Below are 72089 nucleotides of genomic sequence, written 5' to 3'. Positions count from 1 at the left end.
TCACAGATGTTGTCAATAACAGCAGAATGAGTAGCCCTCTAGAGCCTCAGACCCTGTCTGGTATAAAGTTCCATACATGCCTGTGCCTCCATGACAGCCTGAAACATGCATCTGGTGACACCTGCTGTGGCACTTCTGCCAGAGTCAGGATGACCAGCAGCCCTCCTACGAGCACCCCTATACATCTGCCTGTGTGGTACCTCACCGGTCATCTGGTTATGGCTGCTGTACCCAGATACACTTGCCATAGTCACCACACTATCCTTTCCCATGCCACCACCCACCAACTGTCCCTCATCTATGGCCACTGGTGATGGGTTATGTATAGGTAATGTGACTATGTGCAGGGATGGTGTAGATAACAGTGGGATGTCAACCCATGACACAGCTTCAGCCCCTGACAACTCTGCCTGTGCATCACCATACCTATCATCATTGTCAGAGCCTGTATGGACACTAACATCAGTTTGCCTGCAGGAGGGACCCTGACCCACCTCGCCACCTGTGAGGAGAAAACAAGAAAGACACTTTAAGACCTGTACATCATTGCTTAACTGTACATACACTCACACACACACACACACACACACACACACACTTACAGGTGAGGTTGCACAAAGATATTACATACAGACCTCGCATTACCCAACTGTCAACATGCATGGCATATGGCACTCAACAGCATGCACTGCAGCTATAATCAATCCCTGTTACCAACATTATACATCTCTGTGATGCATGAGTTGTGTTAGTAGGTGATGCCCCTTCCCCTGGAACACACTGCACCCATTTACACATTATTGCTGTGCACCTGTTCAGCTCCCTGGCATGTACTGTGCATCATACCTCATGGGTGCACACTCCATTGCTAAATGTGTATATGTGTGTCAGTTATGTTTGGTCTGTTGCTCACAGCCCCTATGTGTTTGTCCAACACATACCTGGGATGATATGAGGACAGATATCAATAGTGAATGCCTGATGTTTGATTTGCAGACCTCATCATCAGCAGTGTGTGTATGAGCAATAAAATACAATTACTCTGACAACCTTTAAAGCTTACTATGGCTATGAGGAGTGTACATACCCTTATTGACATGGCACTCTCTTCTCTCATAAGTCATGGGGCTACAATACTGCATATGTTAACATTACACAAACCTGATATTTTACATATTACCTGTGCAATCAAATGCAGTATCAAACAAATGTGCTAGTTGTGCAGATGCTGAGTGAGATGCATACAAAATATGGCTGCATAAGTGTGCACACCCTTAACATGATGGTTTGTTGCATCAACTCTTAAGTGTACTACAGCAGTCACTATAACTGTAACGGGTATAATAGCATGGCCCATCTGCACTTACCAGTATTTGGTTACTCTGCCCTACAAATGTCCCCCAACTCTGCCAGATTGTAAGGTCAACTCATGTGCACAGCCCTTGGAGGTCACACAGTTCCTTCACTATTGCTGTAGAGTCAGGGTTATGTCTGACACAATTCATGACCTTGACTGTGTGCAGATACTGCTATTTTTAGCTAACTTTGGATGTCTGCTTCAGTTCACTATTGTGGTTCAGGATGACACCCCTCCCCATCCTCAGCCTTTTTGCAGATGCTTGACAACTATGGGCCACACATGAGTGTCATTTTGCAGTGTCCCAAATTCAGAGCACCATGTGTACTGGCCTAGTTCCTGCTAATGAATGGCAAACATACAGGTGTACACTGGCACCAGCAAGGTAGAGATGGGGATGGTGGGCCTGAGGTGAAGTGAGGTGTTGCTTGTGCAGCACATGTATCTTCATTAATACTGTCTGTAGGTTTTGAACATGGTCTTGGTACACCATTACACATTGCAGCTCATGCCTTTGGGGGACTTTTGATGTTATGCATATACTACCTGTAGAGAGGCCTGGATGATATTTCCTGTAAAACAACATTCTCATCTGATTACCCTAACCCATAGGCCACACTTATGCAGAGTCCAGGTGATTGTCGCCACAGTTACTGCACAGGCAGTACTTGTTAGACATTCATGAAACTCCCTCAGTGTTGCAGTATGTTTCAAGGCAGCCTCCTTGACCAGTTTGCAACATGTCTCATCATCTGTCTTGGATGGCCATCTGTTTATTTTCTACATTAATGTTGTCCCATACTTCCTAGTCACATACATGACTGTCTGCACTGTTTGCCATGGTATATGCAATGGTGAGGTAAGGCTACATCTCCTATTCCTGAGTGCTACCTGTTGGATATGGGATCCATTCCATGGTTTGTAAGATGTGTGCAAGCCATGGCTGCCTCTGTTAAAGGTGAGTGGGCAAATGTCATGGACATACGTCTTGGACAGCAGACCATTTCTTGGTGTGACACTGAGGACCTGTACTTGATGGAAGGTGCATACTCATGAAGAGTGAATGCTGTCAGTACCTCAAAAGCTGCTTCCACAATATGTTATTTAGAGTGTGTGCACACATATGCTTCCATTGTTTGTTAAGGTATGTATTCCCCATATTTGCTGTCCTAACATAGGATTCCATATTACACATTCATTGCTGATATTAGGATCACATTGCAGCTTGTAACGGTTGTGGAATGTGGTATTGTGATATGCTGTTCTGTAGATCTGTAACAGCTGCCATTGTAATAATGGTATATGTACTGTTGCAGCCACTGTATAAGGGTAATGTTTCAGACATGTTCCTACTGTAGGCCATTTGTCCCACCATTATGTTCATCTTTGTGCACACATCTTGCAATGACAGGTTGTTAGTTATATTGCAGGACTCTTACATACCCTTTAGATATGCCACCATGATGACCACTGTGATGCAGTGCAGTTAACAGCAGCAGTAAGTGAACATGTACAGCATGCATTATGGGTAGGTGCGTTACATGTGTGCATGGCAAATACCATGGCCATAACATGGCTGATGTATTGGAAAACCTGAACAAAAACAACATACTCACCAGCTACAGGCTGCTGCCCCAGTGATATATCAGAGGGACCTACATAGTTTTGTGAGAGATGTGATGTCAGTAGCCACACCTGTTTCACTGGTACAGGGTGGGAGCAGCATTTCAGTACATCAACAGTACAAACCCACAATACTACAGATTACACACATCTGTTCATTACTACACTGCAGCAGTAGACTATATATTTTATCTGACATATGCATGAAGAAACTTTACAGATGCAGATGGATAAGCAACAGTGGTCTACTGATCTGCCCTGTGGCCTTAGCTACATGGTCCTCATCCATTGTGTGGGTAGCACCCACCTCCACAATGCTCTCAGCTGATTCCTGGCTTTGCTGGCAGCAGGCACCCCAAAGCTGGCAAAGAGCTACTCAGCATGTTTCAGGGGGACAGAATGGCATGACACTCACCTATGGCTAGCTGGTCCCGCCTAACTGCAGCAGCACGCTGATGGGCATGGCAGGTAAGGTCAGTGCAGTGATGTCGGACCTGCTCATAACTGCGGTTATGCAGGGTGACATAGTTTACCCTGTGGATGAGCTCGTTCTACAGGGCAGTCCTCTCCTGCAGATCATGGGATGTATGGCCAAAGAGGGTTCAATGGTGCTGCACCAGGTAGTTAATGATAACATCATTTTCCTGAGGGAAATACACTGGAAGCCACTCTCTAGCCATGGTACCTCAAAGACATGAAGAGGAAAAAAGGTCTGATGACCTAATATTGCAAGGATATAATAGTTGATCTGAAGTAGGAAGTTCATTTGTCAGCAACCTGTGGGTCTTGGATCCAATATCGGATCCGAGCCGGCAACTTGTTTCAAGCTAATGGATCCGAGCTCCTAGCTCCTCCCTTCACCCATAATCCCCTGCTAACCCTCCATGACCTCAGATCTAGTTTGCCGCGCTTGTGGATATCTGGATCCTCTTGAGCTCGTCAGCTAAGTAGCAATTTACTGTATTTTTTCTGTCAAAAATGTTCTTTTTTATTTCAAATAAAAAGTGTGTAAGTGTTAGGTTCCCTTTAGTATATTTACTTTAATTAGATTCTCCTCCCTTCACTTGTCGTTAGTGTGTGCGTGTGTGTTGTGTTTTTTTTGGGGCCTGTGTGTGTGTGTAGTTATTTTTTCTTTTAAAAAAAAAATGGCTGAGGCCCCAAAAGCCATCTTTTCTAAATGTACCGAGTATGGCCATAAGCTCTCCCCGGCTGATGGCCACACTCGGTGCGTTCGGTGCCTTGGGGTTGAACACCTTACCTCAGGCTGTACCATCTGTGCAGCGTTCAACCCCAGGGCACTGAAAGAGCGGAGGTCGAAGCTGGTCCTAGCGGGACTTTTACCCCCGGACTCGGCTTCGGCCTCCGCTGCCTCTGCTGCTCCTGTGGCTCCACCACAGCCTGTGGTTGCTGCCACTCCTGCCCCCCTGCCTCCGTCCGGGACTCAAACTCCCGCTAAAGTGTCGGAGGACAGGGAGGCCAGGAGGGAGAAATGGAGGGAGAAGCACCACAAGTGGCGGGCCGAGACCTCCGTTTCGGCCCCGCCAGCTAAGCAGGCTTCTCCCTCCACTGCTTCTAGGTCTCCTCCTCCTCGGCTCCGATCCCCTTGCTTCTCCCTGGGGCCCGAGGAGGAGGAGACCCGATCTCCATCGAGGTCATCGAGGCGGCATTCCAGGCCTGCCTCGGTGACCTCTTCGAGATCTACTTTTAGTATGTCCGATGCAGACTTGGACCGGATGATGCGAAGGTTCATCCAGGCCCAGCTGCAGATGGGAGTGCTCCTGCCTCCCCCTCCTCCGGGGGGGAGCTCGACACCCTTTTTCCATCCTATTGCTCCTTCTCCGACCTGCTATCCGGGTTCAGAGCGTTCGGAGCCGAGCAGCATTGGAGCCGGGGGTGGGTCGGCGCCGAAAGTACTTGGTACTTCGGATCCGACCCTGCCCTCGAGCCTGTCGGATCCGACCTCTCGGAGCCATGGCCTGAGCTTCGGATCTGGGGGATTCAGTGTGCCTTCGGCTCCGTCCAGGTCGGAGCGCACTGGTCCTTCGGATCCGATGGTCTCGGTGCCGGCTCCGATCCCTTCATCGGACCCGAGTGGGAGCCGACTTTCGGATCCAATAGAGAGTGGCTCTCCCTCGGCCTTCGATGTTGTGGAGAGGGCTCTGTTGAGAGCATCCGGACCCCCGGTCTTTGTCTCGGCTCCTCCCTGCACTCCCTCTCTGCTGGGCCAGGCTTCCATCACCCAGCCAAAGGGACAGCCTGCTTCGATGTCACAGATGGTTCCATTGGAACAAGATGTTGCTGGCGAGGCCTCCTCGGACAGTCCCCCCAAGGAAGTGCCCCGTAAGCATAAGTGCAAAAGGAGGCACGTGGACTCCCCTGAGTCCTTAACCGAGGACACGGACGTGGAGGAAGGGGAAGGCTCCCCAAGATCTCCCCCTGCAGATGCTGAGGATCAGAGGCAGGTGGTCTGCCCCCAAGTCTTCCTCTGACGAGTCCGTGTTTCTGGAGGCATTTGAGGCAGGCCCGTCTACCTCTTGGGTGTCCCCTCCGGCCGACCCCCTGGTGGACCTCATTACCACCAGGGCGTGGAAGGATCCAGACACCGTGGAGCCAATACCAAAATGCCCGGATAAAATACTTAGCCCCCCCCTCAGACCAATCACACTGGAGTAATGGGCCCCCCATAGATGCCATGTTGACGGCGGCAGCCACAAAGAGGGAATTGGCTCAGGAGAGCCCCTCAGTCCATCCACCGAGCAAAGAGTCCCGCTTGATGGACCGCTTAGGGAAGCGAGTTTTTAGTTCAGCGACCTTCTCGGTAAGGTCTCTGAACTATATGGCACATGTCATCAGGATGCAGCGGGATCTTATCAAAGAATACGCTGCATCCCCCCCTGAGTCCATGTCGGAGGATGACAAGCAATTGTACTCCACCCGAATGGCCACTCTGAGATCAATTTCAAACACCTCTATGCAGCTATTGTCACATGCCACAGAGGGAGCCACTAGGGCTAGCGGAGCAGGCCTAGTCATGAGACGTCAGGCCTGGCTCCATCATTGTGACTTTGCGGAGCCCTTTAAAGCGTCCTTTGCGAATGCCCCTTTCGATGGTTCTGCCCTGTTTGGCAAAACAGTTCGCGAGACACTTGTCCAGAGCGAGAAGGATGGGAAGACGTCTGCCGTCGGAGTCCGCTTCTCTGCTCCCCATCAGTCCTTTTCGAGGAACGAAAAGGGTCAGAAGAAGATGTGGTTCCGAAAATCACAACATTCCCAACCCGCTCCGGACAACCAGTCCTACCGTGGCAGAGGAGGACAGGGAGGACGCCGCCCCAGGGGCAGAGGGGCTCCGAGAAACTTTGGGTCCAGAGAACCTTTCTCTGAGCGACCCGCACAGCAGACCTGAGGGGTTGCCCGGCTGCTCCACTCTGGAGGCAGTCAGGGGGCGCTTCTCGAAACACCAAGCGGCATGGGAGTCCATCACGACAGACAGCTGGGTGCTTCGCATTATATCCAGAGGGTACAAAATACCGTTACTCCATGTCCCCAAATCCAAGAACCTCCCCGATGTACCACCCGATCAGAGGGAGGCCGCAGCTGCAGAAATTCAGCAGCTGCTAAGAAAAAGAGCCATCCAGCCCATCCCCCAAGACCAGCTCGGATTAGGGTTCTACTCCAGGTTCTTTTTGGTGCCAAAAAAGACGGGGGACTTGAGACCGATCCTAGACCATTCCCGCTTTAACCTGTCAGTAACCAAGGAAAAATTCCGAATGGTCACTCTTCAATCTATCCTCCCCCTTTTAAGGGAGAACGATTGGATGTGCTCCATAGACCTCAAGGATGCATACTACCACATTTTAATGGACAGATGATCCAGGAGGTTCCTCCGCTTCTGGCTGGGGGCCAGTCACTACCAGTTCAGGGTCCTTCCCTTTGGCCTCACCACAGCCCCCAGGGTGTTCACCAAGGTATTAGCAGTGATTGCGGCCCACCTGAGACTACAGGGAATACAGGTCTTTCCGTACCTGGACGACTGGCTCCTGACCGCTCCAACAAGGCATCTACTTTGCTCAGCCAGAGACTTCTTTCTCCATCTAGCACCTCAGTTAGGCATTACTATCAACGTCGGCAAATCTCTTCTGGCTCCAACGCAGGTCATAGAATTCATAGGTGCCAGAATAAACACCAGAGAGTTGCGGGCCTTCCTAACTCCCGAGAGAATCTGGAACTTACAACTCCATGTGCGGGCTATCCTCCAATCAGAGACTTCACCAGCGGAATTGGTCCTGAGGGCACTAGGCTCCATGGCGGCAGCGATTACGCTCCTTCCATGCGCCCGTTTGAACATGCGGATACTGCAATGGACTCTTCTAGTGCAATGGTCTTTTCTATCCCTTCCTCTCCACCATCCCATTGCTATCAGCAAGGCTTGCAGGAGGGCACTTCTATGGTGGCTCCAAGCCTCGAACTTCCATACGGGCCGTCCCTTCTGCACCTCTCCCCCTCTCGCCACAGTGACCACGGACGCTTCCCGCCTTGGGTGGGGGTGGGGGCATTATTCAGACAGGACAGTCCAGGGCACGTGGAACGATACAGAGACCTCCCTGCATATCAACATTCTGGAGATGAGAGCGGTGCTGTTTGCGTTGCAAGCACTTCAGGACCTCCTTCCCATAGGAACGATTGCAATTCAGTCAGACAACATGTCAGTGGTCTGGTACATCAACAAACAGGGGGGAACCAGATCTTACCCTCTATGCCGCGAAGCCATGAGAGTGTGGGAATGGGCGATCTCCTCCAACCGCTTTCTGATTGCAATGCACATTCCAGGGAGGACCAACATCCTAGCGGACAAGCTCAGTCACACCCTTCTTACCCCGTATGAGTGGTCTCTCAATCTACTAGTAGCGAAGCAGATATTCACAACATGGGGGCAACCCTGCTGCGATCTTTTTGCGTCTCCATCAAACACCAAATGCGGCAATTTCTTCGCTCTAATCCCCCCTCCAGGGGAAACTCCAAGAGACGCTCTGGTGCATGCTTGGCCACCCGGTCTACTCTATGCCTATCCTCCTCTACCACTAATGCTACAACTCTTACAGAAAGCCTCATGGTTGGGGAGCAAGATTATCCTCATTGCCCCATTCTGGCCTCGGCAAATTTGGTTCCCTTACCTGTGGTCTCACCTTGTGAATCACCCTTGGATTCTAGATCCCTCTCCAGATCTCATCTCCCATCCGTCGAACTTACCGACCCCAAACCTGGACAATCTGAAACTGACGGCTTGGTTGCTCCAGTTCCACTCCTAATTAGGACTCCCGGTATCTCTTCTCCAGTCAAAGCCATCCTCGTGGCAGCGCATAAGCCCTTCACCAGGAAAGTGTATCACAGTAAATGGAAACGCTTTTCCATCTGGGCGGAGCATCGTGATCTAGATCCCTTTACGGCTCCTCTTCCATCCGTATTAGATTTCCTAACTGAACTCTTTCAGGAAGGCGCTAGTTGTTCAACTGTCAAAGTGCAATTGGCAGCTATATCACACTACCATGTGGGACATGATGCAGGGCCTTTGATGTCGGCCAAGTTGTGTAAAACCTTTCTCAAGGGCACCTTCTTACTTAGACCCCCTGTAAAGGAAGCCGTGCCACCCTGGGATCTTACACTAGTTCTTCAAGCCTTGACTGCTCCACCCTTTGAACCCGCTGCTTCAGTAGATCTCAAATTCTTGTCATGGAAAACAGCATTTCTTGTAGCCATCACTTCAGCAAAAAGAGTGTTGGAGCTTCAAGCTCTCTCTGTGAAGCCTCCTTACCTGATTTTTTACCCAGATAGAGTCTACCTCAGGATCAATCCCTCTTTTTTTCCCAAAGTAGCATCAGAAACCAACATAAATCAATCCATAAATTTACCGGTTTTCTTCCCTAAATATCAGAATAAGGGAGAGTACAAGCTGCACTCAGTAGATGTTCATAGGCAGCTTCGCTTTTATACTCATAGGACAGCTGGCCATAGACAATCCGACCAGCTGTTCGTTTCCTTTGCCAAATTTAACTTGGGGAAAGCTATCTCAAAAGTATCTTTATCACGCTGGATTTCTCAATGTATCCTATTGGCATATCAAGCCTCGGGTAGACCCGCACCCGAAGGAGTTTGCGCTCATTCCACCCGCTCCATTTCTACCTCTGCGGCCTTCAAGTCTAGAGTTCCACTGGATGATATTTGTTCCGCAGCCACTTGGGCTTCGTCTCATACCTTTATTAACCACTACAATCTAGATGTGCTTTCTAGAGGGAGAGCATCCTTTGGCTCTGCGGTGCTTCGTAATATCCTTCCATGATGGCCACCCAAGGTGCAGGTAGCTGGGGACTCTGTCCCACAGGTTGCTGACAAATGAACTTCCTACTTCAGATTAAGAAGTTATGTACTCACCATAACGTTCCATCTGAGTAGGTAGTTTCATTTGTCTGCAACCATCCCCCCTCCTTCCCCCTGGCCTTCTTCAGATCTACTGGTAGTTGGATACCATTTTGTTGGGTATATATTGAGGGGCAAACTCGATCTGAGGTCATGGAGGGTTAGCAGGGGATTATGGGTGAAGGGAGGAGCTAGGAGCTCGGATCCATTAGCTTGAAACAAGTTGCCGGCTCGGATCTGATATCGGATCCAAGACCCACAGGTTGCAGACAAATGAAACTACCTACTCAGATAGAACGTTATGGTGAGTACATAACTTCTTATTAATTGACATATTTCTCCCCCCCACCATATCTGCAACAATAATCTAAACACACAAATCATTGGGTATGTTTACACCAAACCTGCTGTTGGGACATATATCGTATTGTACGACAAATATTGAAATATGTTTCTATTCATGTTCCATGTTGAAACACTATCATTGGTGGCCTGTTGCTAACAATGTCACCTGCATGCCATTGTAAGGGCCACTATGGTTCCATATATGCATGTGTTCTTTTTGCTATGTGACTGCTCCATATCTGGTGTTTTGTGTTAATGGGGATATCTATGCATGCTATTATAACTAATCCTGGATTGTGTGGACTATTACTACCCGCATATGTTCTAAAACTGTGACATGATAGCATGCTTGGGAAGGCTGTTCCCAGCAGAACCACTTCTCCCACCTCATCCGCCATATTACCAAGCCACAGCACATGTGGGACCCACCCTGGGACCTCGTCATCTGCTGGTCCTGCACTACCTATATGTGGAACCACCTCAGCGGATGGTGCTCGTCCCCTGGGAGCACACACAGACAGGATCCTGTCACCTGAAGTCAGGTCCAGGGTCTGGTCCATAGGGAGCTCCAAAGAAAATTGGGGGATCTGTTACACCAGCTTGAGGCCCTCAATACACAATTTCAGGGTCTGCATGCTTATTCTGCTCAGCCCCCAGCTCAACCACCTTCAGGGACATGAAGGTGCAGTGCTGACTGTCCATGGGTGGGGACCTTGGTCCCACTATTTCCATTTGGGGGCTCATGGGCTTCCACTTTCCAAACACCCCTCTCCGTCCAAGGTGTTTACGCACCACATGTGTCATATACCGCTCCTGTATGTTGTCTTGTCTGTCTTCTAACCCGACCTACCTCCCCAAATATACCTACTATCCTTCCCCAACATCCCACTCTCACCTTCACAAACAAAGGGCATTGTGTTCCCAACATAAATTTCACACAAGACATAACTGTCCATTTCGCACCCGTTTACAACTGTATATATAGATATATATATATATATATATATATATATATATATATATATATATATATATATATATATATATATATATATATATATATATAAGTGTATAGATATGTGTGATGTTTTCTCAAACATATCGTGCAACACTGTCATTCAACAGTAGGGGAAAATGTATTTCTATATATATTTTTAATATATCTATATATATATATATATATATATATATATATATATATATATATATATACACACACACACACACACACACACACACACACACACACACACACACACACACACACACACACACACACACACACACACACACACACACACACACACACACACATATATCCATACAAACATACATCTACGTATAGAAATACATTTTCCCTACTGTTGAATGACTGTGCCTCATGATATGTTTGAGAAGACATCAGATTTGCTTACATCTCAAATTGCTTAGTGGTAAATCACTTTGGCTATAGTATGGAGGGTCCTAGTTTGAGACTTGCAACTTCTGATTATTTTGTTGCTGGGCAGAACAGGGGTTGTTGGAGACAGAGTGATTAAGGCACTTTAAAGCAGTTGTGTAAGTGGATTTGCGTGGGTTTGTGCAGAGCTAAGTGACACTTACGTGAGCTCAGCTTCACTTATGCCCACTTATGGCCACTTAAATCCACGCTAATTTCAAATAAAGAAAAAGAAAACAAGGGCGATAGGAAAGTGGTGAAATTGGGGCAAGCGGGGGAAAAACAAGAGGAGAAACTGGTAGGGATGTGCAGGACAAGTCTAGGAAAGGACTATAGCTCTGTATTAGTTTGGCAGCAATAGCTGCATTCAATGTGGGCAATTTATAATTTGGAGACTCACACCCTACAGGGAGGTGTGTGGGCATCATACAATATGGATGATTGGTAGGGTTAGATTGTGTGATGGGTACATGTCTCTGGGCGAAATGCAGAGCTATGTATGGGATGTGATTTTTTGGGGGGGACAGATGCCCTTTTTTTTTTTAAGGTGAGAGTGGGATGTTAAGGAAGGATTATAGGTAAGTGTGGTGAGGGAGGCTTGGTAGGAGAGGTTGCATTTTCAGACACACAAGACAGACAAGACAGCAGACAGGGGTGGTGTATAACACATGGGGGGGTAATTGGGAATTGGAGGCTCATGAGTCCCCCAGATGGTAGTAGTGGCACTGATGTCCCACCCAATGGGACACCGATGTCCCACCACTACTCCTTCATAGCCCCGAAGGTGGCTGTGCTGGGGGGATGGGCTTGAGGGGCCATCTGCTCCTCTAGCTGTGCCATCCTGCCCTCCACCTGGCACAAGCAGTCATCCAGCTGTCTGGAGGACACTGAGCACCAAGCCACAGACCTCGTCCCATGTGACAACATCCTCACTGTGCCCACCAGCATGAGGGGGTGAGCCCCATCCCCTGCAGCAGTTCCACCTGAGGGTGGTGCAGGACCAGCAGATGAGGGAGGTCTGGGTTGGGTCCCAGATGTGCTGGGGCCTGGTTCCACGGCCAGTTGGGGTGGGAGAGGCAGATCCACTGGGATCTGCCTTCCCATATGTGTTATGGTATGGAAAGTAACAATGAATATTGATTAGTCATGCACAACACATTACAACAGTAGTCAAATTAGCATGCATGGATATTCCCATTTACCCAAAACAGTGCAATTATAACAGTGCCATAGCAAATAGAACCCATGCATATATGGAATGGCATTCAGAGGTGCAACAGCATGCCAGTTAGTGGTATGTCAGGCAGGCAATAACAATGATTATTCAACAGGGAATATTAGTATGCACACAGTTTAAACAATGATAAACCAAATGGAACAATGGTCCCAGCAGTAGTCCTTATCAGACTGAGCTACTGGGGAGGTGCTGTGTGTTGCTTGTGACATTTCTATCTAGTACATATTTTTATGCACAGTATTTTTATTATCATATGTTGCAGTATTTGTTTCCCATTTTCAGCACAAATTATGCATACACAACAGACATTGGTGTCACTGTTTTAGGAACATGTGCACATTAGCTGGATTGCACATTTGACTGTTTTACAACTACAGACTGCAATTTAGATTCCTGAGTACACAATGTAGTTTTTAAGTCTGCACCTGTTAACCTAATACATTTTTCAGTACATTTACAGCTACATACAGCTGAAATTGAAAGGTTAACACAGGACAATGCTGGCAGACACACAAGTAAAACACATTCTGATGGGAATATGTACTGTTGCTTTTTTCAGTTATTTGACATGCCCATTCTAAAGTATGCAGACAAGCAGTGCTAAATCAGTTCACCTCAGTTAATGCATTCTGCAGGACATACACATTTCTATTTTTCAGGTACAAGTCAGATGACACACCAGTGTTTGGGATCACCTTTATTAGTTTTGACATACATATCTGTGTACAACTCAGAAATTCACCATTACTATTCTTGCATGATCTGCACAGGGGAATGTTTTACATTTCTAAGTATTACAGTAGCCCTGACATGGCACTTTCTTGGCAGGTTCACTCGGGCACACTCATACATATTGTAATATTCCTCTCCTGCATATTGTACCTTGTTTACTACTGACATCTATATTACACAGCAGCTGGATTTACTCCATTGTAATGCTGGCAGGCTGACACAGGCATTTATTCCTGACATTTACAGAACAATTATATATACAGGCAGTACTACCATTATTATACTTTTGATTTCTTACTGCTAATACTAGGAGGTATTCTGTACTCACCATAATGCTGATACAGCTGGGCCAATTGCTGGGCATGAGCCTCAACATCCTGGGACCTCTCTGCAGCAGCTGTATGGGGAGACATGACACATTAATCACACCTGCACAGTCACAAGTTGAACTTTTTCCATACTTAGAGATACATAAGACTGAGTACTTACAGACATGTGGGACACCCTGCACTCGGGTTGCTTGGATCCATTGGTCCAAGAGTGCACCCCTCCTCCACTTCAAGTCATTATGGTGGTGATGTACCTGCTCACCAGTCCAGGGTATGCCACTGGCACTGGTGAGATTGCATGCAAGCTGGTCCCAGGCCTCCGCTTTGTACTGGGAGCCCTGGTACTGGCCTTGCAGCAGCCTGGCATCATGGTATTTTGCTAGGAGCCCAACCATGACCCTGGACTCCTGGATGCCCCAACATTGTGCTGGGAAATGAACACCTTCACCTACACCAGACATTTTGGTCCTGCTATGAGCAATCCGAAATGGTTATGGCTGCATTCCTGCCTGTGCAGTTTAAATATGGCAGTTTTCCTGCACTTTTTCTTGATTGGCCAGTTTTATAATCCTGAACTATGTTTAGCTCTGAGCAAACCTGCATAGCAATGCTTAAACCAGATTAGCACAGCTGAAAGCTGGTAAGCAATGCTTACACTAGCAAAGCATTGCTTAAATCTATTTTTTTCATTAAATTTATAATGTATTTGTTAAATTTATATTTTGCATATTCCCACTCCTACTGTGCTATACCTTAAAAGTTTAAATTCGAACCGCGCATGCTCTACATGCTAAACCATGGCAGTACCACTATGCTACTGCAGCTTAATGATGTTTCTATCACAGTAGCACTTTTCTATCATTTTCAAGATTTCAGCCAGACTAAGCATAGCAGAGCACCATGCAAACAAGCTGCACACCGCTTAAATTTCAGATTTATTTAATGAAAAAAATATTTTTTTTGTATTTTTATTGCTTTCCTCTTGCTGTACTGCTGCCATGCATGTAGAGCAAGAGTGCATACATTCTGGGGTGTACACTTGAAGGCTGCTGCCTTCTAGGTGTGTTTGTGTTTTCTTTTCTTTTTATTTCAGTGTCCGTGGACACTGAAATGTTAGCTACTTACATTTCAGTGTCTGCGAACACTGGTTTAGTACATAATATTAGAGCCAGGCTCTAATATTATGTACATTGATACTTGTCTGTGTCACAAAGTGCCATATGGCACTTTCTGAGTGTAGGGTGCATGTTACATGTGCAGCCAATGCTGACACACACCCCCTGCACTCGTTCATGGTTCATGTTCATTTAGATTAAACAGCAGCATGCCTTCATGCATATGCAAGGCATGCTGCTATTCTAGATGGACATGAGCCACTCCGTGCAAGAATAGTCTTATTCTTGCACTGAGTTTCGTGAATCCTGGGGTATATTTCTGCCTTATCATCAGGTCCTCAGCTATAGAGTTATAAAACAACCAATGTTTCTAGATGTTTCTATTCTAGCAATATCTTTTATGTTAATACATATATATATATATATATATATATATATATATATATATATATATATGTGTGTGTGTGTGTGTGTGTGTGTGTGTGTGTGTGTGTGTGTGTGTGTGTGTGTGTGTGTGTATGTATGTAATGATATTTTTAAAATCAGGAAGTCAAGATGTTAAATCATGATGTCATATTTAGGGGGCTCACGTCAAAGCCGCGGTGATACAGTGGTAACGTTGTTGCCGCACAGCAAGCGGTTCTCCTATTCGATTCTCGGCTGGAATGCCTTCTGTGTGGAGTCTGCATGTCCTCCCCGTGGTCGAGTGACCTCTGAAAGACATGCGTGAATGGGCGTGCCTTCGTTGAAGGTTGGGCGTCGGGCTGGCAACTCGGCATCATAAAAATCTACTGCCAATCATTAGCGGACTGGAGTTCCGTTGTGGCGACCCCTAACCAGGAAAAGCCGAAAAGACAAACAACAACTGACACTTCGTCAAAGAAATGCTTCCTCTACTTTTGATCAAAGTATGTGGGTCACCAATTTTGTCTTCCACATACTGCTTAGAGCAATCACATGTTCAGCCATTTTGCTTCTTTTATATTTTTCATAGGTTTATAGGTGTGTACTAGGCTAATGGCCCTGGAGCCTTTATAAGCCTAGCCCATAGAAGTGCTCTGGTATTGTACCACCCCACGTTAGTTCATTGTGAGCATATTTTATTATTTTATGTAAATTAGAAACATCTACATTTTTGAAATGTAGTTTTAATGTTTTAATAAAAAGTCTTTCAGCTTTTCCCGGTTAGGGGTCGCCACAGTGGAACTCCGGTCCACTCATGATTGGAAGTGGATTTTACGGTGCCGAGTTGCCAGCCCAAAGCCCAACCTTCAACGAAGGCATGCTCATTCACGCTGGTACCTACCTGCATGCCTTTAACATCACTCGACCACGGGGAGGGCATGCAAACTGCACACAGAAGGTGCTCCAGCCGGGAATCAAATGGGAGAACCTCTTGCTGTGAGGCGACAACGCTAACCACTGCACCACCGTGGCAGTTTTAATGTTTTAATGATTAATACAAAAAAATGTTCTGTGTAATTGACAATGTGCATGTATACTTCCCTAATGATTTTGTCTGTTGCAGCAGCCTAATTTACTGTGTTAATTTGAAATATCTCAAAGACAGAAAATCAGGATATAAAATGTTCTTGCGTTATACAGACATAACAAGAAAATACCTACAGTTAAGACCCTGTCAGAATCTTTATTCAGCAAAACTTTTATGGTTTCTATATACGTCAGTACACATTCAGTATAATTTATGGCACATTATGGAATTTAAATATGTGCATAAATATGGATTTCTGCAAAACCATGTTTGTTAGGTAAACTTAGTTATTAAATATATGCAGCATAAGCTTTGCATATTGAATAAGTCTGGAATTGTTAGCTTTTGTAAAAGGTGAAAGATATTAGATTTCTGTTATTTTTATTATTATTTTATTAACAGTTTATTATTGGTGTCATACTATAGCTTAAATCTACATAAGAATGTTAAGATTTCATTGGATACAATGTTATAAATACATGATTATACTTATTCTTCGACTTAATAATTGTGCTGCTCTCCACACTGTTGCATTTGCATGGTATTATCTAAGCTCTTGTTGATATGGGTACTTTACCTCTACCTATAGCTTATTTTAACTTTATCATTCATCAATGTTTTGGAGATATGCTGCAAAATTATTAGCTACATGTAAAATAATTATTACTTGGTATTTAGAAACAGCGTTTTTCAAATAAGTTCTGTCAAGCTAAATCTTGGAGTTAGTCATTTTATAATCAATTTCGCTAATCTGTAAAGTTAAAAGAGAGTATTTGTGTAGTATTATTTATTGCTTATTACCACTCAGTCATAAGTTAGTCTATCTGGGCATAGCCCCTTTAGAGCAGAAATCTGGGAAAGAAGCTCCATCAAAATGCATTATACAATAGCAATAATAAACAGGCAGTTAATAGACTGAATTATTTGATTTTAACCTGATTAAGTGGGAAAGTGTTTAAGCTTGTTTGAAATGTATTTTTAATTTATAATATAGAATATGGTGATACCCTTGCAGTCATTTTGAGGCATTTTTTTCTTGGATTTGTGTCAATTGTACAAGCTTGGACTTAAACCTGCTTTTAGCTACATTTTTGAAGCTGTTTTGCTATTATTAGAGGAGCTAGACTTGTAGGTACTGATAGCCCAGTTTAACGTTGCAGTGAAAATCAACTACTTCCCTGTGACAGTGATACAGAAATACAGTTGTTCATCTTGTGGTTTGTAGATAAGAAAACCACAGAAAAAAACAGAAAAAGTCAGGAAACGTGAAAACAAAATGTTTGTCCACTTGGACATTCTGCGCATTCAATTAGCTAGACAGTGCTTCTAGATTACTTCAAAAAAACTATTGTTCTTAGTGGATGTAACTAGCTTAAATATGAGTAGAATACATCAGAAAACAATAAAGATGAAACAGTGTAAGAAACCTCTCTGTGTGGAAGATTTTCAGTCCATATATTTCTAATTAATCACTGTATATTAATCAGATCAGACAATAGTAGTAGAAGTAACAAACGTAAACTTGTCTTAAGTCAAAACAAAAAAAAAAAAGTTATAATAGAAAATATATAATTGTACAGCATTACTAAGTATTCAAAAGTAATCCAAGCAAGGCAGGCAATCTGTTTACAGTCAAAAATCCTTTATTAAGTACACAGACAAGCGATCCAATTAAAACAAAACTAGAGTAATAATTTCCTCACAAGCTTTCTAAATATATGTATATATATAATTATACTTTATATACCTTTTTATCAGGCATGGGAGTGGTTTATTGTGCTGTAAAACAAAGTGTTATCGGTACACATGTTAAATTCACATCCCATTGTTGGTGATCTGCTGTTTACATAAATAGCTGTGCTCTCTATATATGTGAGTGTGGTTATACATAAATACACATTAGGACCAGGATTCACGAAGGCTTGCACGGAGTGTAAGAGACGTGCAACACTCCATGCAAGCCTCGCGATCCAGGAACAGCCCTAAACTCCGTGTAAGAGACCAGCTAAAACGTCTCTTACACGGACTGGGCGTGGACATGCTAAATACCTCACTTGCATCCGAAAGGTATGCAAATGAGGTATATTAGTGATCCACGAAGCAGAAACCAGTCCGTGTAGGAGACGTTTTAGCTGCAGAAATGTACTCAGTTGACAACTGAGTACATTACTGCAAAATCTACAACGGAGCGATGTCAGCTCCAAAAAAAGGTTGCATATGATACAGGCAGCATGCCAATGGCCAAATATGTGGCCATTGGCAAGATAACCTGATGCAAAAATATTAAAAATATGATTTTTTTTTTCGGCAATCACCGATGTTTAAACCCAGCGCAGCCCCGCGCAAACGGGCTGCGCTGTATAAAACATAAAAAAGAAGGTTATTAACCCACAAATGTGGGTTTCATGCAATACATGGAATTACAATGCAGGGACCAGCAGACCAAAACCAACATGGCCACCGTGTAGTGGTTGCTAAGGGGGGAAGCTGAGTCTAAGACATGTAACTAAGCATTAGTAAGCAAACTCATGTAAATGAGGGTTAGGATACTGAATCTCACAGTCACATAGCAAATGAGCACAGTCTGAGTAGTGTAAGAGATACAAAAGGGGGAGGAATAGAGTAGGAGATAGGTGACATCACAGGGGGGAATGGTAGAAAGAAATGCAGTTCATTGGAGGCCAGTGTAACATGACAGATGACAGGCACAGATCATGGAAAGAGGTGTGCCACTAGATAAGTCATGGAAAGTCAAGAAATGGAAGGTTTACACTGTTACCTACACCAAAGTTTCTTGCTGGCCGTGCATGCGCACGTGCGCGCGCAATGAAGCGCGAGTAAGGCAGTGTGTGCGTGTAAGGCAGTGTGAGCATGTGGGAGCGTGTTGGGAGATGTTTAACACTGTTTGCGTGGGTGTGCGTGCATGTAAGGCAGTCTGAGTATGTTGGAGGCTGTTGGCAGACGTGTAACAGTGTTTGCGTGGGTGTACGCGCGTTTAAACCCGAATAAGTAGATTCTTAACCGTGTAAGCACGTGTGCGCGCGTGTAAGCCACTGTGAGCGTGTTTCAGATAGTATGCAAGTTGCTCCCCCCTGAGGAAACAGAAAGGAAAAAGGAAGCAACAGAATTAATAGGAAGCTAGCAGGGATAACTGCTGAAGCTAGCAGGTGAAAATAATTAGAAGCAGGCAATTACACAGGCAGAATAGTAGCCCAGACCAGCACTTAAAACTCTGCAAACAGTAGTGCAGGTTGTTTCCATTAAGAGACACTGCAAGACAGGAGTAAGCTAATAGAAGTGAAAACTGAAAAAGCTGAACTCAGAGCAGAAATGTTAGGGGCTGCCATAGCTGTCATAATGAGACATAGGCGACTTGCTGAGGGTGGTGACAATGCAGATGGTTCCAGACAACCCACAGTGAGGAGACGGAGAAGAGTGTACAGGCCCAGGGTCACCTACCACGGGTTACATGAGCTGGAGATAGTAGAGCTATAGAGTGGACAGAGAGCTCCTGCAGCAGATTGTTGAGCTGTGCAGGCCACGCCTCACACACAGAACCAACAGAGGGGAACCCATCCCAGTGGAAACCAAGGTATGTGTTGGCCTAAGAATACTAGCAACAGGTACCTTCCAGAGACCAACTGGCAATATGATGGGGATATCACAGGCATCAGCCTCCAGGGTACTACACCAGTTCCTGGATGCCATGTCAGCACATGTCGGTGATCATGTATATTTCCCTAATACCCGTGAGGTATTGGCCAGCAATATGCGTCTCTTCCAGCAAATAGCGGAATACCCTGAGGTACTGGGCACTATAGACTGCACGCACATACGCATCAAAGCACCCTAGTATCCTGCCGGTGATCTGGTAAGCAGTGGTGAGTTTACTTTTATTGTGTGTCTGTATGTCTCACTGGTCTAGCTTGGGGAGGGTTGATGTTACGTGTTACATGTCTGTTGACTGGACCCCTCACCCTCATATGCACAGCCTGTGAACATATGAAAATCATAACTGCTGTATCATATCCTAGCTATATACGTGTATATTTACAGTTACATATATATATATATATATATATATATATATATATATATATATATATATATATATATATATAGATATATACATATACATTACTATATACAGATATATCTGTATATGTATGCATACATGTATATATTTATATATTGCTGTCTTTTTATATCTAACAACATATGGGTCTATGGGTGTCTGCATATGTATATATCAATATGTGGGTATACATATGTATTCTGTCGCTGTATGTATACGTTCGTACTACAAAGAGGGAGAGGTATATCATTGAGTCGCTATGGGTAAATATACACACACATACCTCTACATATATACAGCTACATATGGTTATTCCGTTCCTTGCCATGTAGATTACACTTTGCTGCAATGGGACTTGTAGTGGGTGTGGCTGCTCATTGGGCAATGCCTCTGCCCAATGAACACATTGGTTTACATCCCTGGGGATGTCCATGTAGGCCCACATCAGCCAACACCTACACACCTAGACCCACAAACAGCTACCCATAGTTTCCCCACCTGCACCTCCTCTACAGAAACCATCCTTTCTCTGGGTCCTGGTCGGGTTTGAACACACCACTACACACTGCCCACTCTCCACTTCACGGGATCCATGTCATACATTGTCTCGACCCATGGGTCATCAGGCTTTCTTACCCTTGTATTCCGTGTATCACCTTCTTTTGGTCTTATGTCAATTTTTGGGGTGTCCCGCAAGGGACGTTCCTGTTAGATTTCACAGGTGCACTGTGTACCCCCCTCAGCTGTATCCTGCCTGCAGTCTGGGGAGCAGTGGAATATTTACATTGCTTGCGAGTTTGTGTTTATGTTTCTCATGTCCGGCTGAGGAGGGGTGGAAGGTCATGCTACGTGTTTCATGTTTCTTGCTTGGGCCCCTCACTTCCTTTGGCATAGCCTGTGAACATATGTCATGTCATGTACTGTTTCCTATCATAGCTGTATATCTGTGTATATCTACGCACACACACACACACACACACACATATATATATATATATATATATATGTATCTATATATAGATATATATATATATATATATATATATATATATATATATATATATATATATATATATATATATATATATATATATATATATATATATGTGTGTGTGTGTGTATAGGTTCATAGGTTCATAGGCTGGTACTAGCCTATCGGCCCTAGAGCCTATGCAAGCCTAGCCATAACAATTCCCTGGATATTTCTTCCCACAATATTTACCTCTCTGGACTCCTGTCTAGCAGGGGACTGACATTATCCCCGGGGTGAATTTCCTATCTCCCATCCAATTATCAAGGTTCCTTTTGAAGAGGGCCAATGAGGCGCTCTGCTTGACATGTATGGGCGGTCTATTCCAGAGTATGGGGAGTCTCTGGGTCAGGAACCTATCCCTCCAGCATGTTTTGTTCATTGTGATGACAAGGTTTAGATCCCTGGAGCATGTGGCTCTGAGGGATTGGGATTTCTTTAAGTGGAGCATGTCCAACAGCTCAGGGTCTGACATGGCCTTGTATGTTAAGCAGAGATCACCTCTGAGTAGACAATATGCCACAGAGTATAGCTGGAGTTTTTTTAGATGGTCAGCATATGGCATCTGCTTTAGGCCTGTAATTCTTTTAGTGAGGTATTTCTGTGGCCTTTCCAGCTGTTGCAGATGTCTTGTAAGGTACATACCAAATGGGGCATTATACTCTATAATGGGTCTAATGAGGGATGAGTACAGTGGGACAATGACCTCCTTTTTTCTGGATGAAAAGCCCTTTGTGATGAGGTGTGCCACATAGAAGGATTTTCTGACTGTTGTGGCGATGTGGTTATCAAAAGTGAGACCACTGCCCACCTGTGTCCCTAAGTTTCTCATCACACTTTCGATGTTTAGTGTCCTGCCACCTATGTGGTAATTCATGGGTACATGTTTTTTTCCAAAGGGGATAACTATACATTTCTTTGCATTAAGCTTGAGACCATGGCTCTGACACCAGGCATCTGTTTCCTGTAAGGCCCTTTTGTAGAATACCCACATCATTTGGGGATTCAATAATGGCTCCCAGTTTGCAGTCATCTGCAAACTTTGTTAGCCAGAGTCCCTTAGTGTTGGCCTGTACTTCAGAGAAATAGATGCCAAATAAGAGTGGTCCCAGGAGTAAACCCTGAGGTACTCCACTTGTCACTTGTCTGGAGCTGGATTTGGAGTCGGCTACTTTTACAGTCTGGGTTCTGTCAGTAAGCCAGTTGGCAAGCCATCGAGTGACGTAGGGATTTATGCCCAGCTTAGTAAGTTTATCTATAATTCCAGAGTGGGGAATGGTGTTGAAGGCCTTGCCAAGGTCCAGATAGGCTATGTGGACCGCCTTACCCTCGTCCACAGCTCTGGAGACTAATTCGAAGAAGTCAGTAAGATTCAAGAGACAAGATCGGTCCTTTACAAACCCAAACTGGGTGGGGTCCAGTGTTTGAAGGTTGCCAATGTCTTTGTTTATAAGTTCCATGATAATGCGTTCCATGTCTTTGCAGATCAGGCTTGTCAGACTGATGGACCGGTAGTTCCCGGGATCCAAGGCAGATCCTCCCTTTTGGAGTGGGATAACTGTAGCTGTGCACCACTCAGTGGGCACGAAGCCTGTGGTGAGGCTATGATTGAACATGTCATAGGTTCATAGGTTCATAGGTTGATACTAGGCTATCTTCCCTAGGGCATTTACAAGCCTAGCCAGAGTGTGTTTGGCTTTCGCCACCCTTTTAGTAGTTGACTGTGCCTCTGTAGGTCACAGAAGATAGCCCATTTAAGGTTAGTTTGCCATGCCTCTGTCTAGCAGTGACACAGAAGATATCGCAGGGGTAAATTTACGATCTCCCATCCAAACGTCAAGATTCTTCTTGAAGAGGGTCATTGAGGGGCTCTGTCTAACATGAATTGGGATTTTGTTCCAGAGTGAGGGGAGCCTCTGGGATATAAATCCCTCACTCCAGCATGTTCTATTTATTTCTGTGCTGAGGTTTAAGTCACTGGAGCGTGTAGCTCTGAGGGATTTGGATTTCTTGAGGTGGAGCATGTCCATTAATTCTGGGTTGGACATGGCTTTAAACGTCAGGTACAGATCGCCTCTGAGTAGGCGGTAAGCAACTGAGTAGAGCTGGAGTTTCTTTAGCCTAACTGCGTAGGGCATCTGTTGGTGTCCCTTGATCCTCTTGGTGAGGTACTTCTGGGGTCTTTCTAGTTGTAGCAGGTGTCGGGTAAGGTACATCCCAAATGGGGCATTGTATTCAATTACGGGCCTGATGAGTGATGAGTAGAGGGGCACAATGACCTCTCTTGAGCTAGATGTGAACCCCTTTGTGATAAGGTGGGCTATATAGAATGTCTTTCTAACCACTTTGGCAATGTGATTGTCAAAGGAGAGATTGCAATCTACTTGGGTCCCCAAATCCCTAATTACTTCTTCCGTACTTAATGGATTACCACCTATGTGGTAATTTGTGGGCCACTTAGGTGAGGTGTCAGTTCATTTTGTAGTTCATGTAGTCCTGGTCCCATGAATGCTGTATTCTTAGCTTTGGAGAGAGCATTTCTACCTGTGTGGCCATGATTACCAGAATTTGGCAATCTTTTGGTATTGAGATGGGCCCTTTAGGGGGTGAGAGGGGGGTGAAGTTGGCACTAAATTGATCTGCCAGGATATTGGCAATATCCTTGGGATCAGTATATTTAATGCCATTCTGTTGTAGCTCAGAGCAGATCTGAGCATTGACATTTAGATTCTTGACATAACTATAGAATGCCTTATGGTTGTCTTTGGAATCTTTGGCAATTTTATTTTTGTAGCTAGCTTTTGAGGATTTTATGAGGGATCTCAGCTTCTAACTGAGGCTGGTGAGGGAGTTTTTTTCATCCTGGGATTTTCCACTTTTCTGCAACAGTTTTTTCCTTCTGTTGTATAGTTTGTTTATAGCGGGGGACCACCAGATTGGCTTCCTTTTTTTGGAGAAGAGCATCTTGGTTCTATTTGGGATGGCACGATTCATGCATGAGTGGATGTGCTCGTACAGTGCCTTAGTGTAGGATTCTGCAATCGAACTTCCAGATCCTGTCTGCGTGGGTGTCGTGAAGTTTGTCACTTCTGACTTCAGTAGCATGAAGTTGGCTTTGGAGAAGTTTTTTTAAGGAGGTTTCCTTACTGGGGGGTGGGATGTGGATGTCAAGGGTGATTTGCTTATGGTCAGACCTGACCAATGAGGGAGTGACCACTGGCGTGGAGCATCTATCTCCCATGTTGGTAATGACCAGGTCTAGGATATTGGAGCCCCTGGTGGGACAATGGATTAGTTGATCCAGGGCATTGGAATTTATGAATTCCAAGAACCGTTGGGAAAAGGAGTTGGTACCCGAGTAGTTTTCCCAGTTAATGGCAGGGTAGTTGAAATCACCCAGTATTAGGGTATTTGGTTGTATCTTAATATTTGCCAGTATGTTTAGAAAGGTGTAGTGAGAATCTTGGGGCATGGTGGGGGATCTGTAGCAAGCTATAATTTGGATTGCAGTCTTACCTAGTGTTAGTTGCACCTGGAGAATTTCAGATGCATTGTGTTGGGCAACTAGCCTGGAGGTGTGAATACCCTTGGTGAATATGGACACTCCTCCACCTTTAGTGTTTCGGTCTTGGTTTTGTGGCCGAAAAGTGTGGTAAGAATTGTAGCCTGGTATTGCAGGGGTGCTCTCTGGAGCCTTGAACCAGGTCTCAGTTACTGCACAGATATTGATGCTCTCCATTTTTAGGAGTGCCTCGAGAGAGTGCATTTTGAGGTTTAGATGTCTAACATTGAGTAGCATTACCTTCAGATTTTGCATGCATGTATCTGTTATGGTGGGGGTTTTATCCTTTGAACCTTGCCTAAAAAAAGCACTATAGGGGTAGCAAGAGTTTTAGCCAGTAACCTGAATCCCAGGGGTGACAGGTGCAGACCATCTCTGGCAAAGCATCGTGGTTTGTCGATCATGTCTTCCCAGGCAGACAAATACTGGATCCCCTTTGAATGACACCAGAAGCTTAACCAATTGTTGAAGTCAATTATTTTGTTCTTATACTTTGGTATCATTCTGGGCTAAGGCAGGATGCTACTCAGGGTTAGGGTCATACTTGCCTGGGTCACATGATCCAATAGCTCTTCCATGTCTCTTTTCATGTAGCCCAGAGAGGTACGTCTGAAGTCATTCACTCCAGCATGGACAATGACAGAGTCGTATTTGTACTTGTTGTGGAGTGACTTGAGTGCATGCGTTATGTGGCGGAGCCTGGCACCCGACAGGCAGCTGACTGTAATATTCTCCTTGTTCAGCCTGGTGAGTGGGACATCAGTGTGCCTGACTATAGAGTCACCTATGACTAAAGTGTTGGGTACATTGTCTTGCCTTAGGGGCTGTTGTTGGGTGGCACACTGGTGTTGTGAGCTATGTGTCACTTTGGTTGTGACTGGTGTTTGTTTGCGTTTCAGCTTCAGAGGTCCTTGTTGCTTGGGCAGGTTAATGTTAAGGGCCTCCGCATATGTGGGTTTAGTGTTGCTATGTGTGGGTGTTGATGGTGTGGGTTTTGAGGGGCTATGAGTTGCTTCAGGTGTAATGCAGGTGTTAACCTTCTCCTCTTGACTGTCTAGCACAATCTTGCCCGGAGAGAGCTTTGCTTCCAGTTTGGCTATGTAAGTGCATCTCTCGCAGGTTGTAGTGTTGGGTGGTAGGAGGAGCGGATTGTCTATGTACATGAGGCAGTTGCCGCATTGCCCCAGTATGCCCAGATTCACCAGGTGGACAGGAGAAATCACCGGAAGCTGACCCTTGGACATGCCTGTTTAGGTGCTTTTTTGTAAAGTTTAAAAGCTGTTTTCCCTTACCTTTGCAAGGTACTTTGCAATTATAGGCTGTTTAGTGCCTATGATTAATTTCTCCTTATTAACAAGGAGAGCTGAGTGCTTGTATCAGTTTCATGCTTCCTAGTGCTTTCCAGAAGGTTCTAGAGCAAGTGCTAGTCACAGGGTTTCAGATTTTAGTGCTACTACTGAGAAACCAGCTAGTTCTAAGGGAAAATTTGAAGAGCAGACTTTCTGGCACCTGGAATAGTTTAACTGTAGCCTTGCAGTGCTGCACGATGTGAAAAATGTGCAAACACATGCATTTTTAAGCCAGAAAGTTGAAAGGGATAGAAATCAGCCCAAAAAGGCTAATAAAATTACAATTTCAGAGCTGGAAACCACCCCTCTAGTGATAGATAGGTAGTACAATGCTCACCAGTCCCACTGGTGAGCAGTAGGACTTCCCTCCACCACAGCAAGGTCTGGATAGCTCTGAACACAGAAAACAAAGTCCTGAGACAAGCAAAGCCTGGGATATGGACTGGCTAGGAAAGGTGGGAAATGAGCATACAAGATAGTATTTTTTTTTTGATGAAACAAGCTAAACAATGCAATAATACAGTAAATAAACACAGAAAAGGCTAACACACTTGAGTGTGTAGCCCTAAACAGTAAATGCAATTAAAATGCTACAAAATTAGCAATTTAAAACTTTTTAAATGAAGCAAGGCAAGTGCACAACTGAAAAATGGTTTAAGAGGCAGTAATACAGCAGAATAAGTAGCTAGTCTACATATACAGAGAAGTCTATATATACAGAAAAGTAGCTAAAACACACAAACAATTCAGATGCAGTGCAACCTAGAGCACTTGAGTTGTAGCAATACTAAGGCAATTACAGTTATAATAAATGCTCTAAAATATACTCTATATTTCCAAAATGTTTGAGAAGCACAGTCAGAACACAAGGGGATTCAGGCAATTTTTTTTTTGAAAGGGAAAAAGGAGAAACAGAAGGCCTTATCAAATGTTCTTTCTGTATTAGGTTTAATGAGCTAATGACACTAGACTGGAGTGTCCCAGATCAGATTTACAGTAGGGGTGGGCAACTGCAAAGCCACCAAGCAAGACACCAACAGGGAGGGAGGGTGGGGATAATACTAAAGCTATTAGCCTACAGACAGTAAGCACTACAGAAAGCCAAAAACTGAGAGTTTTTAAACAGATAAAGACCAATGAGACTCTACAGAATGCTTTTAACTGCAAACAAATCAGTTACCTGTGCAGATTAGTTAATAACAATAAAATACAATAAAAAAACTATGCAGCAGGCAATAAAAAGTGCTATATATAAATTGCTAGAAACAATAATCAGTATAAATAATCCAAAAAAAAACAGGATACTTATATATCTTAGCTCAGAGTTGTAGTCAACACCTCTCCTCTACTCTGCTCAGTGTGTCAGGCAGAAATCCTCTCAAAGTTAGGGCTTATATATATATATATATATATATACATATATATATATATATATATATATATATATATATATATATATATATATATATATATATATATATATATGTATATATATATATATATATATATAGATAGATAGATAGATATATATATATATATATATATATATATAGATATATGTGTGTGTGTGTCTGTAAAGCAATACATACCCCACGCAAACGCACTTACACATGCTTACTGGTGTTTATATATGCTTAAACCTACTTACTAGTGCCTTATTCATTATGACACTGACACTTCACTCCAGTTCACTTTTAATTGTTATTTTGCAGGTTATACAGTGGACAGATGTTGAAATATGTTCATGTATAGATTACTGATGGAAAATGGTATGTGCTGCAGTGGGATTCGGAACGGGAATGTCAGTTCGTTAGGCAGATGCTCTAACCAATACACTATTGCTGTGCTGCGTCATTTGCATATATACCATATACCCATGGCTCCTGGTTCCCCAAACACCCACCCCAATGCCTCACTAACACTGCAGTCATCCATTCTCCAGTTGGATTTGTGGTGTATCCACACCACTACACATTGGCCACTCCCTACTCCTGTAGGCCCATCCCATCGTTTGACTCACTCCATGTATCCTCAGAACTCCCAAACTTTTAGTCCACAAACATTGGTGACATGAGTGACCAAAAGGACACTATTCACAATTTTTGGGTTGTCCCACATGGGACATGCATGTCTTTATTTCAAGATTAGACTCTATACTTCATTACATCCTTACTCCAGTTAACATGACACTACAATAAATTAATAAGTATGACTATGTGGTAACGCACACGTTACACATGAGCGCCTAATTATGTACGAGTTCAGCATATTTCTTTTGCAAATAGACCAGTTTAGTAATTGGCACTGCCATAGCAGGCAGATCACAGGAATGATTCCATGTGTGAGAAAGTCCTCACATTTGATTTTTTCAGCACAGCACTGACTTTGGACATTGTACACACTTCTGCATTTTAGCAGTTTTGTCCCTTCCCTCTGATGCACAACCTATTATTCTATCTATTGTCGAGGTTTGTAAGGGCACATTCATGTTATTTATGTCTGCAAATGGAATGAATGTGTTACAGAGAATGTACTTGTAATTATATATGTATGTATGTGTGTATGCATATATACTTATAACCGACTCGCTGACTTCCACGAGGTGGTCCATTTAGAACCAGCCCATCCAACTCTGGCACGGCTGGATCCATAATTTCATATCCATAATTTCATACCCATAGTTCCTCCATCCCACCCGAGTTCAACATACCTGCTTATTATCCATTGTCCTGTTGCTATCGCAGCCATGACACACCTTCACACATTGTCCTCTCCCGAGCGTTAGGCGCCCTACACGTATGTTGTCCCAACCCATGTATTCTCAGGCTCTCTCACTAATTAGTCCTTGAACATACCTGCCCTTGCTTGTGTAATGGTCGGATGGCCAAACATCCTATCAATTTTTGGGTAGTCCCACCAGGGACTACCCTCTGATTGTAAAGTAGATTTAGCAGATCAATAATGTTACTCCCACTGGTAATATCCTGCCTGTGGTGTGAGTAGCAGCGCTTTGCTCACTCCTCCCCAGCTTGATATGACATACGCTGACAGCGTTATATAATACTGGGGTTGCTGTTGATTACATTCTCATTTCTTTTGTACGCTTTATTGTTATGTCGTTCATTCTTCATATATATATATATATATATATATATATATATATATTTATATCTGTACATACTTATATACATTTCCTATGCTGGGCACTGCTTACACCCGCGCAAGTGCACTCAGACTTGCTTACTGGTACTTAATATATGTTTACTGCTGCTTATATGTGCTTACACCTGCTTACTAGTGCCTTATTCATTATGACAGTACCACTTTGATTGAATGACATTTAGTTAAACATCTCATGCGATACTCTTATGTCAGTTTTACAGCAAAACGACATTCATTCCACATGGAAAATGATATGTGCTATTGTTGGGCTCGAATCGTGAATGCCTGTCTGTTAGGCAGATGCTCTAAACACTACACTATTGATTTTTATGTTGATTCTGCATGTTTTTCTCTATTTGAATGATTTTGATGTGTAAGCTATGCTCAGCAGAGGGCAGCGATGTGCAAACACGCTGCACTTTCCTTACACTTTCGATATTGCAGCAATATAAATGTATAATAGGGACACAGGGAATCTAATTGTAAAAGATCTAGAGATGGAGCTCAACATTCCACTACGTGCTTGTGTGTTTACTACTTTGATTTTATTTCACTGTTCGCGGACTCTCTTGTATGCTTAGCATACATTTCGGTATCCGTGGACACTGAATTACTGACTTACTATTAGAGGCGGGCTCTAATAGTAAGCATAGTAGGTTGTGCAACTGTTGGGGCATGTTTATGCCTCCGTAGTGCACTTGTACACGCCCCCTGCACTCTCATACGTTTCCTGTGCATGTCGAGGGTGTGGTGGCGCACCCTCATACATATTCATATGGCGCTGCTGCACCATCTGTAATGAGGATGCTTGGCTCAAGGCTAAAACCGTCCATGCGCCGAGCGTCTTGAATCCCGGGGTTAGTCTTGATTGGATTATTTTTATTGTCCCTTGATGATAATGCACTTATCAACTTTTTCTCTCTATTAATATTAAACAAAGACAGCATTATAAGTATCTGGTCACTAGCTGAGCTGTAGTCAGTGGTACATTATACCGTTAGATTTTACTGCTACTAGAGTTGCAGAATAAATTAACTAGTACAGTTTTTTTGTAATACTGCTATAGCTCAATGATGGTATGTTTTATGTTTATCAGTATCGCAAAATAGCTATTTAACATTTTACTATAACATAGATACATAATGTTCTAGAGTTTTGTATTGAATTTTACTCTGAATACTTTTTACATACTATTTATGTATATATATATATATATATATATATATAGAGAGAGAGAGAGAGAGAGAGAGAGAGATCTATCGATATATATTTATGTATATATCGATAGATAGATATACCTGATGTCACAGATAAACATTTTGATGGCAGAGTATAATTGTGTGTAAACATTATCGTGACAAGTGTTTGGATCTCTTCTACCTGGGAGTAGACCAAAAATGTGTGATTGCCGGCAATAAGACATTTATGATAAACCAAAACACAAATACATTTCATTATAATAAGTATAATTTGAGGAAATGATGTAAGTATCTAAGCTAACATCCTAGTTGGATAAAAACATACCTTGACTATATGTATCATACTTCAGTGTCGGCTTTAATACCAAGTCCTGTCTTTAAGGTGAAAAACAGAGAAAGATTTACCTGCTGTGTAGGAAAACCTGTAAGAAATATTCTGTATCATTGTCATGATGCCCTGATTAAACTATATTTCTGCATTGTTAGAAATTATTTGAATGGAAATAAATTAATGTTGATGTGCACAGAATGAGAATTGCATATTCTCAGAAAAATATTATTGAAAAACATTTTCTAAAGATTATATGAAAGCTGTTAACATAACTCAACATGTATTTCATGCACACATTTACAAGGTCTTTGAATGTACCTGAATCTGAAGTCACTATTTTGATTGACAAAGAGCGTAATTACCACTTTGTCTGTATCACACCTTGTTCTTAGCTACTTATTCATATGTTGTTCTGATTTTCCTCTTCGGTTTTTTGCTGTGTTACATTTATAAATATTTTCTCACACCTTGTTCTTAGCTACTTATTCATATGTTGTTCTGATTTTCCTCTTCGTTTTTTTGCTGTGTTGCATTTATAAATATTTTCTCACACCTTGTTCTTAGCTACTTATTCATATGTTGTTCTGATTTTCCTCTTCGGTTTTTTGCTGTGTTACATTTATAAATATTTTCTCACACCTTGTTCTTAGCTACTTATTCATATGTTGTTCTGATTTTCCTCTTCGGATTTTTGCTGTGTTGCATTTATAAATATTTTCTCACACCTTGTTCTTAGCTACTTATTCATATGTTGTTCTGATTTTCCTCTTCGGTTTTTTGCTGTGTTACATTTATAAATATTTTCTCACACCTTGTTCTTAGCTACTTATTCATATGTTGTTCTGATTTTCCTCTTCGGTTTTTTGCTGTGTTACATTTATAAATATTTTCTCACACCTTGTTCTTAGCTACTTATTCATATGTTGTTCTGATTTTCCTCTTCGGTTTTTGCTGTGTTACATTTATAAATATTTTCTCACACCTTGTTCTTAGCTACTTATTCATATGTTGTTCTGATTTTCCTCTTCGGTTTTTGCTGTTACATTTATAAATATTTTCTTCATTATTACATGTCAAAACTAACAGGAATATTTATTTTCTTCAAATAGATGTCCTGTCCACAGTTGAAGATGGTGAGTATATAGCTGTCTATCAGAATGTTCTAGATTGTCAGATCAACATCTACTGCATACACTATTCCAAGTGTTCCCTTTCTCCATTTAATTTGTAGCACATTCAAGGATCTTGTTAAAGACACTCCAAACACGTAATTTACATAAGCACAAACTGAATGTATTGCTAGAGACCATATTTAGACTGAACACATGCTGATCTAAATGATACTCTACCAGAATTTCCACTGTACTGGTTCCTTTCTGTTTCATTTTCTTGGCTACTGTATGTTAGCCTGCACAATTTTCTGACATGGTTTCAAGGCCGCCAGTTTGGAAAATGTTCATAGGAAGAGGAAGGGGCACCAGCCTGGTGCTCTAGGACCTTCAAACTGTAGAAGAACATATCAGAAAAGGATTTTTTTTCTGTAAAAACTCTAATCACACTGCCTTCTTCTTATCTGCTAAGCATGCTGTAAAAGCACGGAATATATTTGTATAGTTTGTGTGCAGCCACAGATCTAGCCCATCTTTTATGTCATCTCAAAACAGTGTGTCCCCATTGTTACATCTTCTTTGCAACGTTCCATAGTCCATTTTTTTTACTCTCTGCCTAGGAATAATTGATTTTTACCTGATTAGTCTGTGTTACAGTCTATACTTTCAGAAGTCATACTTGTAATGGTGTTTAAGCTTTCATGACAAAGGAAGGTGCCTTACCCAAAATATGTTTTACAAAACTGATGCCAGTATGCAAACTCACATTCTTAATGGCACTGTTAGATATTTAGTTGCATATCACTAAGTAAGACACCAATCTTTAACAAAACGTTTTCCTGATGAAAAGAAATTCTGAGAGCTCAGGAGATATGTAAGATTTATATTAAAAGTAACATATATATGCTAAAATGGAACCTGAATTAATAAACATAACATAAGCCATTGTTACTTTTATGAATATCAGCACTACAGAATGAAGTATTGTAATTAGTAGGTTTAAAATGCAGAGAAACCTGACAAACATGCCTCAAATCTTATAGAACATTAAAAGTTAGTATAGTATATAATCATAAAAATATGTTTCAATGGAACCTCACATGTCTGTGGTTAATTAAAAATCAAAGTGTCTTCTATGTATATTTTGTTTATTGCAATACCCTCTGGAATATACAGGAATGCTGCTTACATATCTCTCAACTCATTTAGATTATTACACATGCTTTCCAGCATACATACATGTATAGTACAGGAGTAACTGTTTGCAATCATTTCATCATTTTATTGTATTGCAGAGCCTTGGCTGACTATCATGTGTAAAAGGCATACCATGAATCAGTGGAAATCAGTGATAGGCAGCATTCCTAATTATAAATAGGTAACAACTTCTGGTTCTAATCCAATGACCTGAGTCACTTGGATTACTTGCCATGTGTTACATTATTTTTTATACATACAGCTGTAATATGGCAACTGTTTTTGCAAACTCAGAATGGTCACAGAGGAAACGTGCTTTTGTAGCAAAAGTCTGTACTACTATAACTGTAGGATTCTAAACCATAATATGGAATTGTAATTAGAGGTACAGCTTATGGATCAGTAATGTATACCTTTTGGCACTTTACCTGTTGCACCAGAATGGACAAGTGTGCAAGAACAAAGGGGACATTTGCAACTGCAGGCAGTACAGAGGTATCAGACTCCTGTCACACTGCCTGACAACACCGCAAAGGGTTATTGATAAACAAATTAACAAAACAGTAGAAAGTCAAATTGGAGCTGAGCATTTTGAATTCAAATCAAGATGCACTACAAATGTCTTGATGTTCCACTGAGACAGACTGTGGGGAAAAGTTGGAGATGAGGAAAAAGCAGATGGCAGTGTCTTTAGAAAGCTGATATGGGCAGTCCTTTAATGGCTCAAAATCTTAGAAACATTTGTAGAACAGTGCTGAGATTCAAAGAGTGGGATGCCAGTGGGAGTGGGTGTGCATCGTGGCTTTGCTCTTAGCCAATAGCTGTATATACCAGTGATGAACTCAAAAGCAAATAAATCATAGTGGGCAGATCAGCAAAGATTCTGTATGCAGATGATTTAGCACTGTAAGCAGGCTCTAAATAGGAAGTTAATGAAATTATAAGGAAGTGGAATGAACAACTGAAGGCACATGAGCTAAATTTGAGTTCAGATAGTACTGTGGTAATGACAGTAAAGAGAACAATCAGAAGAAACTAAAACATCAGCAGTTAAGGGAGTTTTATTTTAACTAATCTAGAGAAATCTCTAAAAGACTTAAAGTCTTTTTAGTGAGAACATTGCCTGGGTCAGTATCTTAAGCCACTACACAACATAATAAACCTACATTTAGTGGCTAATAGAGATAGCACATAGAAAATATTACACTCATGTAATCCTTCTTCTTCTTCTTCTTTCGGCTACTCCCATTAGGGGTTGCCACAGTGGATCAACTGTTTCCATTTCTTCCTGTCCTCTGCATCTTGCTCTGTCACATCAACCACCTGCATGTCCTTTCTCACTACATGCATAAACCCTATCTTAGGCCTTCCTCTTTTCCTGTTACCTGGCAGCTTCATCCTTAGCAACCTTTTCCCAATATACTCTGCATCCCTCATCAGCACATGTCCAAACCAACGTAATCTTGCCTCTCTGGCTTTGTCTCCAAACCTTCCAACCTGGGCTGACCCTCTAATATACTTATTCCTAATCTTGTCCATCCTCTTCACACCCAGTGCAAATCTTAACATCTTCAACTCTGCCACGCCAAGCGCTGACTCCTGCCTTTTTGTCAATGTCACTGTCTCCAACCCATATAACATAGCTGGTCTCACTACCCTCTTGTAGACTTTCCCTTTCACTCTGACTGGTACTCGTCTGTCACAAATCCCTCCTGACACTCTTCTCCACGCACTCCATCCTGCCTGTACTCTCTTCTTCACCTCTCTTCCACACTCACCATTACTCTGAACTGTTGATCCCAAGTATTTAAACTCATCCACCTTCACCACCTCTACTCCCTGCATCCTCACCATTCCTCTATCCTCCTTCTCATTCACACAAATATAGTCTGTCTTAGTCCTGCTGACCTTTATTTCTCTTCTCTCGAGAGCATTTCTCCACCTCTCCAGGGTCTCCTTCACCTGTTCCCTACTCTTACTACAGATCACAATGTCATCTGCAAACATCATAGTCCACAGGGACTCCTGTCTGATCTCATCTGTCAACCTGTCCATCACCATTGCAAATAAGAAAGGGCTCAGAGCTGATCCTTGATGTAATCCCACCTCCACCTTAAGCACATCCATCACTCCCACCGCAGACCTCACCGCTGTCACACTTCCCTTGTACATATCCTGTACCACTCTTACATACTTCTCTGACACTCCCTACTTCCTCATACAATACAGCAACTCCTCTCTAGGCACCCTGTCATTTGCTTTCTCTAAGTCCACAAAGACACAATACAACTCCTTCTGACCTTCTCTGTACTTCTCCATCAACACTCTCAGACAAACATCACATCTGTAGTGGTCTTTCGTGGCATGAAACCATACTGCTGATCATTAATCATCACCTCCCTTCTTAACCTAGCTTCCACTACTCTTTCCCATAACTTCATGCTATGACTGATCAGATTAATCCCTCTGTAGTTACTACAGCTCTGCACATCACCCTTATTCTTAAAAATCGGTACCAAAACACTTTTTATCCATTCCTCAGGCATCCTCTCACTTTCCAAGATTTCATTAAACAGTCTAGTTAAAAATTCCACTGCCATTTCACCTAAACACCTCCATGCTTCCACAGGTATTTCATCTGGACCAACAGACTTTCGATTCTTCATCCTCTTCATAGCTATCCTTACTTCCTCCTTGGTAATCCACTGCACTTCATGATTCACTATCTGCACATCATCCAACCTTCTCTCCCTCTCATTCTCTTCATTAAATAGTGTGGGAAGAAATAGCCAGGGAATTGTTACGGCTAGGCTTGTATAGGCCCTAGGGCTGATAGCCTAGTACCAACCTATGAACCTATTCATCAGCCCCTCAAAGTACTCTTTCCATCTGCTCAACACACTCTCCTCACTTGTGAGTATGTTTCCCTCATTATCCTTTATCACCCTTACCAGCTACACATCTTTACTAGCTCGGTCCCTCTGTCTAGCCACTTGGTACAGGTCCTTTTCTCCCTCCTTAGTGTTCAACCATTCATACAGCTCTTCATACACCTTATCCTTAGCCTTCACCACCTCACTCTTTGCCATGCACCTCATCTCCTTATACTATTGTCTACTTTCTTCATCTCTCTGACAATCCCACTTCTTCTTCACCAACCTCTTTCTCTGTATACTCTCCTGTACTTCTTCATTCCACCACCAGGTCTCCTTGTCCTCCTTCCTCTTTCCAGGTGTCACACCAGGCACCTTTCTAGACATCTGTCTTACTAGCTCTGCTGTAGTTACCCAGCTATTCGGTAACTCTTCACTGCCGCCCTGTGCCTGTCTTAACTCTTCCCTGAACTCCAACTCACAATTACCCTTTTTCAATTTCCACCATTTGATCCTTGGTGCTACCCTCACACTCATCCTCCTCTTTTTGATCACCAATGTCATCCTACAAACCACCATCCTATGCTGCCTAACTACACTTTCCCCTGCCACCACTTTACAATATCCAATCTCCTTCAGACTGGCCCTTCTACATAAGATATAATCCACCTGTGTGCATCTTTCTCCACTCTTGTATGTTACCCTACGCTCCTCCCTCTTGTTAAAATACGTATTCATCACAGCCATGTCCATCCTTTTCGCAAAAATCCACTACCATCTGACCTTCTGCATTCCTTTGTTTAACACCATACCTACCCATCACTTCCTCATCCCTTCTGTTCCCTTCACCAACATGCCCATTGAAATCTGCTCCAATCACCAGTCTCTCACCCTTGGGTACAGTCATCACCACTTCATCCAACTCACTCCAAAATTTTTCTTTCTCATCCATTGCACAACCAACTTGTGGAGCATATGCACTAACAACATTCATCTTTACACCATCAATTTCCAGCTTCATAAACATCACTCTATCCAACAGTCTTTTCACCTCCAAAACACTCTTAGCATACTGTTCCTTCAGGATGACCCCTATGCCATTTCTCCTCCCATCCACACCATGATAAAACAATTTGAACCCGCCTCTGATACACCTAGCCTTGCTCCCCTTCCATCTGTTCTCTTGCACACACAATATACCAACCTTCCTTCAGTCCATCATATCAGCTAGCTCTCTCCCTATACCAGTCATACTGCCAACATTCAAAGTTCCGACCCTCACTATCACAGTCCTAGCCTTTTCCTGCCTTTGGGCATGCCTTCCCCCTCTTCTCCTCCTTCTGCCAACAGTAGCCCAATTTCCGTCAGCACCCTGTTGGCCAACAGTACTGGTGGCGGTCGTTGTTAACCCGGGCCTTGACTGATCTGGTATGTATATCTGTACTGTTGTCCGCATGTATGATTTGGCAAAATTTTACGCCAGATGCCCTTCCTGATGCAACCCTCCCCATTTATCCAGGCTTGGGACCGGCACAAAGAAATGCACTGGCTTGTGCATCCCCAGTGGCTGGGTTATCACACTCATGTAATCCAACTGCGGAAAAAGGGTATAGTAACTGAGTAAACTATAATAAACTCTGGCTAAGCAGTAATTACTCTGTAAACTTTGTTAATAAAAGCCTTTAATCACCAGTAGGTGAAATCATCCTTACTTATTAAATAAAGTGCTTCTGAACTGGAAAACAAGTTAACTGGGTTAAAACAAACCTGGATAGCTGATAATATTTCTTTTAGTGCATGCCACGGTTTGGGTCTACCCACTCCATTTGCCCACTCTGCACTTGGGGTCATTCCACTCCCTTCCCCTATCCCCATTTCCAACCCACCCTCATTATGTCTAAATTTATTTTAAACTAGCCACACCTGTAAGCCCTATTACCCAACCCAACTAACAAACTAAATTATATTACTTTTGCATAGTACTATTCTCCCTCCCTATAACAAGATAGCAATACTTAAAACTAATATAACTGTTCCAAGAATTAACATTCAGCAATAGATTTAATAAAAAAATCATTACTATCACAAACATTTAAGTAAATTAACATGATACCCATCCATGTTAGTGCAATAATAGTCATAACAATAGCAGCAAGCTTCACCTCATACTACATTATTCTCGATGGGCCAACAGCCCCCTATAATGTTCCATTTCCCTATCCACCACAAATAAAACCTTTAAATATTAAAATATCACCCTCAATATACAATATTACTTATATTGATCAGATTACCTATACTATAATACAACAACAAAACAATCTCAATGTCTGTATGAAATATAACACAATCATAGAAAACTCCTCAAGACCATAACACACATCGCAGTTAACCCTTAGCAGAGATATTCATCCAAAGCCTGGCCCAACACCAACCCATTCAAAAAAAAAATACCCCAATATGGCAGCCATAGTTTACTAAATCTCTCTCAGAAAGGGTTTGACATAATATTTTTAAATTTGAACATTAGAAGTATCATTAACAAAACCCGACAACTTCACACCACTCTCACCTACTACTCCCCTAACATTGCTCTGATTACCAAAACCTAGTTAAAATCAGAAATTAACAATAATAAAATTTACCTCCAGGTTACAGTATGTATAAGGTAGATAAAAAGGGATAAAAAAGGAGGGGGAATAGCCATTCTTTTTCTCTTTCAGCTGTTCCCATTAGGGGTCATCACAGTGGATCATTTGTTTCCATTTCTTCCTGTCCTCTGCATCTTGCTCTGTCACACCAGCCACCTGCATGTTTTCTCTCACCACATCCATAAACCTTATCTTAGGCCTTCCTCTTTTCCTCTTACTTGGCAGTTCCATCCTTAGCATCTTTTTCCCAATATACCCAGCATCCCTCCTCAGCACATGTCCAAAGAAATGCAATCTTGCCTCTCTGACTTTGTCTCCAAACTGTCCAACCTGAGTTGCCCCTCTAATATAATGATTCCTAATCCTGTCCATCCTTATCACACCCAGTGCAAATCTTAATATCTTTAACTCTGCCACTTCCAGCTCTGACTCTGACAATGCACTGTCTCCAACCCATACAACATATCTGGTCTCACTACACTCTTGTGGACCTTCCCTTTCACTCTTACTGGTATCCGTCTGTCACAAATCACTCCTGACACTCTTCTCCACCCATTCCACCCTGCCTGTACTCTCTTCTTCACCTTTCTTCCACACTCACCATTACACTGAACTGTTGATCCCAAGTACTTAAACACATCTACCTTGGCCAACTCTACTCCCTGCATCCTCACCATTCCTCTATCTTCCCTCTCATTCACACACATATATTCTGTCTTTCTATTTACAAATAACCATACTTTAGAGATCGTGCAACAAATACTCCTGAATTTGATAATACAGGCATAATCCTTACAAAACCTAAGATCAACTCCAAAAAAAAAACTTACACATAGTTGGAAGCTATATACCTCCAAGCAACAACATCTCCACCCTAGAACACATCCTCTACTGGTCCTCAACCTCTTTTCCCCAGTAAACAATTATTATGGGGGACCTCAACATAGATTGGAATACTTATAACTCACAAAAACCTTCAAATCACATAAACTTTCATGGCTTTACCCCAATCATACAAGCACCCATTAGAACTGATAAAACATCAAGTAGGCAATCTATCCTTTATTGGATGTTAACAAACAGACCTTCTCTGTCTTTACATGCTGGTTGTCTTCCAGATAGTCTCAGTGATCATCTTCCAACTTTTGTACTTAAGCAGCAAATAAATCCAGTAAAACTCACCAGCTATCATGAAATCAGAAACAAAAAAAAAACCTTTAACTCTGCAAAATTTACCACTGATGCGGAATACTCTACACACTACTGCATACCCCTTTGCTCTCTTAATTGGCTTGAACTTCCCCAATACCTAACATCCCTACAACTTAAAATGTTCCAGAAGATCATTCATAAATCTATGTCCTGCCAAACCCTCCACAATATTTTCCATACCCACACACTCACTAGACCCCTTAGGTAAAAAAATAAACAGCTTTTGGTCTTGCACCATCCCAGGATATCTGCTGGTCAAACCCTGTACTCCTGCTACATAGCAAAAATCTGGAACAACCTCCCCTTAATTATCAATTTCCTTCAGCCTTTGAACACTGCCCTAGAAGTCACCTCTTTAATTTCTGGACATGCTGCTGCTTAAAGCCAGATTGACAAAGCATTTACTAAATAACTCACGCACTTCGTATCAGTCAGTCTCACAGCCAGCCTTCTCCTGCCTAACATTCCTCTCTCCTCCCATGGTCACTCTTCATCTCCCCTTGCATCTTTAACTCCTGTCCTTCTCTTTGCTTCTTATTGCTTCTTTAACTCTTTACTTTTCTCTTTAAAAGAGACCTCTTCATGTATTCACAGATCTGTCCCATAGTTTGTGGCTATTCCTACTAAGAACTTCCCTGCATTTGTAATCTTAGCATTCAATACACTCTTGTACTAGTTCATTTTATTTATGTACCTTAAAAACCTGGTTTGTAATAATGTTTACTTTTTTTGGCTAAAATGGGAGGGAAAGAAAGACATCTTTGTAGCTTTTGTAGCTATTGTAACTCTTACATGCTGAAGCTTTCTCTCCGGGCCTCCACTGAAAATGGGCTGTCTTTGGCCCAGTGGACCTTAACAGTAAACAAATGATAAATAAAAATAAAAATAATTTCATATCCACCCTTAAACTCTGTAATTCAGTACCACTGAAACATCTCCCCCTACAGGAAGCTATAGACTACTTCAATGTAACTTTCCTGAACATTCTGAATAGACTAGCTCCCCCCAAGAACAATAAGAATAAAGGCCAACTATGCCCATGGGTAACTAAAGAAACCAGATCACTATTAAATGAGAGATATAGCTTGGAATCTGTGGAAAAAAAAAACACAAGTGACTAAACAGGCATATTAACAACTTAGAAATAAAGCTAATAAATCAAACAGGACAAGATTAATAACTAAAAAAACATTCAAACTAAACATCAAAACAAGTGTTGAAACTGTTTTTCCCCACCCCCTTCTCTGTTCTTGGTTGTAGTTTATATTTGGTGGCTTTTGCAGTGCCCGCCCCACTGTAGATTTGATCTAAGACACTCCCCCAGGACATCTCTTTACTGCATTCTACCTAATAAACCCTTTCTGCACTTGCTTTTAGTCCTTTTTAATTTAATTACATTTTTTCAAACTGTGTGTGGACTAATATTGCTACATATTCAAGTGTGCCAGCTTGCAATGCATGATAATTGTATTTACTACTGCTTTTGCTACTTTTCTGGAAAAAAAAAAATTCATCTGCTTTTACTGTACTTGTGTTTCTTCCTACTTTATTTTGCTTTTGCGTCATCTTACAAGTACTCAATTGTATTTATTACTGCTTAGTGTAACTCATTCTAAGCCTTTTAGTTTAAACACTTGGGCTTCAGACCAGTTGTTTTACATCGAGAGGGTTTGTGGTCTGCACTGTAGTAGCAGAACAGGTAGCTTACATCCTTCTAAGTTGGGAACTGCTGATTGAGGGCTCAGTGTCTGTTATTCTAAAAGTGTATTAATTCAGTTTTAAGCACTTGGGCTTTTAGGCCAGTTATTTTACATTAAGAAGGTTCGTGGTCTGCACTCTTGTGGGAGGAGAGGCTGGACTCTGCCCTTCTGAGCTGGGAATTTCTGGTTAAGGGCTTATAGTGCAGGCATATCTGAATTGCTTCTTACTGAAATTGGTACACCTTGTTTGCTGTAGCATAGACTAGATCCAGGCCTGCTGAATCTAGCTTTGTTTGTATAACTTGCGCACTAATCCAGGCATTATTTAAAGTATTCAATTGTATTTATTACTGCTTGGTAGTAACTTGGCTAAAGTGTAGCTATCATTCTAAGTCTTTTGGATTAAGCACTTGGGCTTCAGACCAGTTGTTCTACATTAGGAAGGTTTGTGGCATGCACTGTGGTGGCAGGACAGGGAGCTTTCATCCTTCTAAGTTGGGAACTGCTGATTGAGAGCTCAGTGTCTGTTATTCTTAAAGTGTATTAGTTCTGGTTTACGCACTTGGGCTTCAGGCCAGTTATTTTACATTAAGAAGGTTCGTGGTCTGCACTCTTGTGGGAGGAGAGGCTGGACTCTGCCCTACTGAGCTGGGAATTTCTGGTTAAAGGTTTATAGTGCCTGAATATTTGAACTGTATCACCTTGTTACTGAAATTGGTACACCTTGTTTGCTGTAGCATAGACTAGATCCAGGCCTGCTGAATCTAGCATTGTTTGTATGCTTGTTGTTTGTTTGCTTGTTATTTCCCTGGAATGCTAATTCCACCTAAAACGCGGCTTCTCAGCGCTTCTGTGGATCCCTAGTGATATCTGCATTGCTTAATGTACTTATTTTCTTGCTTCACTTGAAAGAAAGTTACTGTTTCTCATTTTTGCATTTAAGTTACCTGTAACACATTGCACTTAAGTTACCTGGCACTTGCTCACTAAAGCAATTATAAGTCAGCACTAAAAATTAAAAGCACTACACCCTCACTCCCCATTGGCCCTTGTTTTCAATAATAAAGGAATTCCCAATATTATCCTAGCATGTCCATAGGTCAGTTGTCAATCTCCTCTCCGGTCCAGCTGGTGAATATGGGAATCTTGAGGCAATGTTACAACTGCCTCATGTACACAGGCATCCCTCTCCTCCTCCCAACAAATTCCAACACATGTGAGAGATGCAACCATATAGCCAAACTGGAGGCTAAGCTCTCTCAACTCAGTACTGGCATAACCAGTCAGCAGGAGAAGGAAACCACACTCACTACAATTCCAGTCTCACATAGACCTACCACAACAGCAAAGCAAACACATAATCACACAAAAACATACTCGGAGGCTCTAAATAAAGATCTGCCTAAGCAGCAGAGACCTCCAAAGCAGACACCCAAGCAACCGCTACCCCAAAACAAAACACATGCAACATATATCTCACAAAGCCAGTGTGCTGAACAGTCACAGCCCTTAAGGCTAAACAACACACCTGATACACTTGTAATAGGTGACTCTATCGTCAGGCACACTGACGTCCCGCTCACCAGGCTGAACAAGGAGAAGGTCACGGTGAGCAGCCTGTCAGGTGCTACGATCCGCCACATAACACAAGCACTCAGGTCACTCCAAGGCAAGTACAAATATGACTTGGTCATTGTCCATGCTGGTGTGAATGACCAGAGACGAACCTCCTTGGACTACATGAAAAGAGACATAGAGGAGCTCTCTGAGCATGTAGCCCAGGCCGGTATGACCCTGACCTTGAGTAGCATCTTACCCTCACCAAGAATGATGCCACAATATGAAGACAAGATGATCAATTTCAACAATTGGCTTAAGTATTGGTGTTATTCTTGGGGGATCCAATGCCTGTCAGCCTGGGATGATATGCTCGACAAGCCACGATGCTTCGCTAGGGACAGCTTGCACCTGTCACCCCTGGGCTTTCGGATATTGGCAAAGGCTCTTGCTACCCCCATAGTGTCTTTTTTAGGCAAGGCTCAAAAGACAAACCCACCTCCATAGGTATCACAAGGGATAAGAAACTAAGAGTAATGCTACTCAACGCCAGAAGTCTAAACCTCAAGATGCACGCACTCAAAACTCTCCTTAGCATGGAGAACATCGATATGTGTGCAGTAACAGAAACCTGGTTCAGGGCTCCCGAGAGCACCCCAGCACTACCAGGTTATACCTCATACCATGCTTTTTGGCCCCAAAACTTGGACTGAACCACAAAAGGAGGGGGAGTATCGATATTCATCAAAGATACCCACACCTCCAGGTTGGTGGCAAAGCACGAAGCATCAGAGACTATCCATGTGCAACTAACAGTGGGTAAAACTGCCTTCCAGTTTATAGCCTGCTACAGACCACCCTCTCAAACCCAGGAACCCCACTCGGCCTTCCTGAGAACACTGGAAAATATGAAGGTCTCTCCGAACACCATTATATTGGGCGACTTCAACTACCCAAACATAGACTGGGAGTATTACTCTAGCTCCAACACCCTTGCCCAAAGGTTCCTAGAATTCATAAACTCAAATGCTATGGAACAACTTGTTACCACTCCCACAAGAGGGGAAAACATACTGGACCTGATCATCACCAACATGGGGACTCTATGCTCCAGACCAGAAGTGTATCCCTCACTGGTAAGATCAGACCATAAACTGATCTCACTGGATATTCACATCCCAACCCCACCCCCTGCCCAGAAAACCACAGTGAAAAACTTCTCTAAAGCAAATTTCACACTCCTCAAAACCAAGGTGGAATCCTTCAAAGCCCCCAGGCCTGTGGAAAATATGGCCCAGACTACAGAATCCTTTATAAATGCATTCTATGAACACCTTCAGGAATGCATGGATCATGCAATCCCAAATAAAACCAAGACCCAATCCTCCAAAGGCAGACGTCCTGTCTGGTGGACCCCAGCCATAAACAAACTATACAATAGAAGTAGGAAGCTACTACATGATAGAGCAAAATCCCAAAAAGGGAAGGCATCTCTGATCAGTATTAGCAAAAAACTAAGGGCACTCATAAAATCGTCAAAGGCCAGCTTCAAGAGAAAAATTGCACAGGACACTAAGGATAATCACAAGGCTTTCTTTAGTTATGTTAGGAACCTGGGTGGGAATTCCCAGATATGCTCAGAATTAGTCCAAAATGACAAAAAATACACCGAACCCATAGGCATTGCCAACATCCTAGCTGACAGGTTCAGCGCAAACTTCTCCCCACCCCACCAAAAGGGCAAATATCTATCCCAGCAGTATCTCAGATGCTCAGGTAAGAGCCGCCCTCTCCAAAGCAAAAAACACAGCATCAATGGGACCAGATAGTGTCCCAGGCTGCGTCCTACATGAACTCCAAGAAGAGCTAAACAAAAACATAAAACTACTGTTTAATCTCAGCCTTACTACAGGATATGTACCCAAAGAGTGGCGTACAGCAACAGTGGTCCCTCTCCACAAAGGTGGTGCCTCAGCGGACCCTGGAAACTATCGCCCCATAAGCCTGACTAGCTTGGTCTGCAAAGCTATGGAAAGGATCATCATGGACCTCATAAATAAAGATATTGGGGACCTACAGACACTGGATCCTACCCAGTTTGGCTTTGTTAAGGGCAGATCCTCCCTCTTAAACCTGGTTGACTTCTTTGAAACAGTCACCAAGGCCATTGACAAAGGGAAAGTGGTCCACACAGCCTATCTGGACCTCGCAAAAGCCTTCGATACAATACCTCACATTATAGATAAGCTCACCAGCTTAAATATAAACCCCTATGTCACTAGATGGGTTGCAAACTGGCTCAAGGACAGAACCCACATGGTTAGAATTGCTGGAGCCATGTCAGACTCCAAACCAGTTACAAGTGGTGTCCCACAAGGCTCAGTCCTGGGACCTCTCTTGTTTGGTATATATTTCTCGGAGGTACAGGCCAACATGGAAGGACTGTGGCTGACCAAGTTCACAGATGACTGCCATGGTGCCATAATCGACTCTCCAGCCAACACAAGCATCCTCCAAAAGGGCCTCATAGAAACAGACAACTGGTGCCAGAGCCATGGCCTCAAGCTAAACGCCAAAAAGTGTATAGTCATCCCCTTTGGCAAAAACAAAGTGCCCACAAATTACCACATAGGTGGTAATCCATTAAGTACAGAAGAGGTAATTAGGGACCTGGGGACCCAAGTTGATAGCAGTCTCTCATTTGACAACCACGTGGCAAAAGTGGTTAGAAAAACATTTTATATAGCCCACCTAATCATGAAGGGATTCACATCTAGATTAGGGGAGGTCATTGTGCCTCTTTACTCATCCCTCATCAGGCCCATAATTGAGTACAATGCCCCTTTTGGGATGTACCTTACCAAACACCTGCAGCATCTGGAAAGACCCCAAAAGTACCTCACCAAGAGGATCAAAGGGCTCAAACAGATGCCATATGCTGCCCGGTTAAAGAAACTCCAGCTCTACTCAGTGCCATACCACTGCTCAGAGGTGACCTGTGCCTGACGTATAAAGCCATGTCCAACCCGGAATTAAGGGACATGCTGCACCTCAAAAAATCCAAATCCCATCGAGCTACATGCTCGAGAGACTTGAACCTCAACACTGAAATAAATAGGACATGCTGGAGGGACAGATTCATAACCCAGAGGCTCCCTTCACTCTGGAATAAAATCCCAGTCCAGGTTAGGCAGAGTCCCTCATTGACTCTCTTCAAGAGGAATCTTGATGAGTGGATGGGAGATCATAGGTTTACCCCGGGTATCACTTCTGTGTCACTGTTAGACTGAGGCACAGTATACTAACCTCGAAAAAGGGCATAGCAAAATTAATTTAAAATGGGTGGCGAAAGCCAAACATACTCTGGCTAGGCTTATAAATGCCCTAGGGCAGATATCCTAGTATGAACCTATGAACCTATGAACCTATGAACAACCCTCAGAAGTTCTGGACTGCTATTAATAAAATCCTACAACTGGAAAACACTGGTATCTGCTGCCCTATAACCACTAACAACTCTCTGTAGCTATGCAGTTTAATAAGTATTTGACAGCATCCATACTAGAGCTCACAAATAATAACTGTTCCACCATCTTCACAGAAATTCCCACAACAAGCCCAGATAGCAGCACATTTGATTTCCCACCTGTACAAACAGACACTAAAAAAAACTATTGACAAAACTCAAACAACCCTAACAGCTGATAACCTACCAGTTGACTATCTCAATTTGGCTGCTGATGTCATCTCCTACCCAGTAAGCAGGGACATTTCACACATCATTCCATTTTACAAAGGGGAAAATCATTAGAACTGTCCAATTACAGGCCAATAGCTATACTGTCACCCCTTTCTAAAGTTCTAGAAAGATGCATCCACTCACAAAGTATGCAGCATCTGCTTGATAAAAAATGGCTATCCAAAACCAAACATTGATTTTGGCCCTACCACACCACTACTTCCTCCCTAACAAGTTTCACAAACAACATTAATCAACATAGGAACGATGGTAAAATGGTATCCTCCATCTTTCTATATATATCAAAAGCATCCAATACCGTCTCTCATAATAAGACTTATTAGTCAAGTCACAATTACTTGGTTCAAAGACTACTTAAGAGGGCACCAGCAAGCTGTAAAATGGCAACAAAGCATATCTCCTCTACTGCCCATTACTCTAGGTGTACAGAAAGGTTCCATTCTAGGTCCCCTCCTTTTCCCACTTTTCACTAACAATTTACACACTGCTATCCTGCATGCCTCCCTAGCCCAATATACAGATGATTATAAATTAATATGTGCTGCATCATTCCTCCAAAAGTTACAACAACTAATGCAGCAGTCCTTCTCTGCAGTTAAATGCAACTTTCTGAAGCATAACTTATTCTAAACCCCAACAAATCCAAAGTCATGATATTCCAAACAACTAGAGCTATAGATCCCCTCTCTCTGTTTAAGTTCACATCTGCAAACAATACCACCATCTATCCTGTTGCCCAGAGTAAACCTCTGGGTGTTCTTATTGACAACACTATGAAATTCAACTTACACATAGTCCAGACAGTCAAGAAAGTAAATAAAAAACTTGGTACTCTTTGCAGAAATAGACAATACCTAACCAGTACACAAAGGCTACCATTATAAGAAAATACCTGTTCTCCACACTCATATATGCCTTACCCATTCTGTCAAACCTAAGAAAAAAATCAGACCTAAAATTAGATACCTGCTACAATAAGATTGCAAAGTCTACAGCAGACTCTAACTTTAAAACATACCATTGCCTTGCACTCAAACAACTTAAATGGCTAGAACTACCCCAGCTCTTAACTTACAACCTGCATACTTTAGCTCATACACTTCTAAATCAACCCCTAAAAAACCTGTTCTGCAAAACCTTCTACTCCCCTACACTAGTATCCTGTCTTTAAGCTCAGATAATAAATGGTTCTTAAAAGTTACCAAATCCAACAATGTCGTTGGAGATTCCCTCTATTCAAAATCTGAAACTCAATGCCGATAGATATATGGATAACTACAAATGCTCTACAGTTTAAAAAAAGTCTCAAATCCCATTTACTGAATACAAAGCTATGCTTATGCACCAGCCCTGGATTACCTATGAGTGCCTTCTTGAAACTCCCCCCTCGGTATCCCACTCCTCTGTCCCCTTTTTCCTGTTCTTCTTATCTTCTCCACACCATCTTTTGCTTCACAATAGTTCCTCTGATTCAGTCTCTGCCCCCAAAACTTCCAGCAACATTTCCCAGTTAGTAACTGGTCTATTTTCTCTTTATTATTATCCCTCCCTGATAATATAGTAATATTTATCTGTATTACCTCTCCATAGTTATGCACATACATAGAGTATTTGGTAGATAGACATATCGGTATCAACTATTATTAACAATGTGCAGAAACCTTAGTCTATATGTGTAGAAACTGATGTATTAAGAACTCTGTATATATCTTTGTGTTACTCCTCTGGTGTAATGTTTTGATATTTTGTACAATTGTCCTGTTTTGAATGTGAAGCTTTTCTCCCCCAGCCTCCACTGAAAAAGTATCTGTATCCAGTCAGACTTTCCTGGTAAACAAATGTAAAATAAATAAATAAATAACAGTGGTAGCAAATGTGGCAAAATTATCACTCATTGGATTTCTCATCTGTTAAATAAAACTCAACTGTCTATAAAACGATACCAAGTTGTTCACTCTTTAAATTAAATTATAATACAAATAGTACATGTATGCATCAAGGCAATAGAGTATTGATAAGCTTATAATTTGTTAATGAACCTATGAACTTATGGCCACTCAACAAAATGGTAGAATCTTAGAGGGAGGAATGCCATCCATTAGACCAATGCTAGAGTTGCTCTAGTGGTACTACTTCTCAAGATTTTTCTTTTTGTGCCATTCTATAAATAAACCAAACTTTACACGTCTTAAATCGGTCTAACACAGAATATCAACAAGTGCTACTGGTTCATAGATTCATAGGAGGTTACTAAGCTAATGGACCCTATGACCTTTACAAGCCTAGACATGTTATACCTTTGTTTCCTAATTGACCTTGGTTAAGTGGTCACTATTCACAGAGCAAGTCAATTATCAGCACTGACTGCCCCTGTCCATGAGGGACCCCTGGGATGAATTTACCATCTCCCATCTAATTGTCTAGGTTTCATTTGAATAGGGTCATTGGGAAGCTCTGCTTCATGTGGATTGGGAGGTTATTCCAGAGGAGCGGCAATCTCTGGAAGATATATCTGTCTCTCCAGCATATTTTGTTAATGTCACAGACTAAGCAGAAATCCATGGAGTGAGTGACTCTTGTCCCATTTAATTTGTAGATGTGCAGTATTTCCATTAGAGCAGGTTCACAGACTGCTGTGTAGGCCAGGGACAAGTCACCTGTCAGCAGCATCTAGGATACAGAGTACAGTGACAGGACTGTCAGTCGTTTCATGTAGGTCATGTTTTGGAGGCTCCAAATTTTCTTGGTGAGACACCTCTGTGGTCTCTTCAGGTGCTGCAGGTATTTGGTGAGGTACATACAAAAGGGAGCATTGTACTCTACTAGTAGTCTGATGAGGGTTGAGTACAGAGGACTTATAACATCCCTTGGTTATGAGATGAGCAACACAGAAGGTTTTTCTTACCACTGTGAACACATGGTGATCGAAGTTTAAATTGCTATCACCCTGTGTTCCCTAATCTCGCATCACTGGGGTTGAGCTTAGGGGGGGGGTGCTGTCAATATTGTAATTTCCAGGGACTTCCTCTTTGCCAAAGGGAATTATAATGCACTTTTTTGTATATAGTTTTAATCCATGGATTTGGCACCAGTCATTTGTCTGAATTAGCCCCTTTTCTAATATGTTAACCTCATTTGAGAACTCAATGATTCCACCCAGTTTGCAATCATCAGCGAACTTGGCAAGCCATGGGCCATCCATTTTTGCCTGGTCTTCATAAAAATAGATTCCAAACAGTAGAGAGCCCAGCAGAGATCCATATGGTATGCCACTGGCAACTGGTCTACTGGTAGAGGTGGAATTCCCAACTTTGAAAATAAGCATTTTGACAGTGAGCCATTTGGCTACTCATCTAGAGATGTATGAGTTAATCCCCAACTGGGAAAGTTTCTCAGTGATACCTGAATGGAGGAGTGTGTCAATAGCCTTGGCTAAGTCAATATAGGCAGTATGTACCATTTTGCCTTCATCCAGGGCTTTGGTGACATTCTCAAAGAAGTCCACCAGGTTCAATAAGCATGATCTACCCTTAACAAATCCAAACTCAGTCTGGTCAAGAGTTTGAAGGTTGCCTATGTCCTTGTTGATAAGGTCCATGATGATTCTTTCCATGGTCTTGAAGATAAGGCTGGTTAGGCTTATAGGTCTTTAGTTCCCAGGGTTAGTTAATGGACTCCCTTTGTGCAACTCTGCTGGAACACAGAAAGTGCTCAGTCTGAGGTTAAAGACAGTGTCAAGTGGTTCCACTAGGTCTTGTTTTAGATTGTGTATTAAGCAGCCTATGATGTTATCTGGTCCCATAGAGTGTAGAAATGACCTGCTGTTTGGAGATACTAGGTAGAGAACTGGTGTCAGGTATGCTTTGGGGTATGGCTGGTGGGGACAGGGAGGTGAACTTTATGCCAAGTCTATAAGCTAGCAGGTTGGCAGTTTACTCAGGTTCAGTATGAGAGGTATCAACACTATCAGTTCATCACATAACTGGGTGTTCCCTTTCAGATTTTGGACATAGCTAAAGAATACCTTATGGTTATCCTTAGCTAGGGATGCTAATTTAGTTTCATAACTAGATTTAGAGAACTTTACAAGATATCTGATTTGCTTGTGCATGTTGTGAAGGGTACTCTTCTTCTGCTGAGTATGTTCACTCTTATGTTTAGACATCAGTTTCTTCCTTTTGTTATATAGCCTATTTATACTTGAGGTCCACCCGTGTGGCTTGTTTTTTTTGGGAGGTCCTGGTTTTAATCCAGTCAGGTAGGCCAAGTCTATACAGTTGTATAGGTGGTTATACAGAGCAATTTGGTACTCCTCTGCACAAAAGTCATTGTTGGTTGTGGTAGCAGGGGGTTTAAAACTTCTATACCATCACCTAGTAGGCTGTAGTTTGCTTTGAAGAAATTTTTCAGTTTTTTTGCTCCTGTAGGGGTGTCATGGCTGATTATTACTTTAAATGAGTCAGATTTATGGTCTGGCCTTCCATAGAGGGCAACACACAGGTGGTAGTGCAGTGATCCCACCATGTTGGTGAGTACTAAGTGTAGAAATTTGAGCCCCTTACAGGGATGCAGACTAGCTTGATCCAGGGCATTAGTCATAGAACCTCAGGGTGAGTATGTTTGTGCTCAGGTATGTTGCCCTGTCAATGGAAGGATAGCTGAAATCTCCCCTGACCAAATTGCTATACTGCATGGTGACTGACTCTAGTAAGTCCATGTAGGCAGTGTGTTTCTCTTGGCTCATGGTGGGTGACCTGCAGCTGGCAATGATGTGGTAGTGTTTTTTTCCCATAGTTAGTTGGACTTGGAGTAGCTCAAGATAGTCATACTGTTTAACAAGTCTCGAGGTGTATTTGACTTTAATTAAGATGGATACAATTCCACCTTCACATTTGTTTTGGGGTCTGAACTTGTGGAAGCCACTGTAGTTGTTCACAGCTGGGATGCTCTCTGTGGCCTTGAACCATGTCTCAGTAACTGCGCAGATGTCAGCATCTTCCAAGGTGAGGAGTGCTTCCAGGGAGTACAGTTTCATGTTTAGGCTCCTACTGGTGTAATGTTTGCCAAACATTGTGTTACTTTTACAGAACAAGTCTGGCTTGAATGTCACAGTATATTGGATCTAGATCACCTTGCTGATGGGCAGACACTATTACAGAAGAACGTATAACTGTTGGTGATTACTACTTTAGAATGGTTTGACCAGAAATTGGGCTACAGTTCTCTGACCAGTAAGTATGTCAAGTGATTATTTATATAAACTTTACAAATATCTGAACAGTTTTTCTGATGTTTGACATAATCATTTGAAACAGTTAAAACGACAGTTCTGAAATTTTTAGAGAAGTCCATTCATTCTCCAGAACATATAAATAAGTGCTGGTGAGTCTGATATAAAGCTTCAAACTTAGTCTTGATTGTATTATTTTTATTCTCCCTTGATGGTAATGCACTTATCAACTTTTTCTCTCTACTAATATTGAACAAGGACAGCATTATAAGTATCTGGTCACTAGGTGAGGTGTAGTTAGTGGTGCATTATACCTTTAGATTTTACTGCTACTACAGTTGCAGAATAAATTAACTAGTATATTTTTTTTGTAATACTGCTATAGTTCAACAATGATATGTTGTATGTTTCACAAAATAGCTATTGAACATCTTGCTGTTGCATGGATACATAATGTAAAAAATAACAAAGGCAAGGGTTTACTCCAAAAAACCTTTTATAACAAATAAAGTTAGTGCTTTCGAACACTTCTAATATGTGAACTTCTTCAGACAAAAAAATGCTTACAAATGGTTACATATATATATATATATATATATATATATATATATATATATATATATAAGAAACTCCCTCTATGACATCATCACTCCCATTAAAATTTAAAGATACCATGCTAGTAAAACATTAAAAAACTAACATAAACATAAAATATATATATATATATATATATATAAATAAAACTAATAATGATATGTATCAAATCTGATAAAATATCATTCACAAATACATATATGTGGGTGCACAATTCTATATATCAGGTTTCTGCATTTTCTTGCTGCCTTTAGCTAATTCTGCCTAAAATGCATGTTTTCTAGAGTTTCTGTGATTTAAAAAGCTTGTTTCAGCTACATATTGTACTTATTTTACTGCCTGTACTTTAACAAAGTCATTTTTGTGTTTAAATTACCTGTTTAACTGTTGTAGGCTACACACTCAAGTGTAATAGCCATTTCTGTGCATTTAAAGTGTTTTTTTTAATTGTATCTGCTTTATTTTCTGAAAACAAACAAAAAAAAAAAAAATATATACTTGTTTTCCCGCCTTTCTAAGCTAGTATAGTCCAGTTTTCAGGTTAGTGCTGAATTCAGGGCTGTGTTACAAGTTTCTGTGTTTGCTCATACCTTACTTGGATAGAAGGAAGTTTCTCTGTTCACTGTGAGAGAGGGAGCTTTGAGCAGCCTATCTGTCCCTGGAGGAGTTGTTTCAGCCCAGAAATTAGTAGTTTATTGGCCATTTTGGGCTAATTTCTATCTCTTTCATTTCCCTGCTATAAAACCCACATTTGCAAGGTTTTTGTGTTAGTATAGAGCTCAGCAAGCTCCTGCCTGGTGCCCTGCAGTGTTCTACCGCAGCAGAGAGACAAAAGAGAGACTTCAGAGTGATTAAGTATCATTTTTCTGCATTTTCTTGCTGCCTTTAGCTAATTCCACCTAAAACGCCAATTTTCTAGAGTTTCTGTGATTTAAAAAGCTTGTTTCAGCTACATATTGTACTTATTTTACCGCTTGCATTTTAACAAAGTCATTTTTGTGTTTAAATTACCTGTTTAACTGTTGTAGGCTACACACTCAAGTGTAATAGCCATTTCTGTGCATTTAAAGTGGGTTTTTTTCATTGTATCTGCTTTATTTTCTGAAAAAAAGTAAAAAAACAAAAAAAAAAAAAAAAAATACTTGTTTTCTTACCTTTCTAAGCTAGTATAGTCCAGTTTTCAGGTTGGTGCTGAATTCAGGGCTGTGTTACAAGTTTCTGTATTTGCCCATACCTTACTTGGATAGAAGGAAGTTTCTCTGTTCACTGTGAGAGAGGGAGCTTTGATCAGCCTATCTCTCCCTGGAGGAGTGGTTTCAGCCCTGAAATTAGTAGTTTATTGGCCATTTTGGGCTAATATCTATCTCTTTCATTTCCCTGCTATAAAACCCACATTTGCAAGGTTTTTGTGCTAGTATACAGCTCAGCAAGCTCCTGCCTGGTGCCCTGCAGAGTTCAACAGCAGCAGAGAGACAAAAGAGAGACTTTGGAGTGATTATCATTTTTCTGCATTTTCTTGCTGCCTTTAGCTAATTCCACCTAAAACGCCAATTTTCTAGAGTTTCTGTGATTTAAAAAGCTTGTTTCTGCTACATATTGTACTTATTTTACTGCTTGCATTTTAACAAAGTCGTTTTTGTGTTTAAATTACCTGTTTAACTGTTGTAGGCTACATACTCAAGTGTAATAGCCATTTATGTGCATTTAAAGTGTTTTTTTCATTGTATCTGCTTTATTTTCTGAAAAAAAAAAAAAAAACTTGTTTTCTCACCTTCCTAAGCTAGTATAGTCCAGTTTTCAGGTTAGTGCTGAATTCAGGGCTGTGTTGCAAGTTTCTGTATTTGCCCATACCTTACTTGAATAGAAGGAAGTTTCTCTGCTCACTGTGAGAGAGGGAGCTTTGAGCAGCCTATCTGTCCTTGGAGGAGTTGTTTCAGCCCAGAAATTAGTAGTTTATTGGCCATTGTGGCTAATTTCTATCTCTATCATTTCCCTGCTATAAAACCCGCATTTGCAAGGTTTTGCACGCTGGGCAGCACCGGTTAGCTAGGGCATAACTATTCCCAGCTCCACAAAGTCTACTCTTCAATTTTTGCCTTGGAACTAGACAAACTTTCAGCTTAAGCACTCAAACCATTCACTTCTCATACTGGCACTTGCTCAAAACTCATAGCAAGCACTGATAAACTTTAGCACTAGACCCCCACTATACTGTACAGAAGGACAAGGCTCTCTAATCGACCTTACCAGTCAATCAGTAAAACAGTTCACTGTACCTATCCAGGCATGTCCAAAGGGCAGTTTCAGGTGTACTCTGTGGTCCAACTGGTGAATCTGGGCATTTTGAGTCAATGTTACAATTGCCTCGTGTACACAGACAACCCTCTCCTCCTTCCACCAAACACTAATAAATGCGAGAGATGTAATTATACAGCCAAAGTGGAGGCTAAGCTCTCTCAACCAAAGACCAGATCAGGCAGTCAAGAGGAGAAGGGAATTACTTGCATCACACCACCAGTCTCACATATACCTATGAAACCAGCATCAGCAAAAAACACACATAAATAAACAAAAACATACTTGGAGGCTCTAAATAAAAATCTGCAGAAGCAACAGAGACCTCCAAAGCAGACATCCAAGCAAACCCCCCCCCCCAACACAAACCATGAAACACATACTTAACAAAACCAGTGTGCCACACAATCACAGCCCTTAAGGCAAAATAGCATACCCGACACACTAGTAAAAGGTGACTATATAGTCAGGCACACTGACGTCCCACTCACTAGGCTGAACAAGGAGAAGGTTACTGTTAGCTCGCTGTTGGGTGCAAGGATCCGCCACATAACACAAGCACTCAGGTCACTCCAGAACAAGTACAAATACAACTCTGTCATTGTCCATGTTGGTGTGAATGACCTGAGATGTACCTCCCTGGACTACATGAAAAGAGACATGGAAGAGCTCTCTCATCATGTAGCCCAGGCCGGTATGACCCTGACCCTGAGTAGCATCCTGCCCTCACCAAGAATGATGCCACAGTATAAAGAAAAATGATCAATTTCAACAACTGGCTAAGTTTCTGGTGTCATTCAAAGGGGATCCAGTATCTGTTCGACTGGGATGACATGCTCGACAAGCCACGTTGCTTTGCAAGAGATGGCTTCCACCTGTCACCCTTATGCTTTCAAATACTGGCCAAGGCTCTTGCTACCCCCATAGTGCCTTTTATAGGCAAGGCTCAAAAGACAAACCCACCATAGTAAATAGCATAAGTAACAAAAAACTGAGGGTAATGCTACTCAGTGCCAGAAGTCTAAACCTCAAAATGCACGTACTCGAGGCACTCCTTAGTATGGAGAAAATCGATATATGTGCAGTAACAGAAACCTGGTTTAAGGCTACAGAGAGCACCCCAGCACTACCAGGCTACAACTTGTACCATACATTTTGGCCACAAAACCTGGAACGAAATACAAAAGGCGGGGGAGTATCCATATTCATCAAAGATACCCACACCTCCAAGTTAGTGTCCCAGCACGATGCTTCGGAGATTATCCATGTGGAACTAGCAATGGGCAAAACTGCTATTCAGATTATAGCTTGCTACAGATTACCCACCATGTCCTAGGACCCCCATTCTGCATTCCTGGAAACACTGGGAACCATAAAGGTCCTACCAAACACCCTGATATTGGGTGATTTCAATTACCCAAACATTAACTGGGAGAACTACTCAAGTATAAACTCCCTTGCCCAACATTTCCTAGAATTTATAAACTCAAATTCCCTGGATCAACTGGTCAACACCCCCACCAGAGGTGGCAACATATTGGACCTGGTCATCACCAACATGGGCAACCGGTGTTCCACACCGGAGGTCAACCCCTCGCTGGTTAAATCTAACCATAAACTAATCATTCTGGATATCCACATTCTGCCACCACCCATGGTCAAAGAAACCACCGTGAAAAATGTTTCAAAAGCAAACTTCACGTTACTTAAGACCGAGGTGGGAAGTTTCAAAGCCCCCATGCTAAAGGATAACGCTGTCCAAGCTGCATAATCATTTACTAATGCACTCTACGGGCACCTACAAGAATGTATGGATCGTGCTATCCCAAACAAAGCCAAGACTCACTCCTCCAAGAAAAGGAAACCAGTCTGGTGAACCCCTGCCATAAACAAGCTAAATAATAGAAGGAGGAAACTAGCACAGAAAAGAGTAAAATCCCAAGAAGGGAAGACATCCCTGATCAGTATCAGCAAGAAACTACATTCCCTCATAAAATCATCCAAGGCTAGCTTCGAAAGAAAAATTTCCATGGACTCCAAAGAAAATCACAAGGCATTCTTTAGCTATGTCAAGAATCTAAGTGGCAATTCTCAGATCTGCTCGGAGTTAGTGCAGAATGGCAGAAAATACACTGAACCAACTGATATAGCCAACATTCTGGCAGACAGGTTCAGTGCAAACTTCACCCCCCTCTCACCCTCAAAAGGGCCCATAACTATACCAGAAGAATGTAGTGCCCCTGAAATCACAGACACTCAGGTTAAAACAGCCCTCTCCAAAGCAAAAAACACAGCATCAATGGGACCGGACGGTGTCCCAGTTTGCGTCCTACACAAGCTCAAAGATGAACTAACCCCTCAACTAAACACACTGTTTAAACTCAGCCTATCCACAGGCTACATGCCAACAGGGTGGCACACAGCAATGGTTATTCCACTCCACAAAGGTGCAGCCACAACGGACCCTTGGAACTATCACCCTATAAGCCTGACTAGCTTGGTCTGCAAAGCTATGGAGCGCATCATCATGGATCTCATTAACAGCGACACTGGAAACCTCCAAACACTGGGCCCTACCCAGTTCGGCTTTGTTAAGGGCAGGTCATGCCTCCTAAAGCTGGTGGACTACTTTTTGACAGTTACCAAGGTTATAGACATGGGAAAGGTGGTCCACACAGCCTACCTAGACCTTGCAAAGGCCTTCAACACCATTCCCCACTCAGGTGTTATAGACAAGCTCACCAGCCTGAACATAACCCCCTACATCACAAGATGGGTTGCCAATTGGCTCATGGACAAGACCCACATGGTAAGAGTTGTGGGAGCTAGGTCTGACTCTAAACTGATTACAAGTGGCATTCCCCAAGGCTCAGTCCTAGGACCCATCCTGTTCGGCATATACTTCTCAGAGGTACAGGCAAGCACAGGAGGGCTATGGCTGACCAAGCTCGCAGACAGCTGCAAACTAGGAGCTATAATTGACTCACCAGCTGACACAGACTTCCTCCAAAAGGGTCTCACTGAGACAGATACCTGGTGTCAAAACCATGGCCTCAAGCTAAATGCCAAAAAGTGCATAGTTATCCCCTTTGGAAAAAACAAAGTACTCACAAACTACCACATAGGTGGTAGCCCCCTAAATACGGAAGGTGTAATAAGGGATCTGGGAACCCAAGTAGATAGTAACCTTTCTTTGGTAATCACATTGCCAAAGTGGTTAGAAAATCCTTCTATGTGGCCCACCTAATCACAAAAGGGCTTGCATCCAAATCGAAAGAGGTCATTGGGCCCCTCTATACATCACTCATCAGACCCATCATGAAGTACAATGCCCCATTTGGGATGTACCTTACAAAACATCTGCAACAACTGGAAAGACCACAGAAGTATCTCACCAAGAGGATCATTGGCCTCAAGCATATGCCCTATGCAGCTCGACTGAAGAAACTCCAGCTGTACTCGGTTGCATACCGCCTATTAAGAGGTGATCTCTGCCTGACATACAAGGCCATGCACAACCCAGAATTGATGGACATGCTCCACCTAAAGAAAAACATATCCCCTTGAGCCACACACTCCAGGGATCTAAACCTCATCACAACAATAAATAGGACATGCTGGAGGGATAGATTCCTGTCCCAGAGACTTCCCATGCTCTGGAACAAGATTCCAATCTACATTAGGCAGAGCTCCTTGCTAACTCTCTTCAAGAGAAACCTTGACGAGTGGATGGGAAACAGAAAGTTTACCCTAGGGATCACTTCAATGGCTCTGCTGGACAGAGGCACAGGGAACTAATCTAAGGGGGCGACGAAAGCTAACACATTCTGGCTAGGCTTATAGATGCCTTTGGGCAGATAGCCTAGTACCTACCTATGAACCTATGTGGATCAGTTATTACCTCTCTAAAGATTTCTTTTTCAATACACATTTAATACAGCAAAAATCATTTAGTTCTGGGTAAACAAAAGCATTAAGTCTGAGTTGCCAATAAAGTTCTCTCCCTTCCAATAATAACTGCCATGGCCCTCAGGGCCCTTTCTTGACCTGGTCAATTACAAAATACAAAAAATGATGGCCATAATTTTCCAGTACATGTTTTGCTAAAGCATTGTTCAGGTTCTGTTTTGTAATACTATATTGGTGTTCATAGATCCGTTGTTAAAAATGTCTCTCGGTTTTACCAATGTAAAAACCAGGGCACATCTGACATTTAGCAACGTAAACAACACCAGAACTATCACAATTAAATTTCCCCTTAATTTTATAATTGCTGTTAGTGAAGGAAAATGAACTAGTAACAGCTATAAATTTACAAAAATTACATCTCCCACATTTCCACATGCCTGCATTAAAAGGAGGGGGGCAATGTTTGTTCTCAAGGATGGTTTTTAAATTCCTACCGTGTCTAAAAATAATTCCCATTTGATTGGGTACTCTAGAGCGAATAAAAGAGTCCTCCATTAAAGTGGACCAATATTTCCCAATAATATCCTTCTCTGAATAGGCATCCAAGGAAAAAGTGGTAGAGACTTTTAGGGGGAAGGACTCCAAATCACTAGTATTATTCTTCACAACATCATTAGATGGATGGTTACTGTCTAAATATTCATTGACAGTAACAGTAATAGCCCCTAAACCATTTAAGATGGGCCTGAACCATCCATTGTTCCTCTTATTAATGACCTCAATCATAATTTCATCCACAAGAGCAACAGGGTAGTCCCTTTTAATGAACATATTCCTCAAGGTCTCATATTCGGCAATTAAATCTGTATCAAGACTAACCATTCTTGCAGCCCTCACCATCTGTCCCTTTACTGCACCTTTTTACACATAAAAGAGATGTGAGCTGTTCAAATGTAAGAATGAATTTGAGTAAGTTGGTTTGTGATAGATCTGTGCCAAATACCTATTATGAATTGAATCTTTTTTTACTAAAACTTCTAAATAAGAAATCATTTCAGTATTAAATTGAAAAATAAACTTCAAAAATGATGAAGAAATAGACATAAAATCCACCAGAGTTACAGCTGTCTCATAACTACCAAATAAAATAATAAAAAAATCATCCAAAATACGGGTATACCAGACCACCTTCTCTTTGAACAAGTCAAATTCAAAAAGGGTCTCTTTCTCCCAGTATGCCATGACACAACTGGTAAAGCTCCCCCCACAGGGAGAGCCCATGGCAAAAACAGATTTTTGGAGATAGTATTCTCCATTAAAAATGAGAAAATTGTTAGATAAAACTATATCCAAAAGGTACTCAATTAAATCAATTTTCTCACCCTGGGCACCTTTATGAAGTAAAAATTCCCTGAACCAACTAATACCAAGGGTCTGGGGTATCACAGAGTACAAATATTTAACATCAATAGTTAAAAAATGAAAATTCTCATTAAAGACAACATTACCTAAGGATCCTAGAAAATCCCATGAATCATGCAGATCTGTTTTTCGGTACTTAAATATTTTTTTCAATTTAAGGTCCACACATTTTGCGCACCCATAAGATTCATGCAATTTCTTCCATCCACAATTGGGTGGAAAGGGGGATTTTCTAAGTCCTTGTGGATTTTTGGTAATCCAAATATGACAGGAGTAACTGGGGATATTATATTAAGATAGTTAAGCATATCAACACCAATCCTACCTTCAGTGAACAGTTCACTAATAAGGAACTGCACCCTTCAAATGGCTACATTAAACTCATTGAGAGACAATTTGTGATATGCATCTGTACTTAAAATCTGCAAAAGTCTATTGTCATAATCAATATTTTCCATAAAAATTAACCCACACCTTTATCAGGTTTTAAGACCCATATACTTTGTGATTTTAACAAATTAATAACATCATATTCAGATGCCGAAACATTTGGTTTCACAAATGAAACAAATTGCTTGTTGACAACACACCTAATATCTACTTCACATAACTTTTCAAAAACAGATAAAACGTTATGCAGAGGTGGACTGATAGTACTGGAGATCCTAAAATCATTATTAAAAGCAGAAATATTATGAAAAATTATATTTAAGTTCAACTTACGAATAAATAATTTCAGGTCTAGTAAGGTATCATCCAAATCTGCTCTCCTCGAGGGTACAAAAGACAACCCCTTCGAGAGCAATTCAATAAGTTCAAATGGTGGGTCAAAGGTGGTATAACTAAATATTTTGAAGTCCTTTGTAGAGTTGGTCATAACCCATAACTTCGGCTGAATCTGTTCTTCAGTCTCCTGAGAAATCACATTAACCACATAAATCAATGGCGATGCTTGTTGTTCTTCTTCTCCTGGTAGTTCGATTGGTTCTGTTGGTGGCCTTTCTGAAAATTCATCTGGTTCGCTTGTTGGCCATTCTGAAAATCCTGGTCCCTTATGCTTGTAGCATTCTTATTTAATCATTCACTACATCTCACTGTGATGTTAGAGTCTACTGCTCCACTTGCTTGGCCATTGTTTATGGATGGCCTGTTACAATCAATTGCGTCAACTTCAAAACACACACCTCCTTGTTCATGAGCAACCATGGTTTGTCCAACATTAATAAGCACATTACTAACTTGAGGGAGGGGATAGGCAGTGCCATTAGAATAATCCCTCCTATCCTGTTCGAGTTTCCTCCTCTTATTTTCTTTTAATTTACTTATTGAATTTTCAATACTTATGAAAACACGATTAAAATCGTATTTATAGCGAAAGAAATCTACATCATTTTTAATAATTTCTTCTAAAGGCAAGAGTTCCGTTTTTAAACATTCCATGTCCTCATTATAGTATTTAATGAGGATTTTCAAGTAATCACAGCTCTGCTGATCAAATGGTTTTAAACATTCTCGATGTAAATCTGAATTACGAATCAAACCAGAAGGGTATTTCCATTGGCGTAGTCCTTTGGGTACCAGGCATTGTTTAATGCATTCATTTAAGTACGATACCTCAAGCTGCAATTTTTTTAATTTAAAAAGTTTAAAATCAAACAGTTTAAGATTTTCAACAATGGTGTTACCATCTTCCCTGGTATTAAAACTAACAACACCACTTGTTGAGTCACCACAAAAAGGAACCTACTCGTTCAAACAATCGATGAGGGAAGGGGTAGTGATGTTATTGTCTCTTACATGCATTGAATCGCCATGTTCATTCCTATTAAATAAGAATTAGAGACCACATTATAATATTCATGTACATCACGCCTGGAACCAAGTGGAATTTGCAAAGAACCAGAAGAAATGGCTGAAATCCCATTGGTACTAGCTTCAAGTCTGCTTTGTCCACCAGGGAGGGAGTTAGTGCAGTCAGTTTTAGCGGCCAAAGCATCAACTCTAGATAAGAGTTGTTGGATTATCAAAGTTAAATTCCCTGCTGTTTTCACCTCATTAGGGGAATTTATGATCTCCTGAGAATATAAAGATAAAACATTGCCACTTGCCATATCATATATACATATCTATATATATATATATATATATATATATATATATATGTTTATGTTTGTTTTTTAATGTTTTAATAGCATGGTATCTTTAAATTTTAATGGGAGTGATGATGCCATAGAGGGAGTTTCTTTTATATATATATATATATATATATATATATATATATATATAAAACCATTTGTAACCATTTTTTTGTCTGAAGAAGTTCACATATTAGAAGTGTTTGAAAGTGCTAACTTTATTTGTTATAAAAGTTTTTTTTGGAGTAAACCCTTGCCTTTGTTGTTTTTTAGTTTGTCAGTGTTTTTCGTGTTCAACGGATACGTAACGTCCTTGAGTTTTCTTTTGACTTTTACTCTATTTTTATCTCTGTCGCTCACCAACAATGTGTGATTCCAGGCAGTAAGACATTTATCAAAAACAGAAATAAAAATACATTTCATTATAATAAGTATAATTTGAGGAACTGATGTAAGTATCTAAGCTGACATCCTAGTTGGATAAAAGCATACCTTGACTATATGTATCGTACTTCTTTGCCGGCTTTAATACCAAGTCCTGTCTTTAAGGTGAAAAACAGGGAAAGATTTACCTGCTGTGTAGGAAAACCTATAAGAAATATTCTGTATCATCTTCATGATGCCCTGATTAAACTATGTTTCTGCATTTCCAGTAAAAACAAAGGGTAAAAAGGGACCACACATACATGGACTAGTAGCAAATAGAAATCTATTTTATTACTGTAAGTGCTTTCATGCCACTATATGGCACTTCAACCAACCATATTTTAAAAAATATTGAAAATGCACAAATATAGTGTAAATGAACCTCAAACCAACCAAAGATGTATTTACATCAAATACACAATAACCAGTCAGAATAACAAAGTAACACTTAACTTTCATAGGTCCTGAGATTTCAATTTAGGTCTTAAAGAGACCTTACCATTTGATCCCGGTTCCTTAGCCTGCATTTGGACAATCATCTCCTCTCTCTCAGTTATATTCCTAACATCACCCAACCTTAGACTCCTCTTAGCACCTCAATAACCATACAGTTAAAAGAATGACTATCACCTGTTTCCATGCAGTGCTTCACTAAGGCAGTCTGATCATCACTAATACATGTCTTATGTATGTGCTCTCTAATCCACTCTAACAACGAGTGGTTAATGTTTTCTACATAATATCTGGTGCATGCTTTACAGCATGCTAAATATACCAGATTTCTTGTAGTGTAATCTGCATACACCTTAAAAGTGTACCTATGTCAAGAAACAGGGTGAACGGAACTCCATATGCTATTAATAAACTTACAAAAATTAGAACTCTTGCAGGGAAAAGTACATACTACCACTATGTTCCTGAAGTTTACATAGAGTTTTTCTAGAAGTGAGATTAAGTTTCTAGATGTGAACATACAAGGGGTTCCAGCTATACTTTAGTACAGACCTATTTAGGAATACCTGTCATAAGAATTTACCTCATATCATGCTTTCCGGCCCCAAAACTTGGACCGAACCACAAAAGGAGGGGGAGTATCCATTTTCATCAAAGATACCCACACCTCCAGGTTAGTGGCAACGCACGAAGCATCGGAGACTATCCAGGTGCAACTAACCATAGGCAAAACTGCCTTACAGTTTGTAGCATGCTACAGACCACCCTCTCAAACTCAGGAATCCCACACAGCCTTCCTGAAGACACTGGAGAGTATGAATGTCTCTCCAAATACCATCATTTTGGGAGACTTCAACTACCCAAACATAGACTGTGAACATTACTCAAGCCCCAACACCCTAGCCCAAAGGTTCCTAGAATTCATAAACTCAAATGCAATGGAACAACTAGTCACCATTCCCATAAGAGGAGACAATATACTAGACCTGATCATCACAAACATGGGGACAAAATGCTCCACACCGGAAGTATATCCCTCTTTGGTAAGATCAGACCATAAATTAATCTCACTGGAAATCCACATCCCGCCCCACCCCCTGCACAAAAGACCACAGTGAAGAACTTCTCAAAAGCAAACTTCACACTTCTTAAGACTGAAGTGGTATCCTTCAAGGCCCCTGGGTCAGTGGAAACCACAACCCACACTGCTGAATCCTTTGCAAATGCCTTCTATGGGCACCTTCAAGAATGCGTGGATCATGCAATCCCAAATAAAACCAAGACCCATTCCCCCAAAGGCAGGTGCCCGGTCTGGTGGACCCCAGCCATAAACAAACTTTACAACAGGAGGAGGAAGCTACTACATGACAGAGCAAAATCCCTAAAAGGGAAGGCATCTCTGATCAGTACTAGCAAAAAACTACGATCACTCATAAAATCATTCAAGGCCAACTTTGAGAGAAAAATCGCAAAAGACACAAAAGACAATCACAAGGCCTTCTTTAGCTATGTTAGAAACCTGGGTGGAAACTCCCAGATATGCTCAGAGTTAGTCCAAAATGACACAAAATACACTGAACCCACTGACATTGCCAATATTCTGGCAGACAGGTTCAGTGCAAATTTCTCCTCTTCCTCCCCCCCAAAAGGAGAAATAACTATCCCAGCAGAGTGTAGCCTCCCTAACATCTCAGATGCCCAGGTGAGAGCCGCCCTCTCTAAAGCTAAAAGCACAGCATCAATGGGACCGGATGGTGTCCCGGGCTGTGTGCTACATGAACTACAAGAGGAACTAAACCCACACATAAGGATGCTGTTTAATCTTAGCCTTACTACAGGATACGTACCCAAAGAGTGGCGTACGGCAACAGTGGTCCCACTTCACAAAGGCGGTGCTTCTACGGACCCTGGAAATTACTGCCCCATAAGCTTGACGAGCCTGGTCTGCAAAGCTATGGAGAGGATCATTATGGAACTCATAAACAAAGACATTGGGGACCTACAGACATTGGATCCTACCCAATTTGGCTTTGTCAAGGGCAGATCCTGCGTTTTGAACTTGGTCAACTTTTTTGAAACAGTCACTAAGGCCATTGATGAGGGTAAGGCAGTTCACACAGCCTACCTTGACCTTGCAAAAGGCTTTGACACAATACCCCACTCGGGCATCATAGACAAACTCACCAGCTTAAATGTAAACCCATATGTCATAAGATGGGTTGCAAACTGGCTCAAGGACAGAACCCACAGGGTCAGAGTTGCTGGAGCTATGTCAGACTCTAAGTCAGTCACAAGCGGTGTCCCACAGGGCTCAGTCCTGGGACCCCTCTTGTTTGGCATTTATTTTTCCGAGGTACAGGCAAACATAGGAGGATTGTGGCTGACAAAGTTCGCAGATAACTGCAAACTGGGCGCCATAATTGATACTCCAGCGGACACAAACATCCTTCAGTGAGGCCTCATAGAAATGGATAATTGGTGCCAGAGCCATGGCCTTAAGCTGAATGCCAAAAAATGTATAGTCATACCCTTTGGGAAAAACAAGGTACCGACAAATTACCACATAGGCGGTAATCCATTAAGTACGGAAGAGGTAATCAGGGACCTAGGGACCCAGGTTGACAGTAACCTCTCATTTGACACTCACATTGCCAAAGTGGTTAGGAAGACCTTCTATATTGCCCGCCTTATCATGAAGGGTTTCACATCTAGATCAAGAGAGGTCATTGTGCCCCTGTACTCTTCTCTTATCAGGCCAATGATTGAGTACAATGCCCCATTTGGGATGTATCTCACCCGACACCTGCAGCAGTTGGAAAGACCCCAAAAGTTCCTCACCAAGAGGATAAAGGGTCTTAAACATATGTCATATGCTGCCTGACTGAAAAAACTCCAGCTCTATTCAGTCGCATGCCGCCTACTCAGAGGTGATCTGTGCCTGACGTACAAGGCCATGTCCAATCCTGAATTAATGGACATGCTACACCTCAGAAAATCCAAATCCATCAGAGCCATGAGAACAAGTGACTTAAACCTCAACACAGAAATAAATAGGACGTGCTGGAGGGACAGATTCATAACCCAGAGGCTCCCTACACTCTGGAGCAGAATCCCAGTCCATGTTAGGCAGAGCCACTCACTGACTCTATTCAAGAGAAATCTCGACGAGTGGATGGGAGATCGTAGGTTTACCCCGGGGGTCATCTCTGTGTCACTACTAGACAGAGGCATAGTAAACTAAACCCTAAAAGGGCATAGTATTCTCATCCTAAGGGGTGGTGTAAGCCACATACACTCTAGCTAGGCTTATAAATGCCCTAGGGCAGATAGCCTAGTACGAACCTATGAACCTATGAACCTAAGAATAATTTGTTACACATGAATAGCATGCATCCTGGCATTGTCTACAAAAATGTCCTGAAGGGGCAAGGTATGCGCTTAGGTTAGAGGACAATGACTTAAAATTCCAGCAAAGCCTTGATGCTGTGCAACAAGATTTTATATATAGAGGGTATAAGTGTAAGTGTAAGGAGGTTGCAAAAATGAAAAAGGATGTTAGAAGTATGTGCATAATATAATCTATACCTTATTTTGCTGCACCTAGATTGGCTATAGATATTGGTAGATCTGATATGCATAGGGAATGTAGTATCTTTATCCCTATGTTTTGTTTTTTACTAGTGATACTAATCAGATCTGCAATGTGATTCATAAGAACTTGACCTATATTAATGTCAGACACTAGGATTAAGCAATTGGTAGGACAGGAACCATGGTTACAAAAATAAGAAATCGTTTAGGAGGCTACTATGTTATAAAAGCAAACCCCCGTGGAGATGGGGGAATTATGGGATACTTTTCCCTGCAAGAGATATAATTTTTGTAAGTTTATTAATAGGAAGAGGAGTTTTGTTCACCCTATTACTTGACATAGGTATACTTTTAAGCTGCATGCAGACTGCACTACAAGAAATTTGATATATTTGGGGGGTGTGGGTAAGATTTCAAGCAGTTACCAGCTCAAAGTTTTGCTTTGCTCCTTTACAGTTATTCTGACAGGAAACTTCATATTTATGATAAAAAAATAAGTTTATAACTATTTCAAGAGACTGAGTAATACTTTTTTTGTCCAAAGGGAGGTGTGGCTAGGATGCCAAGCAGTTAGCAGCTTAAATTTTTTGCTCTGCCTCTTTCCAGTTATTCAAAGAGGAAACATCAGATTTATAATCAAAAAATAAGTGTATAACTATTTCAAGATACTGAGCAATAGTTTTTTTGTCGAAATTCAGAAGAAACATTAAGTTTCCAAGTCTCTTTTTAACTTAAATCCTGTCAGAAGTTCTTTTTCAATCTGATACAGTTATGAGTAACTCAAAAGCTTCCCATTAGGATGGTATGATGAAAAAAGAACTACACAAAGAACTACAGTCCTTCATTACAAACATACAAGATCTCTCAGTTCAAATGGACAAGCTGGAAAAGAAACAAATGGACTTCCTTAATGAGGTAATTAAGAATCATTCTTATCAAATGTATTTTATTGAAGAAGCTGTGAATGACATGTAAAACAACTGACTTAGAATGAAAGCCAACGGAATTTCTTCTAAAAGAGAATACTTTAATCTTGGATAAAATAAATGACTTAGAAAACAGATCCAGGAGGAACAATATAAGAATATATGGAGTGCCTGAAATAGAAGAAGGAAATAATATGATACAATTTTTAAATAACTAGGTGCCAAAGACTTTATACCTGCCAGACGCTCTTTCATTTGGGATGGAAAGAGCTCATAGATCTTTATCAAATGTTTCATTAGGAAATAGCTCATCCACACCCAGATCCATAATAGTTAGATTCCTTTCTACCCAGGACAAAGACTTGGTACTAATAACAGCCTGGTCAAATCCTCCTATAAAAACAAATGAAAATAACATTCATTTTAACATGGATTATACTTCTTCAGTGATTTCCAGGAGAAAGGAGTGTGTGCCTTTAATAAAAATCTCTTCAAAAGTCAAACAGCTGAGCACAATTTTTATTTCCTGGCAGAATTAAAATCTTTCCCTCCGAAGGTGACAAAGTATTTAACTCTCTTGATGAAACTTTAGACTTTGTGCAAAAGAAGAATTTATTAACTGGAACTCTAAATATAGATTGATCTGCAACAAGCTTAAAAAGACAAACAACAAGAAATAGTTGGTCTATTAAAGAATAGATTTTAAAGACAAGTAAAGAAATATAACTATTTTTATATTACACACATTGGTTTAATTGTATCATTAGAAATTATCTGAGGAAAACATAAAATAAGGTAATTCTCTTTTTTTTCTTTCTTCTGTCCTTTTTAATTGTTTTTAACGATACATAGAGATATACACCGGGATTCATGAAGCTTGTGCCAGGTGCAGGCATAGCGATCTAACACCAAATATAGCCGCCGAGTAATTCAGGTATGAGCTGTTTCCACGTGCACTACCTGCATACGCTACGCCCGCACAACTCCTGAGCCTTGTATGCTAATTACCCCATGTGCAGCAGTGTAGCATGCAAATGAAGGTATGTAGTGATTCAGGAAGTGGTGCAGGCATAGTGTAAGCAAGCAGAAATGTAAACCATACAAAACGGTTTACATTTTTGCAAACATAAAATCGGAGCCATGCCAGCCGATGAAACACATGTACAAACTATAAAATTAACATTTAATATATATAGTCGCACTATCGCGATGTGGAAGCACAGGGCAGAGGTGCACAAAGGGGATCGCAAGGAATATATAAAAATATAGAATAAAACCGCAATGAAACACACATCATGATTTCCCCATAATAGTCAGTGGCAGGCATGCAAGGGTTGCTAAGGGGCAGTGACAGTGTTATGCGCAGTAGTTAGGAATTAGTAGGCAATGCCATGCAAATGAGAGGAGTAATAGTGAATCACAGATTTCCCGCTGGTGTAAGGATGCACAAAACAGTGTAGCGTTACAACGCAGAGGTGAGCCCTTGAGATAATGATGACATCAAGAGAGGGGTGTGTCGCCATTGCTGTAAGCACATTGGAGCATTGCTAAACCAGTCTGCCCCTAGCTAGGCAAAGCTGCAGGATAGGGGTGTGTTGAATTACCCATAGCTATGCTTAGCTGAGAGTACACAATGTAAACGAGTATGCATGTGAACAGAGATGAAAACGCGCGTTAACCTGGTAAAAGGGCATGCGCGTCACACACTGCAGCTGAAACAGGAAGGATATAGGAAAGAAATAAGGAAATGCTGTAGTAGTGAAATTAAAGTACAAATGACTAATTAATACCTAGGAGCCTACAATGGGCAATTGACAACAGCTAACAAGGCTACAAGCAGCTACCTGCAGAACAGGGAAGGGGAGGGGCTGTACTGCAAAAAAAACAGCAAAGTGTCAAAGCAAAACAAAGGCAATATGCATTATATCAACTACATGGCATATTTTGCCATGACTGGGTAGAGAAAGTACAAAACAAGAAAGACGGCAGGTGGATGCATGCCTGATAATGGGAGGGGATCCAGGTCCAAAAGGGAATTAAAGGGCAACAGATTACTCAAAGCAGGCAAGTAGATCTCCGCAGTAAAGGCCCCACACTTGCAGTACTCATTGCAAAACCCATAATTAAGACACGCAGCAGCTGGAATAGTTCATACACACCCACTTACATCAGCAGCATCCATAGCACAATACTATAAAGTGTGTAGCACCTCACACACATTTGTGTATTCCCATACACTCTGCACCAGTGGTGTATACAGATGGGGAACTTTTAATATGTACATGTTAGGGGCTGCCATAGCTTTGATCCACCAGCATGTGTTGGAGACTGAAGGTGGTATGGAGGTTGATGCACATGGCCACCGCAGGCACCAGAGGAGTAGAAGAGTGTTCAGACCCAGGGTAACCTACCAGGGGCTACATGAGCTGGAGATAGTAGAGCATTACAGGGTGGACATGGACACCCTACAGCAACTTGTGGCTCTGTGCCGGCCACGCCTCAGACCCAGAACAAACAGAGGGGAACCCATCCCATTGGATACGAAGGTATGTGTAAGCCTGAGAATACTAGCTACAGTTACCTTTCAAAGACCAACTGGGGATATCATGGGAGTGTCTCACAGGCATCAGCATCCAGGGTACTACACCAGTTCCTGGATGCCATGTTACCACATGCCCACATGCCAATGAGCACATATACTTCCCCCAAATGCAGGAGGAGTTGGCCAGCAATATGCATCTCTTCCACCATGTGGCAGAATATCCAGAGGTACTGGGTGCAATAGACTGCACAGACATACACATCAAGTCACCACCCGCTGAGCAGGGTAGGCACTACATAAACCACAAGGGATACCCCTCCATAAACTGCCAGGTCATGTGCAATGTCCAGGGCATTATTATGGATGTGCGTGCTGGCAGCCCTGGAAGCTATCACGACTCCCACATCTGGCATGCCTCACAGCTGTATTGGTTATTTGCCAGGGGTGATATCCCAAATGGCCACCAGGTGGGGGATGCTGGCTATGCAATGGAACCATGTATGCTGACTCCCATCAGAAATGCACACACACCCATGCAGGAATACCATAATGAGGCACACGCACAAACCAGAATCATCATAGAGTGTGTGTTTGGGATGCTGAAATCACGGTTCCATTACCTGGACATGTCTGGTGGAGCCTTGCAGTATTCTCCAGGCACATATGCCCACATCTTCATAGTATGTGCCATGCTACACAATATGGTCCTGCAGAAACAGCTGCAGCAGGGACACAATGGTGATGGCCCTCACAGCCCACCACCATTGCCAAGAGCCCCACAGGCACAGAGGTACTCAGACCACGAACACCCTGAGCCAGCCCCAGAAGGCAGACGGAGGCTTGCCCAGTATGCCCATGCCTTGGCAAAGAGGGAATGTATAGCACACACACTGACAGTGTAGGCACCTAGGAACTGACACCTTTCTCCACCTGCACACACAATAAATATGGAGGGCATAAACACAAGACATCCTGTAAATTTTCATGTATAGGCAGTCTACTGTGTGCATCCAACATAGGCAGCCCTCAATTATTGCGCACACACAACAGCCATTGGCACAAAGTAAGTCAACATCTGAACAGTAAATTAAGCTATCAGCATATGCAGATACTGTATGTATTGATTAATAGGTAGGTACTTGGCAAACTGCCAAATGTCATTCATAAGGCTAGACAAAATGTGTCAGTTTTTGCCACCCCATTGATTCATTAACCGTCCCTCTGTGGATCAGAGCCAATGGCGGGATCCCTGGGGTGCAGCTACTGTTCCCCATTCACCCTTCAAGGTTTCTCTTGCAGAGTGTTAGTGAGGGGCTCTGCATAATGTAGTTAGGGATGTTGTTCCAAAGTATGGGGAGTGTCTGTGACAGGAAGCTGTCCCTCCAGCATCTTCCGGTTATTGTTGTGGCAAGGTCAGCTCACTACATTGTGTGGCTCACTGTGACATGGTTCCCATAGGTGGAGCATATCTATCAAGCATGAGGTCGACATGGCTGTGTTGGCCAGCGGAGATCATCTCTGGGTAAATGAGATGCCACTGAGTAAAGCAGGATTTCATTCAGTCCATCTGCGTAGGCAATATGTTGAAGGCCAGTATTTCCCTTGGTGAGGTACATTCATGGACCCCCCAGCTGTTGGACGTGTCCTCTGAGGTACATCCCGCATAGGTTATTATACCCTCTGATGGGACTAATGAGTGATGAGTAAAGGGGCACTATAA

Source organism: Protopterus annectens, chromosome 1.part1 (genome assembly GCF_019279795.1).
Source record: "Protopterus annectens isolate FY-2018-M chromosome 1.part1, PAN1.0, whole genome shotgun sequence".
Lineage (NCBI taxonomy): Eukaryota > Metazoa > Chordata > Ceratodontiformes > Protopteridae > Protopterus > Protopterus annectens.
Note: the sequence above shows the minus strand (reverse complement) of the source record.